Source organism: Mercenaria mercenaria, chromosome 3, assembly GCF_021730395.1.
Source record: "Mercenaria mercenaria strain notata chromosome 3, MADL_Memer_1, whole genome shotgun sequence".
Lineage (NCBI taxonomy): Eukaryota > Metazoa > Mollusca > Bivalvia > Venerida > Veneridae > Mercenaria > Mercenaria mercenaria.
The window spans coordinates 12,659,206-12,731,294 of record NC_069363.1 but is presented as its reverse complement, the minus strand read 5'-3'; the positions used below and the strand labels follow the sequence as shown (position 1 = coordinate 12,731,294).

The window sequence follows — 72,089 nt, the reverse complement described above, 5'->3', positions numbered from 1 at the left end:
GACTTTAAATATTTTTTTAATCTCATTTTTAAAAGTTTAAAATAAATTCTGCATTTGTTTTTGAATGAGAAAGGTTCCCCTTCCCAAATATTGCTTTTTTATATTTGAGACCCATAAAATTTATGTTCTTTTTTTTCACCCCCTATTCGAAAAAAAAAGATTGGTGGATCCCATCTAATGCAGGGAGTTAAACCCTTTACCCGACTGTTTAAAGAAAAATTTATGTTTTTTTAAAAAGTTTTTTTTCTTTCTATTTAATGTTTCATTTGGGCCTCCCATTAATTAATGAGACTTTGCTCCAGAGTTACTAATGCACCCCAAACTTCTGTTTTCCCCATTCTAATTGTACAAAAGGTTTTTGGGGGGTTTCCTGCTAGCGCTATAAAATAAAGTTTATAAATTTTATTTTTCCCCCATCGATTCTTTTTTGAAAAGGAAAAATTTTTAGTTTTAAAAGGGCCCAAAAATTTTTTCCCTTTTTGGGCCCCAATTTCACTCATACATTCTCTCATAAAATGTCCTAATTTCCCCAATTCCCGCAATCCCAAAATTTTTTTTCCCCAAATTTTAATTTTTTTTGAAAAATTTTTTTTGGCTTAATTTCGCATTGTCTAGTTTGGTTTCTTTCTTAAAAATACTGCCCCCAATTTTTTCTGGGGCGTGTCCCACATTGCTTTGGGCATTTGCCTAGCCTTCGGCCCAAAATTGACAAAAAAATTTGTGGGGTGAAAGGGGATCTAAGTCTTTGTTTTTGACAAGTTTCTGAAAAAAAATTTTTCGGGGAAGTAATTTCCGAAACGTAAATTTAAAATGATCTTTTTAAATTTTTTTATTCTAGCTGACGGGAACTGGCCCGTAAATTTTTTCCGGGAATCACGCATAAATTTCATTTTCAGATAAATTTTTTGTTAATCCGTCAATAAATAAAAATAAATTAATTTTTTCTGAACAATTGCTAAAAAATTAAAAAGTAAGGTTTTTTAACCCTTTAAACTTTATTTTTTATAGGCATCTTTGCCAGAGTTAATAATCTTTTGCATACACAAATTTTAAAATTTTCCCCAAAATTTTTTTTTTTATACTTTGCAAAAGAATTTAAAACATGCTTGTTGGGGTCGTGTTCTCAGAAAAACTAGTAAAAAAAAAGGGGGTTTTTAAAAACAGCCCCCAAATACAATCTTGATTTTGTTAAAAAACCCAGGGATAAAATCGGGGCACGGCCCTGTTTTCAGGGCTGATTGCAAATTAATTTCTTTCTATCTTTATTTAAATCATTTAAAATAGAAAATTTTTTTTTTGATTTTTCCCGAAATTAAAATCTTTAATTTTCCCCTCAAATTTTGAAATCATATTTTTTAGCTCCCGGTTTTCCCATTGCGGTGGGGAAAAATTTTTTTAAAATTGGGAAAAGCCAAATCTTTAAATATTTGCTGAATAGAAGCGGTTTTCTGCCCCTTTTTTAAAAAAAATTATTTAAAAAAGCAAAAAAAAATTTGACAGTTTTTTAAAACCCTTTTTTCTCGGCGTGATCATTGTGGTTTTGGGTCCCTTAAACGTAGTGGGCCCCGACAACATTCCAAAGGTCCCTCTGGTCTTCGGGACCAGAAAACGCGCGGGTTGGGAAAAAGTTTGCGTGGCCATTTAAAACAACAAAAAAATAACCCTTTTTAAACCGTTTTATTTAGCCATAGCAAAAGTTCTTCAAAATTTAAAAATAACTTTTGCTGTATTATTAAGTAAAGGTGACCTTTTCAATTTTAAACATCTTAACCCCTCTTTCTTCTATCTCTAAATTTTACTCTCTCTTTTTGGGCCGTAGATAATTAAAATTTTTTGCATATATATTTAATTTAAACAGTTAGCCGCTATGTAAAATTACAAAATTTCGTCGTGCATTTTTCCTTTAAAATATCTAACTTTGATCCCCGGGAAAAAATGATATTTAAAAGACTAAGTTTACCTGTTTAAACCCCTTTGGGGTATATGTTTTGTGGGCAGGTTTGGCAAAATTTTGCTTTTCAATTTAGATCAAGATTTTAGTTTATCACTTTCTAGTAGCAATTAAAAAAATGATTTTTTTTTTGAATTTAAAATATTCCGAAACCCTTTTAAACCCGTTACATTACCCCTTGACCACCCTTTTTTTTTTTATGCCCACTTTGTAAAAAAAACCAAATAATGTGTTTTAGCTCACCCTTGGCGAAATTTAAAAACAATACAGTGAATTATTTCAACCCTTCTTTTTTTAAAATTTGAAACTGTAGGACAAATTTATAAATGTTTTGGGCAAAGTGAAAACCTTTTTATTTTGCCCCAAAAAGTTTAATTTTTTGAATTTTAATGTAACAAGAAAGTTTATGTAATTTAAAAAATAAATTTTTGTTTCAGTTTTTCTCATTTTATTTTAGTGAGCAACCTTTGTGTACTTAATATTACAGCTGAAACAGTATTCATTTCATTTACCAAAACCTTGTACTTTTTTGCAGGTAAATTTTATAATACCCCACCCACTTTTTTCTAATTTCAAAGTATGCGTCCCCTTAAATGGTGTTTAACTGGTGGTTTGGCGATAACCTTTGGTTATCTTATTCAAATTAATAAGATTGTAAAATTAATATTGAACGGAAATCACCTGTTTTTACCATTAATAGTCGGCGGTCACCTTCAAGTAATACAAGGTGTCTTCTTTTTTCTTTTTTTATAAGATATTTCTGATTTGAAGGAAAAAATATGATATATCGGTGAGTGTGATATACAATGTACGTAAACACGCAAGCTTTTAAGAAGGTTTCGTCATGGACACTATTCATGGTGACGTATTCCACTTACGTTAAACAATAGTATAATAGTAATTAAGGCTAATTGCAGTACGTTACAACCGAGATAGTTAACAAGTTTACTGAATGTCCTAACTTTTATGACTACCAGGATATGACGAGTAAACAACATGAATAATGCTAGTTTCGGAAAATTTTAATAAAACTGTGTTCACACAGGCTAAAAAGAGGGTTAGTGAGTGCACTCTATAAATAACGTATTTAGGATGATGTCCGTCTGTTTAATTATCATTCATTCTATAATTAGTCCTATTTTCATTTTATAGTATTATTATCATCATTACTTAAATTTTATATCATCATCATTATTATTATTATTGTTATTATTATCGTATCATCATCATCATTAATTATATTTTTATTGCATTTTATAAAAATGTCATACTTATAATAATTCTCATAATTATCGTAATTTTTTTTTATCTTATCATTATTATTTTCAAGAGTTCCTAGACCATTAAACCCAACAGAATCACCATCATCATAATGACCGTCCTCAACATCGTCATCAACATAGTACCACCGCTATCATCAACATCACCATCTTTAGTAGAAATGCCTATAAGGAACATTTCTCACACACAAGAGATCTATGTTTGAACGTTCGTCACAGGATCATGCCGAAACTATGACATGTGAACTGTTATTTCGAAGCCGTAAAAAAAACGAATCTATAGAACTGCTGAAACAAGAGGGCCATGAAGAAAAATGTGGTGAAATTAATTCAAAATAGTGTGAGTCTTTTACAAAAAGAATATTTTTAATATTCTAAATAAATACGGGCAAGTAATGTGTATGTGTGTCAGGGAGGTGGAGGTGAGGTAAGACATAGGGGGAATTTGATATGACAATATCAAACGAATAGTCGAGCGCGCTGTCAACAGACAGCTCTTGTTTCCTGTCCGGTCCATAACTCTCCAATCCATGAAGGGATTTTAATATTACTTGGCACAAATGTACCTCATAATAAGACAATGTGTCATGCACAACTTTCAGAACCCTAGCCCAAAGATCAAAGTCACACTTAGCAGTCAAATGTTAAAATAGCATGAACAGGGTCTGTTTCGTGTCTGGTCAATAACTCCGACATTCATTAAGGAATTTTAATATCACTTGGCAGAAGTGTTCTCCATGATAAGACGACGTGTCATACGCAAATTCTGGACACCTGTCTCAAAGGTCAAAGTCACAATTTGGGGTCAAACGTCAACAGAGTTTTTTTTCCTGTCCGGTCAATAACCCTGCCATCCATGAAGGGATTTTAATATTACTTGGCACAAATGTTTCCCATGATGAAACAATGTATAATGCACAAGATCCAGTCGAGGTCACAATTTGAGGTCAAAAGTCAATAAGTTTTTTTTTCTAGTCCGATCCAGAACTCATCCGTCAAGGGATTACAATATTACTTGGCATAAATGTTTCTCATGATGAGGTGATGTGTCATGTACAACGCCCAGAACCCTAGCTTAAAGGTCAAGGTCACACTGAGATCAAAGGCCAGTATGATGTTTTTCCTGTCTGTTCTGTAACTTTGTCATGCAAAACAGGATTTAAATATCAGTTGGCACAAATATTCCCCTGGATGAGACAACATGTCTTGCGCAAAACCCAGGCCCAAGGTCTAATGTCAAGCTCACACTTAGAGACCAAAGGTCAGGTACAAGAATGACTTTGTCTGGAGCATTTCTTCTTCATGCATGGAGGGATTTTGATGTAACTTGGCACAAATGTTCACCAACATAAGACGGATTGTCATGCGCAAGAACCAGATCCCTAGGTCTTAGGTCAATGTCATATATAGAGGTCAAACTCAAGAATGACTTTGTCCATAGCATTTCTTCTTTATGCTTGGAGGGATTTTGATGTAACTTGGACCAAATGATCACCACCGTGAGGCACCCTTCTTTTTAGAATTACGTCCCTTTGTTTTTACTATGAATAGATTATATTGTAACTTTTTATTACTGACCGTAGAGAAAAATCAAGACCACTTTTCTATGGTACAACATGCATGTTACATCCTAATTTTAGGTTGATTTTGACCTCTACCTGGTTAAGAGTTTCTTACATAATATAGCTTATTTTTCTAATATTATTTTTTAGGAATAATTTCCCTTTGTTGTTACTATAAATAACTTATATGATAACTTTATTTATAATCGGCCATACAAATTCAGTATGAAAACAACTGTGGGTATTATATATGCACATTTTAATTCAAATGTGTTGTTATAACATATTGTATATATAGTACAATACTGTTTATACACCATTGACAGATATCAGTTCATTATGTTATACTGCAGTAGAGAAAACTAGGTGCCTTCCAGCAGGGGACTTTGTATTGCATGGTAGTACTTCATTCACTTGTTAATCATAGCATAATATTGCTTTTTAATAGTCAGTTCTTCAGATTTCTTTCTACATTAGTTTAGCATGACCAGTGCTATAAATCTGGCAGCCACCAAGTAAAGACGTACAGGTTGCAAAAGTAAATTGTTCAAGTACATGTTTCAGCAGCCAGCGTATTTCTGAGTACGTATACTTCAGTTATGCCCGATTTAGTGAACATTTTGAAAATGATATATATACATTTTGAAAATTGAAATTCTATTTGTATTTGATCTATTTGTTAATAGTTTTAACCTGTTAATCACATGATATTTTCTCAGTCTAAGTGGATAGTATGTCAATATTCCAATATTTTATAACAAAAACTCTTTATAATCATTACACTGTAAGGTATGTGGTTATTTCAACCCAAAGAATAGACAAAAGTTGTACTGTGCTGAAGGTATTACATTTTTAGCTCGGTACCATAAACATGACAAAAATACAAATAATTTGTTATCTAACAGGCACTGTGGATTTCAAGATGGACGTGGACTTGGATGACATCGATACACTGCCATGCAGCTTTGTGAAAGTCCACCACTCTATGGATTCATGGAAGACTATGAGGAATATTTTTTACAGATCATGTCACAATATGGTCTCCAGATGCCAAAAACTCACATTGATTTTATAGAGTTATATGGCTTTCTGCATAAAAAGCTGAATTTGATTTGAATTTATTCTAGGCATCTGTATTTGTGAACATTTGATTTTGTTGTGAAGGATGTTAAAAAAGTTATAGATGTATATTCAGATTTTCATCATCATTCTTACTGTTCAAAAGAAAAGTAATATTTTAAGATTATTCACTATTACAATCAAAATCATGTGCTTGATGTACTATTTAAATCAAATAAATACTCAAACGTCTTTAAATAAAACATTTAAAATTGTCTTTTAGTAGTCCTAATTTGCAAGCATACAAGTCGTTTTTCTTGAAATACTTAATTATTTTCTCAATACATGTACTAAATAATGGGGGAACACTTTTCATTTCCCATCGATAATTGAAGAACCATTTGACCGAGAACCTTAAAACGTCTTAGGATGGCAGGCCTTTTGGTGTAGACAACCTCTATTGTGTCTGTGATCATTCTATCAAAAGTCGAAGGTAACAGGGGAGTCCTACCTTTCCAATCCATAACTTGAGAAACAAATTGACCAAAAATGTTGAAACTTCATCGGATGATTGCACATGGAGTGTAGATGGTCCCTACCAATATTGGGGTCACTGTTAAAGGCCAATGTCACAGGGGCCTGAACATGGAAAACCATGTCCAATCAATAACTTGAGAACCACTTGACCCATAATGCTGTAACTTGATAGGGTGATTGGACAAGCAGAATAAAAAAACCTCTATTGATTTTGATGTCACTCTATTAAGGCCAAGGTCACAGGGACCAGAACATGGAAATCAATTTCTGCTCAGTAACATGAGAACAATTTGACCTAGAACCTTCAAACGTCATAGGGTGATATGGCTCACAGAGTAGATGGCCCCTTTAATTATTGGGGTTACTAGATAACAGGTGCCACAACATGGAAAGCCATTTCTGAGCAATAACTTAAGAATCACTTGTTGAAATATCATAGGATGATTGGACATGTAGAGACGATGGCCCATATTTAGTTTGGTTTCACTTGATCAAAGATCAAGCTCACAGAAACAAGGACAAGGAAAGCGGTTTCTGATCAATATCTTGAGAACAATTTGATTCATAACCTTTTGTCGAGAGATGACTTGTAAGCTGGAAATAGGGAAGGGAATTGTTGGAAGGATGGTGGTGATAGATCCGTCCACTTAAAAATTGCATTCAAGTGAAAAAATATTTTTCTCATCTTAATCATATTTTTCCATAGTACTTGTTGGTTTGTTTGAGAAGTTAAGGGGCTCCTTTTCTACCAGAGGTTTTTGATATGCTCAAAGGAATGTAGTATTGTTACATGGTCAGTTCTCTCCTTGTATCTGTAAGCACTGTCTTTCAAGATTGAAAATTCCAATAGCCTTTTAGCTCACCTGAGCACGAAGTGCTCAAAGGTGAGCTTTTGTGATCGCCCTGTGTCCATCATAAACAATTTGACTGTTAACACTCTAGAGGTAACAGTTTTGGCGTAATCCTAATGAAACTTGGTCAGAATGTTATCCTCAATAAAATCTTGGACGAGTTCGATATTTGGTCACCTGTCAAAAAGTAGGTCACCAGGTCAAATCAAAGGAAAAGCTTGTTAACACTGTAGAGACCACATTTATGACTTTCTTCATGAAACTTGGTCAGAATGTTAATTTAGATGATCTCAACGCCCAATTTGAATCTGGATCATGTAGGATAAAAAACTAGGTCACCAGGTCAAATCAAAGGAAAAGATAGTTAACACTGTAGAGGCCACATTTATGACCATATCTTAATGAAACTTTATCAGAATGTTAATCTAAATGATCTATAGGTCAAGTTCAAATCTGGGTCATGTGGGGTCAAAAACAAGGTCACTAGGTTAAATGAAAGGAAAAGCTTGTTAACACTCTAGAGGGCATATTTATCTTCATGAAACTTAGTCAGAATGTTAATCTTGATGATCTTTAGGTCAAGTTCGAATCAGGGTCATGTGGGGTCAAAAACTAGGTTACCAGGGCACATCAAATGAAAAGCTAGTTAACTCTTTCGAGGCCACATTTATTACCATATCTTAATGAAACTTTCGTTCAGAATGTTCATCTTGATGATCTTTAGGTCAATAGGTCAGGTCAGCGATACAGGGCCTTCATGGCCCTCTTGTTTATCTTTCCCACTACCGCCATCAACAACTAAAAGAAAACATTCTTTTCGCCATGTCCCTTTGTTATTACTGTTTTCACATGACTAGAGAACCCTCTTCCTGGAAACTTCAAACTTCATAGATCGATTGGCCCTTTGGAGTAGATGACCCTCGAGTAAAAGATCTAGGTCTGAAACCTGAACAGTGAACATTGTTTCCACAAACTTGATGACTGGGCTTATGGAGTAGATTGGTGTCAGTAGGTCAAAAACATACCTGAATACTGAAAATGGATTTGGATTAACTTAGAACAATATGACCTACAACACTAAAACTTCACTAAATGATTGGGCTGATAGGCAGTAAATGATGAAGACAATTGTGGGAGACACATGTTTTTACAGGGCAAAATCAGATTGGCCATGAGATGAAAGCAATATTTCTCTACTCAAATGTAAGAGGAGGGGAAAGTAATAATGCTTTGCATACTGACTTTGCTAAAATACCTACTGAAAGTGAACATGGTTTGTTCAGATAGTTTCAAGTAATAGGAGTTGCTATATTCAAAACAAAGCTGCATGCAAATACATCTCTTTAATACATCGGTTTGAACTGCTTTAAGAACACAAGATAATGTGTTGAAAGCAAAATATAAAGTATCTCAGTTTGAATACTGTAACCCAATAAGTGTTCACAATCAATTAATTTTTGCTAATTTGCAGATGACCTTGAAGTGTAAATATAAATTTACGCAGACAAGCCCATAGGATTAGAAAAATATTTGATAGAAAAAAGACTAAGCTGGAGGTTGATGACAGAATATACATTTACAAACTGTACCGCACTTAGGAATATGAACGACTTGTGCCATAAATCATTGAAAATATTGAAAACTGAAAAAGTTGTCTTGTAGTAAATTCTTTGAAAAGAGTCAATGTTTTTTAAACAAAGGTATAAAAGGGACATTTTATGTTTGGAAGTATTCATGTTAATTTGATGTTCTTTTATCTATCATACAGTTTTGTATTTTTCCATAGAAGGACAAATAAACCTTTTAGAATAATTGACAGTTTTACCACAATTCTTACATTTTAGAAAGTGATGGAATACCTTATGGAAATACTGTATTGTAATTTGAAATAATTTTTGAAAAGAAATAGGCTATTGGCTGAAAAGTATTTTTCAGAGAATAGAAATAATAGGCAAGAAGTAATATAGATCTAATTAAATTTTGCAAATAAGTCCATCTTAGCAGGATGCGGAAAATTAGTACATCTGAACATTTACTGGGTTACAGTAAACCTAGTATTTTAGTCTTTTTTTAGTACATGTATAAACAGTAAAACTAAAACAGAAATTATAAGTTTGCTGACTGAATAGTTTTACAGTACAAAAGGCTAATGACATCCTTTTTTACGACATTTGAATAGAGGCACTATGCATCTAAAGCTGATATATCCATATGTAAGTGTACTTAAAAACTGACAACACAATATTTTGAATTCATACCTTTCATGAAACAACAAGAAATTTATGCTTTTTTGTGCTCAATGACCCTAGATGGCTCAAAGATGTTCATTAATCAAATTACAGTCTGTAAAGATTTTAATGAGGTGGTATAATAGATTCTTCAGTTCCAAAGAATGTAAAACGTACATGATACAGATCTATAAGAGTAAGGAATAAAGTGCATTTATTATATAGATTTATCCCAATGTGAAATAAACCAGAGATTTTACCAAAATCACTACTGTATGGTTATTGCCTGTTCTCTGTTCATTCAGGTTAGCGATACAGGACCATTATGGCCCAATATATTTTTATTATTAAGGATTATTTAAATAGTATATTGTAGTAAAGTACAGCAACAGCTCATGTTTGGTCATAGCAGACATTTTGTCTTTCGTTATCATCTGCAGTTTGGCATCAGCCAGTTCTTACTGTGAACAACCCTTGCATGGGTTGCAACTACTGCAGGGTACTGCAGGCTTGATTGTGATCATGTTTCCTTCACATAAAACATTTCATATTAATTTTGAAACAGTACACTGTTGTAAATGCACTTTGTTAATGCAAGATTTGGTCACCCATACAGTAGCAACTGGAGCACCACTTTATAATCAAGTTGAAACATAAGAAAAAATGCTAAAAAAAGGTAAATCATTTAATCATTCATTCAGAATTACTCCAGTCGGAACATAAAATACTTTAAGACATAAACTCTCAGAAAATTTTGTTTAGATTGACTAGTGAATACATAAGAGCCATGCCATGGCATGTGCTTTCAGACATATCCATGAGTTTCCCGAAGAAGCAGATCTGGGCCCACTCTGGTTGCAAAATCCTGAACATGTTTGAAGACACATTTTCTCATGGTGTGGCTTGTAATTACAATAATTGCTGAATAAAACAGTAGTAACAAATGAACTAATGAAAACAATGAGCAGTGACTGTCAAATGACTATAACAATTACAACCTGGTAGCCCAAAATGTGAAGCATTTTGTCATAAAAGAAATACTTGCTTGATACTTGCACTGATTCTGCAAGTGCCAAAACAATGAACAAACATTATCAACAATGAAATGGGATACTTGGAAAACATAATCTGCAAACAGTTAATACTTCTAACATTTCTGCCGAACACCATAACAAAAAAAAAAAAATCTGAAAAGTAGATCCCTCGGAAGCACCGAGAACAAAGCAAACAGTGAAAATTGCAGACTCGGTTTGATTGACTCTGTTCATGAGCAGTAATGGAAAATGCAACACTGCCCACGCCCAAACACAAATACAATATTTTCATTCCAAGGCCTTTCGACCATCTTAAAAGCTCTCTCTGAGCTTTGCACCGGTAAGCTTAAACAACAAACTGTAAACACTTTACTCTTCTCTGTATTAGCCATCATGCAAGGCCAAATCCTGGAGAGTTTGCAATATCAAAAATCATGTTTTGCTTGAAAGTTTTATAGTCATGTAGAACGGGAGTTTCAATGTTAGGGCACAAGTATTTGCCTTAGGGTACAGCTCCCCATGCAGGAAACAGATGGAAGGTAGAGAATCAAATCCAAGTGGAGGAATAGCATCGGTTCCTGTTGCAAATATAAGTATCTCTTCCAGTCTAATTTCTTCGCCAGTGTCTTCTCCCTCTACAATGTATGTAAATATACACTATACATGTATATGTAGAATAACATAATAAATATTATTAACTAGAATGTGTCTGAAGAACACAGGGTGAGCCCCCACTGGTACATTTGTCACAAATAAGAAGCAATATTTTCAAATGTTTGTAGTCTTAAGGGGGTATAGCCTCAACAAACGTTTTCTGGAAAGGATTCATTATTCTAGGCCATATACTTTTTGAACTATGAGCATCACAAACAAAAAAATCTACTACTTTTGGCTATTTCAAGGGTCATAACTCTGTAATAATCACTAAGATTCCCAAAAGAGTGCCAAGTGTGCAGGGACACATCATGATAAAGACTCGAGAAAGGTTTCATGAATTTACATTGAATACTTTTTGAGCTAGGCACATTATTAGGTGAAAATGTGCATTTTGACTATTTCAGGGGCCATAACTTTAAAAATATGGGGTGGAGTCAGTCAAAAAATAGGAGGTGCGCAAGTTTATAACATGATTAAGACTTTTACAAGTTTTCATCCATTTAATATATCATGTACTTTTTGAGCTAGGTGCGTCACAAGGTGAAAATGTGCATTTCTGACTATTTCAGGGGCAATAAGTCTGGAAATAGGGGGCAGAGGCAGTAAAGAAAAAGGAGGTGCACACGTCCATATCATGATCAGACTCATGCAAGGTTTAATGATTTTATATGAAATACTTTCTGAGTTATGCGCATCTCAAGGTGAAAACGTGCATCTTTTACTATTTCAGGGGCAATAACTCTTGAAATAGGGGGTGTACTCAGTTGAAAAATAGAAGGTTCACAAAGTCATATAATGATAAAGGTAGGCGTGTCGTAAGGTGAAAATGTGTATTTTTGACTATTTCAGGGGCTATTACTCTAAAAATAGGAAGCAGAGCCAGCTGAAAAATATTGGATGCTCAAGTACATATCATGGTTAAGACTCGTGCAAGGTTTCATGAATCTATATCAAATACTTTTTGAGCTAAGCATGTCACAAGGTGAAAATGTGCATTTTTGACTATTTCAGGGGCCATAACTTTGGAAATAGGGGGTGAAGCCAGACAAAAAATAGAAGGTATGCATGGTCATATCATGATAAAGACTCGTGCAAGGTTTCATAAACTTATATCAAATACTTTTTCAGCTAGACTCGTCGCGATTCTCGCGAACTTGGGATGGATGGACAGACGCATGGACATTCCTACGGATGAACCTTTTTTGGGTATTTCTTTTGTTAAAAGGTACCCAACAAGCAACAAAAAGTACCCAATAAACACTACGGAATAAATAGAATTTACCGTTACCTATTGTTTTCAGTACTCAACAAACTGTCATTCCAGGGCTGAACAGACAAGACCAAATCTATATGCCCCCACTACTCATGTGGGGGCACAACAAATATGTCAAACTATAGTAAGGTTCTTGTATATAAAAACTGTTGTTACAGTGGTTTGTGCTAAAGTACTTTCAAATATGACCACACATGTATATACATACATCAGTAACTATTTCTGCTATTACATGTATAATAGCACGGCTGCACATTAAACATGCATTTTCTTGTTTAAATATCTGCCCTCTTAGTTCATTACTAGTAATATGAAGAAAATGCATGTTAATTTCGTTTTTAAATAATAAACATTCCAGTTGCTATAGCAATAAAATAGGTACAACCTAGTCCTGCACTACAGGTTTATAATGGAACTTCATAAGTACATGGAGAACCATGAGGAGATAATGTAAGTTTTGATCAAGTAAAAAATGGTTGCTGTGGAAATCTGTATAATTTGAGCTCTTCTCTCCCGTATGGAGTAAAACAGTAAACCTAGCAGGTTCGTGACACTACATACATTTTCAAGAGCATGAAATTAAAAATTTACCACTCAATATTTTTTACCCCTCTGAAACCAGTACTGGTAAAAACTAGATAGATAGATTTATTTCAACATAAAATGTACAATTTACATGGCGACTTATAATTAAAACATACAATCAAACAATAAACAAACATGTATGAATTAATATAGCCATGTCAATCAACATTATATGTTAAGGATAACACAAAAAAGAGTTAAAATAAACTCTTATTTCCATTGTGGTCCTTAAGATATAGTATTGTATGACATAGGAAGAATAATTTATCACAGTAAAAAAATAATCACAGCAAATGCCCGAAGATAAGTTTGTATAAAAATCCTATGCTTAAAAATGATTGACTAGTATAAAAAATGATTGACTAGTAAAAAAACACAATGCAAAAATCTATCTATAATGCAATCTAACTAAAAGTCATATTAAGCTTAAAAAATGTTCCTTAACCTTACGTTTAAATGAATATATTTTGTGGCAGACTGTTCCATAAACAACAACCATTATAAGCAAATGTTTTTTTCCCAAAACCTTTGACCACTGGGAGAGCATATCTCTTACTATCTGACATTGAAAAACCTGTACCATCAAGGGAGGCATTTGCCTTTGCTCTGAACCTTGTGGGATAATCATGAACAGTATTGATAGGGGTAAAGTGTTCACTTAAATATGAAGGAGCAAAATTTAGAATTTTATAAACTTGACAGAGAGTTATTTGATTAACTCTACTTGAAACTGGTAACCAGTTAAGACGTGAAAAATGCTCAATTCCAATGTGTGACATGGGATTTAAATTCAACACAAAACGTATAAGTTTATTTTGTGTGACCTGTAACTTGTGTTTTAATTCCTGTGTTAAACTATTAAACCAAGTAGAAGAGGCATAGTCGAAATGACATTGTACAAGTGATGTAACTAAGAGCTTTTTTGTGTGCAAAGTGAGGAATTCACTTTTACGGTAGAGGAATTTTAACCGAGCATTGGATTTCTTAATAACAGACCTAGCCATTGACTCAAATGACAGACTTTGATCAATGGTTGCACCAAGATATTTAACTGAAGATTTGGATTCAATAGTTTGACCATTGCAATTTATATCAAGATTACCATGTTTTTTTAACCTTTGCACTGACCCAAATAAAATAGATTCTGTCTTACCAAGGTAAAGATATAGTTTATTACATACAAGCCATTGACTGACAATATTCAGATCCTGACCTAAGAGATTTTCAATATCACACTTGTTTTTGGCAGACACAAGAATTGCTGAGTCATCAGCATAGAGAAGCAGCTTGTTTTTTACAACAGCTGACATGTCATTCACATAAATAAGAAAAAGCAGAGGACCTAATATAGATCCCTGGGGCACACCACATGTTATATTGGCAGAAGAAGACAAAGTACATGATATTTCAACCAATTGGCGTCTATCAGACAAAAACGAAAAAACCATCTGATAGAGGACTCTGTGAGACCCAATGCTCTTAGTTTCATTAAAAGAATTGAGTGGTTGACGGTATCAAACGCCTTTTGTAGATCTAAAAGAACCATACCCACAAGATGACCTTTATCCATCTGAAAACGAATATAATCTGTGAGGTGAATAAGGCATGTATCAGTTGAAAACCCATGTCTGAACCCTGACTGATATTCATACAAAAGAATATTTTGAACAAGGTACTGTTCTAACTGATCACAAATGACTCGCTCAAAGATCTTAGATACAATACTAAGGATAGAAACTGGACGATAATTCCCAACATCCGTCTGATCATTCTTTTTGTACAAAGGCACTACACGAGCAGACTTAAGTTCATCAGGGACAGTACCTTGTATAATTGACAAGTTTATAACATGTGAAAGTGGACCAGCAATAATAGAGGCCGAGTCTTTAACAAAACGTGAGGGAATCCCGTCTAAACCTGTCGCCTTATTTGGACAAAGATTGTTTAGGTATTTCAAAACCTTATTTTCAGAAACAATTGAAAATGAAAAACTATCAGGCTTTACACCTTTAGAAGAATAAAAATTAAAAACAAAATTCATACCAAAATTATTAACACAGTTTGGTAATTTGCTCACAAGTTTATCTGCAACAGAGGTGTAAAATGAGTTAAATTTTTCTGCCACCTTAAGTTTATCAAAACAAATGTTACCATCAATGGTCAGACCAATATTACTTGAGCACTGATTATTCTTACTTGGTAAACCTAGATCTTTTAGGCTTTTCCATAAAGACTTAGAGTCATTTTTATTGTTTTCAAGAGAAGATTTAAAGAAGTTCTTTTTTGCATTCATAATAACAGTATTAGCCTTGTTTCTCGAGGACTTGAAGAAATTAAAGTTTTCTTCAGATTTGACATTTTTAAATTTAAAAAAGCCTTATCCCTAGCCTTAATACATTCTAGAACTTCAGAGTCAACCCATTCTTCAGTTCTTTGTTTTATGCGAACAGATTTTAGAGGAGCAATGGTATCTAAAGTAGAGACAAAAATTGATTTAAAATTATTCCAAGCACTGTTTACATTATCACAGTATAAAACTGATGACCAGTCTGAACCCAAAAGAGACTGTTGAAAACTTTATTTATTATAATGCTTTAGAGAGCGAACGGTAGCAGCATTATGTTTTCCAATAAATTCACGTGAAACTTTCCTGGTACAAAATGTCATCATATGGTCACTAACACAACAGTCAATTACACCACTCTGTAAAATATTTTTAGGATCTGATACCAAGACCAAATCTATAGTTGTAGAAGATGAAAGTGAAATTCTTGTAAAATTATTGATTATTTGTTTAAGACTAAACATATCACACAAAGATTTCAAACTCCTGACTAGTGGACACTTGTTTTTAGCTGACACGTCTGTATTAAAATCCCCTAAAATGACTGTTTCTGATTTAATCAGAGATGCACTGGATAAAAATACTGATTCTAAAATCTCATAAAAGTTAGACTGCTTCGGAGGTCTGTATAAAACACCACATAAAATCGGTTTCGTTTTTGGAAGTAAAATATCAATAAAAGTTCCTTCAAGCTCCTGATGATTCAAATCGTCTCTGTTGTTGAAAGCAATGTCTTTACGAATAAAAATACAAACTCCTCCACCGTGTCGATTTCGATCTTTACGTTGGATGACATAACCATTAATGGCAACTTCCGAGTCGAAGACTGATTGATCTAGCCAAGTTTCCGTGAGCAACAGACATGTCGCATTGGTATTTCGTGCAATAATGCGGACTTCATCAATTTTTGGCAGCAGGCTGCGAACATTTAGGTGGACGAAATGAAGACCTCTTTTTTTGAAATTACTGTAATTTACTGGACCTGGGCATGGATGAATGTCACCACATAATAACAAACACACTCTGAGCCACTTGGATCTATGGACACTAATATCAAGTTCAAGATGTTGTAAATTACGTCTGGACTTCTTTTCGGCTAACTTGTATGATGTTACAAAATGTTCATAAAAAGAAAGTTCACCAAATGTAATGTTATCAAACAGGAAACTGTTTATATGAACGCTGGAAAAAATCTGTCCGAAATGTTGATTGTCCGAAACGTTATGATGTTCAAAACAGTGAAAATTATTATTGGACTTCTCGCCGACAATGTAGTGTGAAGTGACAATACCTTCATAAAAACAGAGTTCTCCAATTACAATGAAGTCAAACAGTAATCTTATCCGCTGGAAAAGTTTGTCCGAACTTTTGATTGTCCGAATACGTGTACTGTTTATGATGATCAACATTTAAATGTGTGCATAAACGTCAAATCAAAGGTAAAATCGTCAATAAAATCCTTGAAATGTCCATTTTCAGTGTACGATGATTGAAAGCTTGTAACTGGTTGCTGAATTGACGAAAAAATGAAAAGTTCAGGTTTGTTTACATTTCAAAACTTCCTAGGTCACACACCACTATATGACTAGAGCTATGATATGACTATGAACTAGAGCTGTCAACGAGGGAGATAAACAACCTTGACCTACAAGCATAAGTCATGTATGTGCATTATCAACATATTGCCCTATATACACATACCAAGTTTAACGAACCTAGCTTGAGTGAGTGAGTTTGGTTTTACGGTGAATCGACACAAAATGGTCACACTGAACATTTTGCCTATTTGCAGGATAAAGATTTGCAGGGTGACAGACAGATGGCATTCCTATAGTCCCCTGAAGTGTTCCACCGATAGGGACTAAAATGTGGTCTTCAGAGTGAAAAATTGGTTTTTCAATTGTCTGATATAGTGACCTAGCTTTAACCCCCCCCCCCCCCCCCCCCCCACATATGACCCAGTTTGAAAGTTGCCAAGTGGTCAGGCAGACGAGCACTTTGACAAAGTTTCATAAGTATCCAGATGTATACAACGTTCAGAAGGCAGAAAACGGGTTTTCTGTGATTTAACTCCATGACCCCAATTTTGGCCCCAGGTAACCCAGATTTTATAACCTTCCATGGTATTGTTGAGGGGATCGATCATTCTATATTTCTTTAAGATTTGATTATAAATGTGGCCTCCAAAGTGAAAAGTAGTTCTTTCTTTTATGTGAACTAGTGACCTAGCTTTTGACTCCACATGACCCAGTTTCATGGACCTATTGTTCATACAGATGATCAATTTGACCAAATTTCATAAGCATCTATATGTCCAGAATGTTCACAAGGCCAAAAAACAGGGATTTTCTGTAATATGACCCCATGACTCCCAATTCTGACCACAACTGACCTTGCTCTTCTACTCCATTATATTGCTGAGATGAACAATTATAGAAAAAAAAATTTAGATTGGATAGAAAATGTGGTCTCCAGTTAAAAATAGATTTTTCTATTATTTGACCTAGTGCCCAAGTTTTTTTATCCCACATGACCCAGTTCCAGCCTCGGCCAAAAGTTTATGCAACTGATCCTTCTGACAAAGTTTCATTATGATCCAGTGAAATACGTGGCCTCTAGGTCTAGGACATAGGGATGGAAATAATGTATGGGACATGTGTGATTCCAATATAGCACCCTTCACATTGTGAAGCAGGACATAATGAATTCATTAAAGTGTAAATCTTTACAGTATGCTCACTTCACGGCTTGTCTTGATGAGAATAGGTATAAGAGTCAGGTATATTTTTTCTGCAACAATTAATTTTAGCAGGTCATTTTCCAATGTAAAAAGCTCATTACCTTCAAGATCAAAAAGGAAAAAATCACACCAAAAGTTTATGACCTTTTCTTCATCCCGACAACTGTTGCTTCCTTCTGTGGACTTTTTAATGTCATAAAATAAAGCATTAATCCCTTCAGCTGTGACTTTCATTCCTTGATACACAAACAGTTCTCTCATTTGTTCTAGGTACTTCTGCATTGCATTCAAAAGTCCAAGGGTTTCAAGTCCCTGTGAAAACATATACATACAAAAAAAAGTGTCAGTAGATCGGGGTTGTTTCTTTTTCTATTTTTCTTGTCTACTGTACTGAAACCTACAAACACATTTTATATTATCAGCTCAGATCTGTAATACTTAGATCCCTTTTGGCAAAAGTAATATGAATAAAAAACATCTTGCTGGTGATGCAGATGCAGTCATTATTTCCCTTGTAAGCTCTGAATGAAAAAAATACATCATGGCCATATCATCCATTCCTTCAACATCAAGATTTTTCAAACATCCAAAACAAATTTTCAGCGCTTTAATAAAACAGTAAGCTGGGTAATCTGAATAAAAAATTATTCTTAGGCCTTTCTGTTACAATCCCTGGTTTTCAGGTTATAATTAGCAAGAGCTCATAGAACATAAAATGCACCCCTTGATGCATTCAATAACTGCACAAGGAACAGAAGTTAGTTGGTCACTGTGGACTGGACACATGACATACAAATCATTATGGGTCATATACCAGTCAAAAGTGACCTCTGTATCGAATGTGATCATCTTAGACCAAACATTCTCTAGTTATTTTGGCAAAATAAGTTTTACTGTTCTTGGTTAATGTGACCTTGACCTTTGATCTATAGATCTCAAAATCAATAGGGGTCATTTGCTGATTATGATCAACCTCCCTTTAATGTTTCCTGGTCATAGGCCTAAACATTCTCAAGAAATAGTCCTTAAATGTTTCAACTGTTCCAGGTCGGTGACCTTGACCTTAACTTTCTGACCTCAAAATCAAAAGGAGTCACCTGTTGGTCATGAACAACCTTCTTATCACTTTCGTGATCCTAGGCCCAAGAGTTATCATTCGGAAATCGTTAAACTGTTCTGGGTCACTGTGACCTTAACCTTTGAACTACTGACCTCAAAATCAATAAGGGTCATATGCTGGTCATTACCAACCTCCCTATCAACCTTCAAGATCCTAGCTTTTTTGAGTTATCATCTGGAAATCGATTGGTCAGCCCGAACGAGATCTACGATATAATACATCCCGCCTTTTTCGAAGAGAGGCATAATAAGAATAGACAGAACAGCTTTCTGCATTCTGCGCAGTCTCTTGAATCTTGAATAGCATGTGGCTAAAAAGCCTGATCTGAGAAATTGCGTTTGTAGGTCACTTGGGCCAATGTTATCAAGTTATTCAGCTCCAAAAGCTGAGTCGGGAATGACATATGGGGAATTGGTGTTTCCTTTTTTTTACTGCATCACTAAGTCTTGCTGTTTTGGGATTCATCTAATGGCAAATAAATAAAAAAAGAATTAGAATTCTGTGCAGCCCTGTGTGTTTCCAGAGATTTAGATCCATCTCTGGCATATCACAAGACTTGACTAAAAGAATTTTAATGTATGGAATCTACGTAATTCCAGGTTCCAGCAGGAAGGTAGTTTTGATTCCATGCTTTTCCTTGTAAAGCTTGAGATTAGCTGAAACCATCTTCCTGCTAAGATGGTTGTACATTATTTGGATGTATACTTCAGCATTAACATTGGTTAACAGATCAAATGGTCTTAACTTGCCCAGGAAAAAAAGCGTCAAATGACTAATTACATATTACTAAAACACTGATGAAAGTGGTAAAAACACCAAGTAATCAAAATGCTGTAGCAATTTCTGCTGTCAGACATTTTATATTTAGACTTATGAGACTTGTGAGATAAAAATACATTTATAAATAAAATAGGCAATCTCAATAAAACTTCTTTAAGGCATATTTGCCCTGCTTGAGTTGCTCTTGCACTGCCAACACTGTTTATAGCAGCTGTAATACTGCATTGCACTGATTAATATTGACTTACTGGTTCACAGCATGAGTATTTCTCTCCAATACAATAAGCTTGGTCAAGTCTTTGACAAGGCTTTCTTTTTCTTCTAATGAACGTATAGGTCGCATGCAACCAGCAAGGGTAATTATTGTTGATACTTCTAACATCTTGCTCTGCAACTTAGCTAAATTATCTGCATCAGCTATCTGAAAGAAGTTGTATCAATATAAATACCATGTTAATATTTCATCAATACACTGATAATAAACTAGGTTGTCACCTTGAAAAGAAATTTGTTTGCCAGCATACAAATAAGTCAAACTTGGTTGGTGACATTTACTGGTGCAAAGTTTTCTCCAATGCATATCAAGACTATCAGCCAACCAAAACTCTAGGTTCAAAGCTGCTATTTGTACTGGTAAAATACATGAAAATCAGACATCCAAAATACAATGTACCGCCAACTGAGATGTCTGACATGCTGACGGTGCAAAAATAATGAACAGTAAACCAACAGACTTCAGTAGTTTGTAATCACTGTCTTATCCTATCCACATAACAAGAGGGTCAAGATGGCCCTAGGTCGCTCACCTGAGAAAAACACCATAACGGTGTAAATATGTTTGACCTAGTGATTTCGTGGAAACCAATATTCTGGCCAATTTTCATTAGGATTGGACCAAAAAATGTGGTCTCAACTATTTTCTTTGATATGACTTAGTGACCTAGTTTTTGTCCCAAGATGACCCATACTCAAACTTGACCTAGATTTCATCACGGCAATCATTCTGACCATAATTCATGAAGATCAATTGAAAAATAGATTTCAACTAGTGGCCAAGATTTTACCAAGGTAAACATTCTGACAAAATTAAATGATGATCAATTGAAAAATATAGCCTTTATGGCATACAAATGGTTTTTCTTTCATTTGACCTAGTGACCTAGTTTTTGACCCCAGATGACCCATTTTTAAATTTGGCCTAAATTTTATCAAGGTAATCATTCTGACCAAAATTTATGAAGATCAAAGGAAAAATACAGCCTCTATCTCATACACAAGGTTTTTCTTTGATTTGACCTAGTGACCTAGTTTTTGACCCCAGATAACCCATTTTCGAACTTGGCCTAGATTTCATCAAGGTTGTCATTCTGACCAAATTTCATGAAGATCAGCTGAAAAATACTGCCTCTAAATCATGCACAATCTATGTACATGAAGAAAACATGGGCATCTCTTAATAGTGAAGTTTTCTATGAAAATTTGCTAAATTCCAACTAGTGGTTGCTGAGAAATACTCAAGACAAGAATTATACTTTAGTATACTAATGCTGGATAACCAAAGAGCAAATCATCAGACCAGGACACGAAGATAATATGCCCTTGTACTCTTCATAGTGAAGTTTTGCTAAATTTCAACAAGTGGTTGCTGAGAAATACTCCTGGAAAGAAATGTGGGATTGACAAATAGATGAAGCAGTGACTTTATTCTTCGCATTCAGGGAGCATAATATAAATGATGTGTAGGAAATTTCACGGAAGTCTCTTTAAAATTTTATACCATATTTCCTCCACTGGGCCAAAGGGCTCATAATTCTGCAATAGCTCAGGCAATGTTCACGAAATTTATGACAACACATCTTTGCTGTATGTAGAAAATATCATTAATATCCCCTTAAAACTGCGTAAGTAATTTGCTCCATATCTTCTTTGCCCAATGCATATAACTCGAGATCTGCAATGCCCTGGCAGATGTTCATGAAAGTATTTCACTCCACAAACGTTTTGATTAAGGGCTTATAACTCTGCAATGCCAGATCTAGAAAAATGCTACGAAATACATTACTGATTGCAACAGACAACACTGAGTGACAGAGCAGGGCTTCACACAATTCCAACTCCCTGTTATTTTCTGGGTACATTTGTAACACTACCAAAAATAATCATGCCCGCTATGTCTAGTTGCTCCAGAAAACACACAGACCATTGCCATGCATTCCTGTTAACTTCAAAACAACTTGCCGCATTCAAAACAAATTTTAAATGCTTCTTAGAGAATGCAGGATAGGTACAGATAACATCTCCACCACCCCCTGGAAAAAAATCCTGGTCACAGCTCCAAGCTTTTCTGTTGATTATATGCCCCCTCATGCTCCTGCCCAGCATCCTCTACTTTTCTCAGTGCTTGACTATGAATAAGAGCTTTGCCAGTAAAACCTGTATCAAAATTTAACCAAAACATTCTAAGTTAATAGGGGACTGTCAAAATTCAATTCAGAGTAATAGGCATTGTTTCTCCTTTGATGGCAAATTATTACCGGTATTTTAAGTTTCAAGTCAAAAGCTTTAAAAGTAATAGAGATTTTTGACCTTATCAAAAACTTTAACCAAAAAAAGTCTAAGTTAAAAAGGAGGATAAGTCTGTCAAAATTCAAATCTTAGTCATTGGGATTGTTTCTGCTGGTGTAGACTTTGAAAGTGAATAACTATCTTATTAAAGTTTCAAGTCAAAAGCTTTAATAGTAACTGTAGGGAAAATATGATCGCAAATTCTACAAATCATAAATAACACTGTGTATGCCGTAATTGGAAACTTTTATCAACTTCTTGTTTTTCTTGGGACTGATGAATTAAAATAATATTATACTCAATGTTTAATAAGTATAACATGGGATAGAATACCAGACAGAAATTGTTGTTAAATTTATTATTCAATATGTCTCAAACACAAGTGAGAGCTAATTAGCAAATAAAACATTGACCAAAAAAATGTAATAACAGCAACTTTTGACAACTAATCATAACATTTACCAGCAACAGACTTATACATTGGTGATGCAGTACTTAATAGTACATGTACATTGATTACTTGACCTCTAGACTATGAGTTAATGTCAGATTACCAGAACCCTAGCCACTTCCTTAACAGGGAGGGGGTGGGTATTTTGAGGTAACCGTTTGTGTAAGGGAACGGCCAGGGTGGGGGAGAGGTAGAATGTCTACAGCAGAGGGGGTAATATTCTTTTAAAACTGCTTTCACCAGGGGTTGAAGGTGGGTATTTTCTTCAACAGCCCAAATAATCCCGAAACCTGGTAGCCGTTGTGTGCGCGTGGTTCCGAAAGGATTTTAGAAGCATGCTAAAGTCAATGGTGTAAATTGTTTGAGTTCGTCGCTTTTATCAAATATTTCACTGATCTATTTAAATACATCATACCATATTTGCTATGAAATTAGGCACAAGTTCGCCAAGCCCCAACTCTTCTAAAATTCCCTCTATGATTTAAAAATGGAGTTTGAAAATTCAAGGGGCGCAATCTCGTATTACTTTCTAATTCTTTTAAACCCCGTTTTACTTCCGGGTGAATCACGCTGTGTAGTCGCATTTTCATAAAAAGTCGCGGGTAAGAAATATGCGGCTTTTGTAAATAAGCCGCGACTTTTTATAAGAGACGTTTCCCGGCATAAAAAGTCGCAGCTTACATGTTTAAACTCGACTTTTTATAAGGTACGCATCAAAACAAAATATCCCGGATTAAAATGGCCGCAATCGGCTACCTAAAATAAGAATATGTTTGCGTGGCTTATTCTACTATGTAGACAGAAAATGTCGCGGTTTCGTCCGTAATTCGCGACTTTTTACGACAGAAGTGTGACAGAAAAACTCGAGAGTTTCTCTTGGCCGCGATATTTTATACAATTTCGACATAAAATCTCGCGGATTTGAAAGTTGCCCGCGACATTTTATAAACTGACGGTAAAATTTCTCGCGGCTTTAAAATGGACGCTACCGGCCACCATAATTTAGCGAGCTTAATGTGATTGTACATGCAATTAAGAATCTAAGATCATCTTGCTGATCATCTCTGCGAACTTTAAAAATACATACTTCATGGAGGTGATGAGTGACTAAATTCTGTTTATTGGAAGGACTCAAGTTGTAGGTTTTAGTACTATAAATTTCCTTATGTAAAACGTAAGTCTTTCTTATTTTAATCGAACATACTGCATCATTGAACAAATATTTGCTCACTTAAATTCGTTATTCGGTCATTTTCGTACTTTCCTGGATATTTTTTTTTTTATTTTAAGCATAATAAATTCCATCTTCTATGTCATAAAAGGGTTTTATCTGCTAGAATGAATAGAATGAACATTACCTTCAGTAAATATATAGTTTTCAAGGACGTTGTCACCTGTAATTATTCAGCAGTCATAACTTTTCTGCCTTATTTTCTCTTTAGCCGCCATATTAATGATGTCATAATTTTTTCTAGTCGCATGTCCGGAAAGAGATACATGGGAAATAACAATAACTTACTTCAATCTACAATGTGGCATAGGTCTCTACATTTTTTAATATTTTTCTTACGGCGGTCCATATCCTCACAAATCGCCATGTGCTATAATAATTTAGTAACTCATGTTATTGTAATAATTTGGTAACATATTATTTTCACGGACATTACATGATGCAGTAGCATGTACATTGTAACTGTCCTAGAAAATGTGCTTTCAAACAAAGGTAATGAATCCTGCATAGAATAACACAGTTATGACGCTAGTTGTAAAATTTTATTTTAAAACAAAAACTCATATTTGTGTAACATAGATTCTTGTAGCGTAAATTACAGCAGTTACATAGTGATGTAAAACTATTGTCACATAGTTTTAAAAATCTTGAATTACCACATATCAAAGATTAGCAATTATACCAAGCCAAAACTAACCTTTTGCTTATTCAAGATGCATTGTTCGAAAAATAATGGAAAAAAAAATGGTGGCCATTTTGAAATAAAAGATGGCTGAAATGACCTATAGTGTTGATGAAAAAAAATGACATTGTATCTGAGCTTATACGAATCATTAAAACAAGAGCTTTGTGCGCATATATGCATTTAAACCCTTCTTCTCCAACATTTAGAAGGTATTTAAAGTAAACAATGGCGGCCATTTTGTTTTTCAAGATGGCCGCCATAAAAGTGACAGTCAAATTCTAATATTTACAATATTATAACAATGGTAGAATGAAAAGGATGTCAAGCACTATCTGTGCTTATGTATAACGTTATCAATATATCAAATATTCGAATTATTCTGACATTAGCTGATTGCTTAATAGTGTAAGGCATGATACGGGCGATGCATCGTCATTACTAAGTACCGGTTGTCTCTGGTGATGGTCGTTTATGTTTACCGACCTTGGCAATGTGTGGTAAACAACAGAGCTACCTCTTTCAGAGGTATACGGTAAATAGCTCTGTCGCAACTTCCAAGCTAGTACATGTCATGATAAAAGAACATTAGCAAAGGTGAGTGTCATCATATGTTGTTGTTGTTGTGTTTTTTTTTTTGTTGTTTTTTTTACAAACATTGTATTGAATATCAAACATCGGAGAATGGTAAGCGATGTTGATGTGCTTTAACTTTACAGAGAACTTAAATTTCGCTAATTCATTCTCGATTTGTGGTCGTGGCGATGTTTACCAGCAAGCTGAATTTGGCCGTTTTGTCATGAAAGCACTTTCTTTCATTGTCTCATGTTTGCTTTATAACTGAAATCAAGAAGCAAACCAATAAGGCATGAGATAGCTGTAAGGTATACAATGTTCTTGGAAATAAAATTTTGTTCGAAAATGGTTGGCGAGTACAAATATTCACTTTTTATTGTGCGGGACAGCTCTGTCGAGATAGTCGTGTCGCTTAGGAAATAGCTCTGTGTTATATTAACAGTTTTGAACAATTATCACGTTTTTATATTTATACAACATCTGTATAATACATTTTTCTTTAAATTCTCTTGTTTTGGATTTTGTGCCGTTTAACCAGTACTGCTGGATTCAGCACCAGTACAACCTTGTTCTCCGCAAGTAATTGTCAGTCTCTCCATATGAATCATTGTGTCGTTGATATCAAAAACAGAAGTTTTAACATTTAATTTAAAGATTCGCAATGAATGACAACTCTTGCCTTAGGCCAGTACTTTTAAGCAGAGATATCTATTGTATGTGTTGGTTTAGGTTGGCGTGCCCCTTATAAACAGGGGCCCTCACCGCTGTATTCATGAATCTTGCAACATCAAGTCGTAATAATGAAATGAATAAACTAGCACGAAGAAAAGTGCTTTTCAAAATATTCCAAATTAAAATGTAAACACAAAGTCACCGTATCCGAATGTTCAAAAGAAGTAAGGATAATTATATTCAGTTGAGCACAACCACACTAATGCATCCAGCACTACCACAATTATAATTTTATAATACAAAATTCATCCAGAACTAACAGTTCTATTAAATCTGTATTCACTATATAATTCAAGAATTTTAAAGCTGCGTTTAAGTTTTAAAAGGTCACGGTAGCACTGTTGAAATAAAACTGTATGTCCTTTTACTGAAAGAATAAACCTTAATATATCTTAAGGTGACTGTGTTGTTTTAAGGTAGCAGTTTACAGACAGCGATCTGCATATATTTTAAGGTGTTGATATTAATATTTAAGATAGCAGCCCAAAGGTAGCGAGTTTTACATATTTTAAGGTATTAATTTACTAGTATTAGAAAACGAAAATAAAGTAAAATAAGATGGCATCATCCTTAGCCAGTACTACAGACACTATCAATTTCTTGTGAAAATGTACTGGTGCCATAACATGTTTTACCCAGCTAAAAAACTCGGCACTCTAATGTCACATATTCAAAACCCAATCAGCACACCAGACACCACTTACTAAGGAGAAGACACAAACAAAGGATAATGAAATATTTTATTAAAAGATTTCTATATTGTTTAGTTGCTTTTTAGACTGTGCTATTCTTTAATATTAGTTTCCAATTGTATGGGTAATAACAGTTGAAATGGCTATCTATATTTTTAGTATATCTTATATATATCTTGAAAATAAAACAAGGTGAGTTGGTCTATAAAAATTAGTTTCCTTTAGTGTAGACCGTGCTATTCTTGAATCTCAGTTTCCAATTGTAAGGGTAATAACAGTTGAAATTACTATCTATACTTTTTAGTTTTCCTTTAAAATAAAACGGGGAGAGTGTCGGTCTATACAATTTAGTTTCCATAAGTGTAGACTGTGCTATTCGTTTAGTCTTTTAGTTTCCAGTTGTATGGGTAATAACAGTAGAAATTGCTATCTATATTTTTTAACAGGAGAGATTGTTGTTGATCAATTCATGCCCGCTTTTCATTTTCAAGGAGCTATTAAATGAGCTACCAGTTGCTCTTTTTCAGGTGTAAGGTTATCTAATACTACCTTACATAAATATTTTAGCCTTGTGTTCAGACACTATGAAAACTTAAATACCAGTCTGCTGTATTAGAATACATATCCAAGAAACGAATGTAAACATGTAACATGTTGATTATTTTTGATTTTCACAATATTTACATAAACATTTCATCCCAGTCCTGATTAAATAGCTTATAAATGAACAGTTTCCAATGGCATTTTTACTTCCATTTCTAAAATGTATCCTTTCTTGGCGGATTATATCCGGACATGACTACACTACGGCGCAGTGTTCACAGAGGCAGCATGTACATTTCACAGTCTAAATGGATATTTCTAAAGAAAATTAAAGAAAATAGCAATGAAATCAGTTTACGTCCCTAGTAATTTCACAATTGAGTGGAAAATGAAAGACACAATATCATGCATTTTTACACAAGAACATTTAGGATTTATTCGTATGTGTTTGATAAATGTGCTTCATACGATTTTGTCAGCTTACTATTGTAAAAATCTTTTAAAAAGCAGATAATAAACTGAAATACCTGAAAGAATTTTATAGTGCAGATAATACAGTTTTGCTTGTATCAAAATGTCACAATAGAAGCATAAACATAACAGATAGGATTAGTAAAGGTGCAATTATATTGATCTCTATATGGTGTATAAGGTCAAACTACAATTAATAGTATTCCCTATATATTATATATAAAACTGACATTTTTAAAGAGCTACCAAACATAGCTAAACCCATTTCAGAGAACAAATTCTTACGTAATTTTAAAGAGTTGTGATAAAACTGATATAAAATGAAAAGAAAAGTAGGGGTCATTTATCGTCCAAGAGAAATTTCTCTTGTCATATTTACTTACTGTAAAACCACATCGAAGCCACACTGCTGTGACCTGGAAGTACCACTCATATTAAAACTGAGTTTCACTTTACCAAATACAACCACCTCTCCCATTTTTCTACCAAAATGTCAAAAATACATCCACAATGAAATTTAAACAGAAAACAGCTTTAATTTAGATATCTGTGACCATGCCAAGTAAAAACTTAGTGTTCAAAAACCCATCCATCATTATGCGACTAGACCAGATAGCTGAGTACGCTGGTTCCTATACTAAAATTAGGCCTATAATGAATAGAAGGTATAATTATAGCATATCCGACGCATGCGCAAAATTACTCGAAGACAGGTCAATTGCTTGGGCGTTAAATAAACTTTGCCGAACAATAAACTGCTTTCACAAGTAAGATATTTACAATTTTATTGATTTGGTTTCGTTTCCTTTCGTACTTTTTAATTAAGATTAAAGTTAATATATGTCTTTTGAATAAAACCATTTATGCTCACTGCTTTAACAGCTTTAAAATATCTTTTAATTGTTGTATGTTTTCAATATTGTGTTAAAATAGATCTTAAGTCATAAGATTATTATTCAGAGTACACTGCGTAACCTTGTTTTGGTTTGTATACCAATTATAATAATTTTGTATTGTTAAATATAAAATGCTTGAAACAAATAGTCCGTTTTTAAAGATAGTTCCTACTGTTTTATTGTGGTAAAATACTATTTAAGGAGGATCGATACTTTATTCGTCAAATATGGCATTCCTTCCGATTTTAATGAAACTTGGTCCAGTTATAGCGCTATGGTTCCTATTTGTTTTTCCGTCGTCTTAGAAACAGTACGTAAGCAGTCATGACAAGAACTTCACAACTTAGGGCGCCAAAATGCCCAAAAATCGCCGTTATGAGTCTTCTAAAATGTCTAATTACGATTTAAAATTAGCGAAACTTCACAATTTGAAACTTTAATTAATTTATATAAGGATCAGTATGTTTATCAAGTGATCAATTTGCAAAGAAAATGTCAAATAAAAAAGTGAACTTAACTTTTTCACAATATTGTGTTCGAGACAAACTGTCCTTCCGAATGTTTACGTAGAACGCAACATTATTGACGTAAGAGGCCATGTACGTAAAGGTCACATGCAATTTGATATCTGTACACGTGTTTGTTCTTCGTTCTACGAGAAGACATAATAAGGGTAAATTTATTGTAAACTTTGATAGCGAATCATGCTCATACGTACAACTTGTTGATAAGTGTTACAGTTTCTGGGATTAAAGTGAAATGGTTGAGTAGTCTAATGGGCTCATTTGGACCACGACGCACCCGGTGACCCCTTCTATATTATATGTAAAGCCGCCATATTGGATAATCCGCAAATGAGTGAATTTTCAGAATCGATCATCTGTAAATCTATCCATTATTTTACATAACTTGGATTCCCAGTTTATAACCGTGTAAACGTTTTTAATGTTCAAATCAAAACTCATTTTTTTTCTTACTATTATAATCTATAACACGCAATTTCACTTTATACGGCATATAAGCTTTTACTGTTATTTTTTTAAACCTATAACTTTAAGTTAATAATAGTAACACATATTGGACTTTCCGTAGTTAAAATATAGTAACAGTCCACGGTTCATAACTCATCATATCGGTAACAAACGTTTGTACGCATTCGCCAATTTGATTTATACATAATAAACTCTTGATAAAGTGTAAATAAAAGAGATTTGACAAATTAAACTTTCTTTAACATAACTATGAGATCCCATTTTAACAAGATATATGTTGAATTTGGCATTTACCTATTTCTAAATTTGTGTATTTGTCATTTATTTATTTGACACAATTACAAAGTAAATTCAATCAAGTTGAAGCGGAAAACAGCATATGTAGGTAACCAATCAAGAAATGTTTTGATTAAGATTAACCAGTCAAATCTTGTTTTAATAAAGACATATGATACTTTTTACGTATAAATGGTATGTCATATTTCAAAGAGACGGTGAAGAGAAAGGTTCAGATAAACCGCAGGGACATAAAGGTAAAATATTACACTGATAATAATCTTTTTTTTTTTTCATATAAATATCTTTATGGTTAAACATTCTTTATGATCGAGCCAGGTTTAATGTTTTGCTACAGGTAATTGACCTTATTCACTCAGCAATACGATAAACTAAATAGGCGGGTAGTTTGTAGGATATTTTGTAAACGGGGTTAAGAGGTTTGAAAGTGTTATTCTATCTTTCATATTTGTCCTTTCATGGTTTAAACATCAAAATAAAACAAAAAAAACAAACAAACACAACAAGATTGGATGTAGTTTATGTAAATTTATTTACATGATATTTACAAGACATACAATACAATACACAAGTTACACAAACGAGCTTCTGTTTAGAAATAAAAATATGTATATATGTAAAGATCACTGCAGGTCATTAGCTTTCACCCAGCTATTGAGCTTCTTCGGATAATATTTCCATTGTACAAAATATTGCTTATTTTGTCCTTTTCCTCTTGTCTTTATAATTCTATTAATTTTAAAGCTGTGATCTGGATCGTAGTTCACTTTCTGCATTTCACTCTCATAAAATGTTCCTTTAATTTCTTCATCTTGCAAATCATTCAGCCTGTATACAGGCAAAGTTCCTCTGTGATAACGTTTTGACACTCGGAACACTTCTCCACTGTACGTTTGATCATACGCACGAGTAAACGCATTTCTCAAATATGTAATCCTTACATAGTCACCAATTTTAAATTTGGACGGTTTTAGTTTTGCGCTGATTTTGCCTTTCCTCGGATTTTGTGCAAAATATGCGGCTTATCTCACTTCTTCCTGGTTAGCGTTTTTTACACTGGTCGGTGTTGTTCCAATTGTTTGATTTTAGGCTTAATACTGCACGTTCACTCGTGCTCGCCTTTGTCTCATTCTGTGTTGGCGAGTAATAAGACATTATATTTTTTCATCAGATCTTGTACTGATTTGGCTATGAACTCCTGACCTGAAATTGTACAATTGATAATTGTAGTCATGTCTTGAGAAAAGATGTATGCATTTGAAAAAAAATCCAGGCTGATTTTACTTCTGATTGTAAATAATGTATTTATGTAAAGAAATTTTATAATATGTTCAAGACATATACCTTTGTCAGTTATCATTATTTTCGGCTTAAGGCCTGAATTTGTATAGATGTCTTTAAATGCCTCTGTCACATCATTTCCAGTTTTCTGTTTAAGAGGTTTTAGCCAAACGTACTTGCTGAATGTATCGATAACTAACAGTATGTATTTGTATCCTTTGTTCCATTTTTCAAACTTGACCATATCGATTAAGTCTGCCATCCAAAGGTCGTCTTTTCCGCTACTGACCACATGATTTCTTTGAAACCGTCTTCTCACAGGTTTATGCAGACTGTATGCTTCTTGATTGTGTAGAAATTTCCGGATTCTGTGCATCCCAATGAAATATTTGACTTCCTCTTTTACGGCTTTGTACAACTTTTGTAGTCCGCTGAAACTCGCTGGATGCGGATCAAAATAAATCCTTTTTAAATAGTTTTCCCATTGAGCCATATCTGCACTCTCCAAAATCCACAACGTAAATGAAATAATTGTTTATACATTAAGTATTTTATTCAGTATCAGACTCGTCCTCCTTGCTGTCTTCATCGATTTCCTCGTCCGACAATTCTGTCTCAAACAGTTCCTTAAATTCAGGCTTGTACTTTCGCAGTACACGCTTAATTGCCGATTGAGTGCTTACATTCTTCTGTGTCAATGAATGTATATCTTGTAAAATCTTTTGATGCAGTGTACTGTTTTGAAGTGGCAGAATATACGAATCCAACAAATAGTCGTATTTTGTGAAGAATGTGCGCTCGTTATACGGCTGAATACGATCTTCAGTCATTTCCTGTGCAGACTCCTCGTCTTCTCCGTCCTGTATAAACTGATTATACAATTTGTCGTATTTACCGTCGTTAAAGTTTATAGCTTTTTTCCAGAGGGATAGATAAGCCTGATTTTTTTCAACGTTATCTTCCATTTTGCCATCACTGCTGTATTCTATTTTTCTTTTCTTTGGTTGCGTAGTGTCGTTATTTTCTGCACACCACCCTCGTTGTACATGGCTCTGTACATCGTGCTAAGAGTCGAACAAAAGTCCACAATAGTCGCAAGCATTTGTATTTTCAGCCATAATTTCACAATTATATCCTGCGATGTCCACAGTTTGACTTCCGACTGACAAATGATTTAAATCTGACTGCTGCTCGCCATTTATACAATTTCGATCTGATTCTGTCATTTGATTGGTCAGTTCTGTAATGCTTTCGTTGTTCTTAGATTTTCTGTCTATATTGTTGCTTTCTCAAACTTCTTTAAAAAGTATTCACTTTTACCAGGGTACATCTGTCTCGCTAATGTGATCATAGATTGTTTGTCCACCGGGTTATTGAACATTACCAGGTAATGACAATTTCTTCTCTTTGTCGGATCCTTACTAGCGTATAGGTTTTGATTGATGGAAATCACCGACAAAGATCTATGATGAGATCCTTCTGTGAACAAATCCGTGATTCTTCTGTCCTTTCCAGCCTCTGACATCATATCGTCTAGAATTAGCAAGTTATTAAACTTTGTGTCAAAATATTCGTCCTCGTCTATGTCCGATGGAATGCCTTGGTAGAATTCCACATGGGGGTAAACTGTGCTTTGTGGTTGCCATCTCTTGTAAAGCCAAACTATTCTCTGTACACTAGGCTTAACTCTTTAGGTACGATTTTGGAGCAGTTCTTTTATAAATGTTGTTTTCCCACATGCTGAAAAGGAGTAAGTTTCAGCATTATAAATGTTCGAGTAAACCGACTGGTATTACAAAAAAAAATATATGAAAAAAGGAAACATAGTTAGGTTATATTCTCACTGGTAATCTTTCTAGGATCGTAAATAAATGTTTATAAAAGTCAACAAACACTGAAAACAAAATATATACCTGTGGGACCAGAAATGATCATGGTAAAAGGATGCTGGAGAATAGTTGGATCAATTTCCCGTGACGCTCCCTGTGGAGCTCCTCGTGGTGCTCCCTGAGGCGCTCCCTGAGGCGCTGCTTCCGGAGCTCCCTACGGCTCTCACTGAGGCACTCCTTACGGAGCTCCCTGAGGCGCTTCTTGTGGAGCTCCCGGCGCTCTTTGCGGAGCTCCCTTTGGCACTCCCTGTGGCGCTCCAAAATGCGCTCCTGATTCCAATTCAGGCATATGAGTTGAATTTCCAAAGCGTTCGTCTTCTTTTAGATGTTTGTTTCTTTTATGCCGCACCATGTTGTATCTACTACAAAACGTTTCACCACACTCCAGACAGTTAATTCTATCCATCTTTACACTGCGACGTCTGTTATGAAAAAAACAATAGAGAGTTTGAGATTTCAAACTTCGCCTTCCCCTTCAACGTCTCTCATATACATTTTGGGTAAAACGTCACCGATATGCGTGTATTTTATTTATATCAAACGTTGCTACTAACGTTTTCCATGTAATATCACGTAAGCCTAAGACTTCTCTTTATTACTATGCGAAATAAAAAGCTTAGTTTTAGGATTTCTGCTCATTAAGTTATTTGATTATCCATATATATAATTAGACTAAATTTGATGCGAAACACTATCAATAGGTATAAGAATAACGAAGTTTTGTATAGCTAATGATTTTAACTAAATACATTGAATTGAACCTGGAAGTTTGAAGTTATCAACTGAGTTTGAGAAACTTTGAGATTTTGTTCAAACTTTAACTTCTACGGCATGTTTGTGTCTCCAGGCGGTATCGATTTTACCAGATGGGCCTTTTTGTCGTATAAAGTAAAGTTTTGAACGTCCGAAGATGTGATATCACGAAAGTCGAAACTTCATTCTTTTTACATCTACTCTGTCCACATACTCGGCATCAAAGACTGAAATCTGGATGGAGGCACATGGCATGACAGTCATTTTACTTGAAAAATAAATAATTACGCGCGATTATCATTTGGTGGAACATTTTATTTTCACATCCAAATAAAATCAATCTTTTGCTGTCGGACACTTAATACGACAATTGCGTTTTAATTATAAACATAAAATGGTACTAGGAAGACGGAAAATTCTTCTGAAGTATCAGACAATTTCAGATCTATGATATCATAATGAGAGACGCTTCCTGTCAGCCGTATGGGATAACTCCATTCTTTAAATGCACTTAACCAGAGCCCGGCAGAGGGACATTGTGGGTTAATTCCCCCTTTGATTCTTACATTTTACAAAGAAAGTCGGTCTTGAAAAGCGGTGTGACCCTACCCTACCCCTACCCCTCTTCCCAACCCCCACCCCCACCCCCCTGAAATGGGTGACCCCCTCTTTAATGTTGGTATCCCTCTAACCAAAATTTCTGGATCCGCAGATGCTTTACTTATAAAATAGTATATTAAAATCATATTGTGCTGTCTGAGAGTTTGGCATTATACAGAGTCATACAAAGTGTCATTATCACGTTGATATGATCATTATAGGTTATAAACTTTGTATGTGGAAATATGCACGAGTTCTGCAGCGGTAATTTTGCGCGACATTAGGAGCGCAATATTGTCCACGGAAGAACGAGTGCACATATCCACATACAAAGTTGATAACCTTTTTATTACATATCCACTATCAAATGATTAATTTATTTCTAAATTATCGTTCTGTCACGAAAGACAGGAAAAAATACGGAAAAAAATTCTCCGAAAACGCAATAAACAAATCAAATTGATGCGCATTAATATTTTCCGCGAAAATGACGTCAACTTCTTGTAGCAACGTGCGCGTGTACGCCATGGACGTCACGCGATTCTTTCCATTACAACGTAAAGAAAACATTCCACGTCCTATATAAGTCCAACTCATGACATAATTATAACTTTCATTTCATTTCAGTCTGATAAATTACTACGTGCCAGTATCTAATAGGTCAGATTAATCAAAGTGTAAAAGTAAACAAAATTTGCATAAATTACAAATTAAACAAACACACAATAGCAACAAATATCCAAAGAAACGAGATCCGCAATGGACGGGTCGTCAGGGGAGGTAACTAGAGTAACGGATTGGGACTAGTCCGATATGAAAGCGTTCAACGTCATGATATGAAAAAAATATTGCACGATCGCGGTCCATTGAAACCCATTGGAAAATAATTTTAGGTATGTAATAATCATTTTTATTTCCTCTCATGTATGATTTACAATCGTGCATTATATACTGACTATAATGACATAATTTTATATAAAACCTAAATATTTGGAGCTCAGCTGCAAGACTAACGAGTTTTTACATTGTTCACATTGTTTTATCGTTTTATTTCCTTTTTTTTTATTTTTTTTTTTTTTTTTTTTTTTTTTTTTTGGTAGTCGCTCTAATATCCATGTTGTGATTATATTAATTGAAATGCTTTTTTATTTAATTTTAATTTTTTAATTTTAAAACCTCTTGTAAAATTCCTGCCCTTTCGGACAACTGGTATCAAAATGCACGAAAAAAACGATCATAATTACGGATAAATTGAATAGGCGGATTAAAAGAAGTAAGGTTCATTCAAATGTTTGAAATCTCAAGGAATTTTAATCGAGCTTCAACTTCATACGTTAACTTCGCAAGTGACGTTGAAGGGGAAGGCGAAGGTTGAAATCTCAAACTCTCTAATAATGCAACTCTACCAACTTATATATGCATTTTCGATAGGAAATTAAAACAGCCAATCAGATCGCTTTATAAGTTCAAGAAACCCTATAAAACGTAATATTAAAGCTGAGTCTTCATTTTCACTACAGATTTCACAAAGTACACAGACATGGCCTATCAGTGTGAAACGTGTGGAACTAAATTTCAGAAGCTAAGTCAGCTCTTACATCATCGGCGAACAGAAAATCTTTGGCAGAAGTATACCTGTCCCAGCTGTAAAAAAGTGTTTACTAGAAAAGACAACTTGGAGCGTCACCTGAAAAAGCATTACGATGAAAACAACCATCACTGCCCAGATTGCCTATGTGTATTTACCAGAAGGGAAGCACTTGATGAGCATTTTCATCAACACTATACTCAGTCAGGTGGTGCGGCATCAAAACGCACTTTAGAAGACAATGAAAGGGAAGGCGTTCCTGCCAAAAGAGCAAAACTAACTGCAAAAGATAATTTAGATCTATTCTACGATATAAAGAAAATAACAGAGAAAAGGATAGAAAAGTTCAAATCGACTGCAACATATTATAAAATTTCATTCCATGATTTGGAAGTATCAGGACTTCAAAACATTCTTCAGTCACTGAAGATAATGTTTCAGTCCATTCTTGACAATGTGATGCGGGATATATCTTCAACAGATTTAGTTAAAGTGTCACTGGGTAATGTGGAACTGGATTTCCCTATTGTATTGACATTTATGAAGCGATCCCAATTAACTGTGGAGCGTCTGTTGTCGGAAATTGAACGTGTGTTACAGTCGTATGAAGAATTTGTCCTTGACGATACACTGTGCAGATGCCAGTAGGAAGTGGTCATAAACGACAGCCTTTCGTCAATTTAGACAAAATGCTTCAGGACAAGAAATGCATCATACAGATTCAGAACAAAGATAAGTTGTGTTATGCTCGGGCATTGATAACAGCAATTGCACAAAAAGAAAAACATCCGCATTGGAATAATATACGACAAGGCCGTGACATATAGTACCAGCTTGCTGTTGATTTACATCAAAAGGCAAATATTCCATTGCAATCATGTGGAATGGAAGAAGTTAAAAAATTTCAGAATGTCCTACCAAAGTATCAGATCATTGTGTTATCAAAGGAACATTTCAACAGTATCATCTATGAGGGTCCAGAAGGAAGAATTCCAGTTTATTTATATCTTCATGGCGGACATTTTGATGTTATAACAAAAATAACTGCATTCCTGAACAGGAGTTATTTTTGCCAATTGTGTAAAAAGGGGTACAATACGAAAGAAACACACAGATGTAATAATCCTTGTCCTTACTGTCATCATATACACGAAGACGACTCTGAGGATTGGATATTCTGCAGTGACTGCCATAGATCGTTCAAAAATCGAATATGTTTCCAGTGGCACTTACACAACACAGACAATGGAAAATCCGACTGTGGATTGTACTTTAAATGCATTAAGTGTGATCCGGCAGTCAATACTAGATTACACAAGAAAGAACACATCTGTGTAGAGAAGTATTGTAAAACGTGCAAGGACTTCTTTGAAGAGGACCACTGCTGTTACATGACATCTGTAGACCCAGACGAGAAACTCACAGATAGTCAAGATGAAACAAAATACATCTTTTTCGATTCTGAGTGTACACAAGATGATCAGATGCAATGTGAACGCGGATATATGCCTGGGGTAAACAAAAGATGTGTGAATTGCAGCAAGGCTTGTTGTGGTTCATTTGAACATTGACCCAACTTATGCATCGCTCATAAAGTGAGTGACATGTGTATAGAGGGCACTATTTCTTCTACATCTCATTGTAGCCAATGTGGTCAAAAGAACGCATTTTTAAAGGCTCCTCTGCCGCTTCTCTTTTTTGCCAGTGGTTATTTTCTGAAGAAAATGCTGGGAGTACCGTCATATGTCACAATTATAAAGGGTATGACTCATCCGATTCTGAGCTACCTTCATGATAACGCTGTACTCCCAGAAGTCATAACAACGGGTTCTAAATACATGTCTATTTATGTTCCAGTGTGCAACGTAAGATTCATTGATTCATTAAATTTTATTCCTATGTCACTGGCGGACATGCCTAAAACTTTTGGAGAGACTGAAATAGCTAAAGGATATTTTCCACATTTATAGAATAGAAGGGAAAACCAGTTCTCAGTTCTCCAGTGCCTGCCTGAATTAAAATACTATAACCCCAGCAGCATGAAACCTCAAGTAAGACAGCAGTTTTGGCGTGGTATTCCGAGCACAAAAATGAATCTTTTGATTTTCAAGAACAACTGATCAGTTACTGTAGAAGCGACATCCTTCGACGATGTTGTCTGAAGTTCAGATCATTGTTTATGGGGTTAACGTCCAAAGAGGGAAGAATTGGCATTGATCCGTTTCAAAGTTGTATTACAATAGCATCCGCGTGCAATTTAGTTTTTAGAACCCTATTTTTACAACCTGAAGACATTGCAATTATTCCTCCCCATGGTTACAGGCCCGAGGCTAAGCAGTCCATAATGGCTTATCAATGGTTATCGTATTTGGCACATGAAAAAAACATCAATATCCAACACGGTAGAAATCTGGGTGAGAAACAAATTGGTCCATACAAAGTTGTCGGTTATTATGAAACAAAAATGGGCGAAAAGGTTGTTCTAGAAATGCATGGCGATTTTTGGCACGGATGTCCCAAATGTTTCTCGAAGTCCACAGTTAATCCTGTCAGTGAAAAGACCATGGGCGAACTATATTCAGAAACCATGGAAAAGCAAAAATATCTTGAAGAACAAGGCTTCACATATGTTTCCAAATGGGAATGAGAATTTAGAAAAGATATCGTGAAAAATGCTAGCCTTAGAAATTATATTGAAAACCTAGAGTTCACTACCCCTCTAGAACCAAGAAATGCCTTTTATGGCGGTAGGACTGAAAGTTTCAAACTTTACGAAGAAGCTTCAAATACGAAGCAAATCAAATACTATGACGTCACATCACTATATCCTTTTATTAACAAGACTGGAAAAATTCCAATTGGTCCCCCTCAAATAGTTACTGATGACTTTAAACCGTTAGACCAGTACGAAGGGTTAATAAAATGTAAGATTGTGGCACTAAGAGGGCTCTATATACCAGTCTTACCTGTCAAATTTAATGGAAAGCTGCTGTTCAGTTTATGTCGTACTTGTGCTGACAACTATCAGCAATCAGTTTGCGATCACTCTGATGCAGAACGTGCATATATAGGTACATGGGTTACTGATGAGGTAAAGATGGCTATAGCTCAAGGGTATAAACTAGAAAAAATATACGATGTTTGGCATTTTGATACGGTTTCTCAGTATAACGCTGCCACAAAATCTGGAGGAATATTCACTGATTACGTCAATACATTTCTAAAGATAAAACAGGAGGCAAGTGGTTGGCCTGACTGGTGTAAAACTGAGCAACAAAAGAGATTGTATATCAGGCAATACTATGATAAGGAAGGCATATCATTAGAATACGAAAACAATAAAAAGAACCCGGGCTTGCGTTCAATTGCCAAACTGATGTTAAATTCTTTTTGGGGCAAATTTGGACAAAGGTCAAATCTCACTCAAACAACCTATATTTCTGATCCCTGTGACTTTTTTGAAATGATGACAAATGATCAACAAGTGGTCAAAAATGTTAGGTTTGTTAACGAAGGATATGTCCAGTTAGATTGGATATATAATGAGGATTTCATTGAAACATCCTCTCGAACGAATGTTATCATAGCCGCATATACTACAGCCCAGGCCAGACTCAAATTACACAGTTTTTTACAGACACTTATCAATCGTGCTCTATATTGCGACACAGATTCTATCATATTTACAAGCAGTCCGGGAGAATGGGAACCCTCACTTGGGGATTATCTTGGAGATTTAACAGATGAAAATCTTGGGAATAGTATTACCAAGTTTGTCACTGGTGGACCTAAAAATTACGCATACACTTGAATCTCCTGACAAAAGCGGCAACTCCTCTATATGCAAAGTACGTGGAATAACACTGAATTACAAAAATAAACTTGCCATAAATTTTGATACCATCCAGAAAATGGCCACTGGCAAAACAAATACAAAAGTGATAAAGGTTGTTGATGAAAACAGAATTGGTCGAAATAAAGAAGTAGGCCATATTATCACAAAAACTGAATGCAAAGACTACAAAATTGTGTTTGATAAGCGAGTTCTTAAATGCAATTATGATACCCATCCTTATGGCATGTAATTGAATTTGAATGTAAGTCACTTGCATTTTGTACATGTACATACTAAATCATACTGATTAAAATATCACTACGTTTATGTTGTATACAAATAAAGTATATATGTATATAGTATGCTTGTCTTTGTTCTTTTTTTTCTACTGCATTGTGCAACCTGTACTTCATGAAACATTAAACCAAAATAATTATTAAACCTCATAAATCTAACCTTGTACTATACATTGACCTTCCTGTATTTACATTCTCGTTCATTAGCCCGTACATTACACTATAAGTACCGCACAGTATTATGGCGTTTTTATTTTTAGCAACATCATGAACATGTTTATAAACAATCAGTCCTTAGCAATCTCTTTTAAAAGAAAAGATATTGAAATTAAGATCAATAGTTGGCTTGATATCGCAGTAGGTTGAGTGGATACACAGGTAATCATTTTGTAGTTATATTTTGATGGTTCGAACCTTGCATCCGTCATTTTTTATATTTTGTATTTAATTTATATACTTTGTGTAAGTTTGTTTTTCTCTGATTTCCAATTTTTTCACGAACGCCTCAAAACATTAGATCATATTCAAGAAATCTTTTTTAAACATGATTACGGATTCATTTGCGGATTATCCAATATGGCGGCTTTACATATAATATAGAAGGGGTCACCGGGGGCGTTGTGGTCCAAATGAGCCCTTTAGACTACTTGGTTGTTTGCCGCATCCACCCGACTCACAAGAATTGTGCCTGTCAAAAAAAAATTACCCAAAATGTACGAACATTTTTTTATTTCTGTTTATTAAATATTCTTTTCTTTTGTCACGTATCTTCTCGTTGAAGTTGCAGTCTGGATCATGCTTTAAATTTCATTGGGAGCGTCGTTGATCGCCGAAAGAATTATGTCAAGTGCAATGACGAGAATGGAATCGTGCCACCGATTATTTACTGTACCTCATACTTGAGATGTCGATGAAATCCGTTGAGACCGATTTGATTGTTCCATTTTCTCGCCGTGTATTCAACTGGCACGTGAAGTTTATAATGCAAGTTTATGACTTGAACTCATGAATATTCCGTACGTTTCCGTAATTAATTTTCGGTGTCCGAACCTAAATAACGATAATCATTAAAAAAACAATAATATACATTTATTGGTTAACCCTTTAATAGCTTATTATAGAGATTAACAAGTTGATATTTGATTTTCTCTGGAATGGTAAACGAGAAAAAATAAAAAGAACTACACTGATTGGAAAGAAACTTAACGGGGGAATTGAAATGATTGATATTGAGTCTTACATTAGCGCAATTAAAATTAAATGGATAAACTCCCTTCTAGATGAAAAACAAGCTAATTGGAAAATATTACCAAACTATTTCTTATCAAAGTTCGGATATAATTTTCTCGTATTCTTTATGAATATTGATAGTCCAAAAAGTATTAATACAGCAACTCTACCAAAGTTCTATCAAAACCTTCTAGACATCTGGATTAATTTGAAAAACAAAGAACGGTATCATTGTAATACCTGTTACGATATTAGAAAGGAAATACTGTGGGGTAATAGATTTATTAAACATAATAAAAATGCTTAATATTTCCAACATGGATTAGATAAAAATTAATTTTTGTTAATGATATTATCAATGATAATGGCGAAATAGAGGCTAATTTTATAAGACAGAAATTATTAAATAAAAATAATTGGATTGCAGAATTTAACACATTGGTAAACGCTATTCCAAAAAAGTGGAAAAGAAGTTTACGGTCTGAAGTTTCGTGTTCAACACACGTAAAACTGAGCTGAAAATTAAAATTGGAAATGACGATCTTAAGAGTAGTGACAACAAAACAATATATAACCATCTAGTTTCCAAACGATGTACAAAGCCATATATACATGATTATTGGAAACAACATCTTGAATACGATATCCAATGGAACACCTTCTATGAATTCATACACTCTTTACAAGATAATAGAATAAAAGAATTCAAGTATAAATTAATAAATAGAATATTTCCATGCAATGAAACACGATACAGGTGCAAAATGTTAAACTCACCTAACTGTTTAGTTTGTAACCAAGTGGAAACTTATGAACATGTTTTTGTAGAATGTCCGAGAATAGATAACATATGGGCGGATGTCTATAATGTACTTAAATCTTGCGGCATATGCAATAATATACGACATTTAAAAACTATTGTTATAGGCTATAAGATTTCAGATCCGACCTATTATTATATTAATACTATATTGTCTCTTGTCGGATTCTGCATTTATAAAGCTTATTTCCTTAACAACTGTCGAGAACTTAACTATGATATTGTTAATCTGTTTAAATCTGAATACAGAATTTATGTTTAAATATCTTACCAACAGGATAGTAAACAATCTTTTCACACTTAAATTTCATGAATATGCAGAATCATGATATAATAACAGAGAATGAACTACATATTTATTTATTTGTGCCATTTTACTTGTGTATACACTTGTTTTTGTACAATGATTGATTAAATAAAATAAAATTATAAAAAAAAAAATAAATAAATAAAACATTTATAGATAAAACAGTACAACTCAACATTGTTTCACAAAAAAAGTATCCAGAATAAATTGTGGGTGAGAAAATTATTAAATGGGGATAAAAGAAAATGAAATCATTCAAGTTTCTTATCTTCTCAAAATCATGTATTGTTTGAACGTTGATGAAAATAAATGTAGTAAAATGAAAAAAAAATAAAAAAAAAACAACAAAAAAACAAATGTTTATTGATGAATTTATCAAAGACGTAGAATCAAGTGGACTTGGATACTGTACGTATAACTACAACATGAGCCTCCAAACTGTTGCAGACGACATGATTCTTGTGTAATTATCAAAAAAAAAAGGTTTAGACAAAATGATGGAAATGTGTTATAATTACTCGTGTAAATGGAGGCTGGTAAATGATAGAAGAGGCGTGCACTAAGCTCCGTGGAACTCTCCAAGTTCACTGAATCCAATTTCTACAAGAACTATATACTCGTCAGTAGTGTTACTTAAAGCTTTGCATGGCTGTGAATTGTGGTCCATCATAACCCAATGCGATATTTCAAAATTTGCAATTTCTCATCGGTTTTGCATCAAACTCGCACAAGAACTTAGTGTAAGCACAAGTACAGATTTTTCGCTGTATGCAATAAATGAAGATAGTATTGAAGGGATAATTGATGCACGCAAATTACAATTGTATGGCCAGTTGTGTAGACTACCTAATAAATCTTTAGCTTAAAAAGTGTTCATAAACAGGCTAGTTAGATATATAAGTGAATATTCACACAGTGACAGCATGAAGGATTTATTGCTGATATTCATCAAATATTGCAAAAGTATGGTTTATTGTATGTACTTGAAAGTTATAAACTCTCTGGCTTATTCCCTGCAAAAGTTCCGTGGAAGAAAATAGTGTACCAGAATGTCACTCTTGTGAACCATGTACAAAGACTATCTCGCATCAGCACAGTCAGTGAAATTCCAGTAACCACCAACCTGTTGACTACAAACAGCCCGTGTATTCTCTGGTCGGTGTGCAGAAAAAGGCAAGAGTTAATGCCCTTATGTAAAATTGCTGTGCTAATTTTAGGTTATATTGTCTCAAGGTGTTTTCCAACACGATTTGTACAAGCAATTATTGTTGGCTTGGTTTGTAGATAACTGCAGCATTAAAACTTAATGATTTGCAAATTTCAAGGTGCTGGAAGTACTTCGTAAAATGATTACGGAGTAGTTATGTTTCAAAAATTTGTGATGAGCCGGCATGTTTTGAGTGTGGGGTGGGGCACAGGGTTTCCATGCGGACAGTTTTTGTTACGGCATATCATGACTGATATCAAGAGAAACCAGTGCTCTTATCTGTACTGTTGGCAATATTCAATTTTGTCAAGTTTTATATCTAAATGTTGGGTTTAAAATATTGTCCAACTTAGATTACATTTTAAAAAAAAATTTTTTAAAGAATTTAATTGTAGTCAAAACGGATACAGTTTCTTTTTTATTGGTACAGTTTTGGTAGTTTAAGTGCTATCATTGTACTAGTTACCTTTCGTTTTAGCCTAGCCTAGCCTATCCTATCCTATCCTATCCTATCCTATCCATCCATCCACCCATCCATCCATCTATCTGTCTATCTATCTATCTATCTACGTCGTCCTGTGTACATGTGATCTATAGATCAATAAATCACGAGGATTCTGTACAATTGTGTTACTACATTGTATTTGTACGACCAAAGAAAGATTCGACTTGTTTTAGGGAAAAGTGATTTTCATACAGAGAATTCGTTCTCAATTCAAGCATGGTTTCGTTTCTGCTTAGTTTTAAGTTAGCTGCAATGTATCCTACATTTCTTTCTCCGGTCCAGTTTTGGTGCGAATTATATGAAGTTATTGTCCGAAAATGTCTATATAAAATTGTTACCGAGTGGCACGCTGGCGTAGTGATAAGCTCTTCAGCTTTTACGCACGTTACTCTTAGTTCGAATTCAGTTCAGATTATCCTTTTCAATTCAATGTAATGTAATTGTATCCATATTACCTGTATTTTTTGTGTGCATTGTCCGTTTAATGAACAAAACACTTGTCCGACTCTTGTCGACATTTCGTAGAACGGTTTTGCGGAACTATTACATATGTGTATGAAGAAGAATGTTGAATAGTAGAGTAGTTTTTCATAAAAATGATCGAAAATCATGATAACTTCTGTTAAGTTCACATATGAAATACAAAACGATATGCTTACACAGAGGATTCGGTCCTACAACATCGAGATGGATCTGCACATCCGATATTATGTTATTAACCCTTACCCTGCTAAATTTCTATAACGAACTTATCCATCTTTCAATTTGGACAGTACCATTAATTGTCAAAAGGGGTGCTTCCCAAAAAAAGATACTGGCTGAGTGGCGAACAGTGTAGACAATGATACAGCCTGCACGGATTGGTCTGCACTTGTCGCAAAGGCAGAATCACTGGCGGCCAGCAAGCTATTTAAGGGTTAACTAATAAATGTAGTTTATTGTTTTTTTAATGATTATCGTTATTTAGGTTCGGACACCGAAAATTAATTACGGAAACGTACGGAATATTCATGAGTTCAAGTCATAAACTTGCATTATAAACTTCACGTGCCAGTTGAATACACGGCGAGAAAATGGAACAATCAAATCGGTCTCCGTGGATTTCATCGACATCTCAAGTATGAGGTACAGTAAATAATCGGTGGCACGATTCCATTCTCGTCATTGCACTTGACATAATTCTTTCGGCGATCAACGACGCTCTCAATGAAATTTAAAGCATGCTCCAGACTGCAACTTCAACGAGAAGATACGTGACAAAAAAAAAGAATATTTAATAAACAGAAATAAAAAAGTGTTCGTACATTTTGGGTCATTTTTTTTTTTTGACAGGCACAATTCTTGTGAGTCGGGTGGATGCGGCAAACAACCAAGTAGTCTAAAGGGCTCATTTGGCAATCGTGCCACCGATTATTTACTGTACCTCATACTTGAGATGTCGATGAAATCTGGTGACCCCTTCTATATTATATGGACTATTCAATCGGTTGCAATTAAACCGTGAGCGGTAAGGCGGAACATGAATAGATAAATAACTGGTGAAAAAAAGTCAACAAACCTCGTAATTTTGATGTTACTATATTTTCATTTTGTTTTACACTTAGAATTCTTTTTTTATGATTGCTGTTAATTTGTCTTTTACTTCTTTGAGCTGATTTGTTATATTTCTATATAGCCACGCACTTACTTTCCGATTTAATTACCTGTTATTTTATTACACGCGTCTTTATCAAATACCAAGGTATCGAGAGATCAAACAAAAAATGATAAAATACCTATTGAAGTAAGGTCAACAAACATTATATTTTTCTTTCATTCTACATTTAAATTAAACAAAAAAAAATACTGTTTTCATATTATAGTCAATTTTATTTATTTTCTTGAGACATAGCAAGAAATTACCTCCTCCGCATTCGATAATAGTAATCGCTAGATAAAACAAAGTCATGTTTACAGTTTAATTGTCTTTTTCTTTTTCATCCACCTTAATAACGTTTTCGTATAATGAATATTCTGGGCTGATTTTTTTAACCTTAACTTTCTGCCAAACGCTCGACCCTCTGCACCGGCTCCTCGGTGTCTATCTGTAGCACTTTTTCAGCTCCATCCTGTCGATCTGGTGCTGTATCCATTATTTCTGGGGGTTCATATGTTTTTAGAAATTTTCAAACAGGTACTTCCTTTTGCTAGTCGCGTACTTCCACGCATCCTCAATAGGTTACCCATCCATCAACTCCAGATCTGATGCCGTTTCCTTAATGGCTCTATAAATAGGATCTTCTTTAAGAGCACTGTACAAACGCAAAGCGTTAGCAAAGGCTTTTGCTATCGTTTTCCTATATTTGTCTCTCCATTCGCGAAAAACGCGATTCCAAGCTGTATCTATCGTGAGACTTTCCTCCTCCATATAGCTTTGAACTCTTTCAATGTATTCCGGTTGCCACTTTTCAAACGTTAGGTCTATAATGATACTCCACGGATGCTCTGTTTCGTCGGAGGAGGTATTATCATCATCCTCTCTATAGTCATTTGTGATTGAGAATTCATTATCGCTCTCATCATCCGAGACGACTATTTCCTCTGTATTGACCGATTCACCGTTTTCATCGTCGTGCATCGTCTTCTTATGACGTAACTTGTTATCTCGTCTGCTAAAAATCTTGCTACAAACGTCACATGTGCACATCTCCGCGGCCGGCTAAATTATTCCGTCCTCCAATCACTTTGAGACAAATATCGCACTTAAACAGCGCACTCGGCGTCCAAATTACGAATGAGGAGGAGTCATATGTGTACTCATTTTAATACTGAAAGATTGTGCTTTTATACACATTTTAGCATACACGTGTATTGTTGTGAGGGAAGTCTGTATTGCTGTGAGGGAAGTCTAAATTGTTGTGAGGGAGGTCTGTATAGTTGTGAGGGAAGCCTACATTAATGTGAGTGTAGTCTGTATTGTTGTGAAGGAAGTTTGCATTGTTGCGAGGAAGTCTGTTTGTGAGTAAGGTGAGACGGAGGACTGTATAGATGTGAGGGAAGTCTGTATAGTTGAGTTAGCCGTGAGGGAGGTCTGCATAGTTGTGAGGGAAGTCTGTATTGTTATGAGATCGGCGTGACGGATGACTGTATAGATGTGAGGGAAGTCTGTGTAGTTGAGAGGTAGGCGTGTGGAAGGTCTGCATAATTTGAGGGAAGTCTGTATATATGTGAGTGAGGCCTTTATAGTTGTGAGGGAAGTCTGCATCATTGTAAGGGAGGCATATATATATATATATAATTAATTCATGAAAAAGACCACGATACGGGTGGAAATATTAAAAAAAGGGTTTTAAGGAAATAGCCAAATCCTTTTGAGCTTGTATATTTGATTTATTCCTCAACCGGTTTCAAAAATTATCATCAGGAGGGTTAAAAACAATGTGGCGTCCTTTGATGTCGTCAATAGAAACAAGGGACGGCACTGTTAAATGAATGACGTCTAATTAACTAACGAATAAAAATGACGTGACGTCGTTGTAAAACATATATGTCAGGTATGATTTTATGTGTCTCTATTTAGTGAAGGTTTAAACTGTCTTATAAACGTTATTTCTCGTTGTTTTCTACTGACTATACTGTCTGTGAACATTTTGAAAATGGAAATATTTTATATTTCGGGAACTTAGCTCCCGCTCAAACGTCAATATGTTCGCTTACGTAAAGTACCCTTTTGGTGGCGTCTCGGATGTGTTGGTTGTGTAAGGTCACTCTGTTTCGAAGATTTGAAGTTTCACCGATGTATTCTTGTTAACCTCCCTACGTTTTTCACATCGCAGGATATTGATTGGTTCACCTCATCTAAATGTGTATGAGTCTCCTTCTATAATATGCTTGCACAGAACACATTTTGAGTTGTTGCATTTACTTACTACTGGTTTTCTGATGTTTTTGGTAAATTTTGCTTTTTTTAATATCTTTTTAAGATTTGGCGGTTGTCTTTTACTTTTAATAATTTTGAAGTTTGAGAGAACTTTGTTCATCCTTGGGTCTCAATGTAGAATACTAAATCATGTCTGATTTGTCCAAATATTTCAGGATTGAGTGGGTTAAAGGTGCTGACGTACGGTATGGTATCTATAGCTAGCAGTGGTGATTTGTTAGTTGTGTCTCCCACCACCCCCCCCCCCCCACCCCCCTCTGGGGGAGACATATTGTTTTTGCCCTGTCCGTCCGTCCGTCCTTCCGTCCGTCCGTACGTCACACTTCATTTCCGAGCAATAACTGGAGACCATTTGACCTAGAACATTCAAACTTCATAGGGTTGTAGGGCTGCTGGAATAGACGATCCCAAGTGTTTTTGGGGTCACTCCGTTAAAGGTCAATGTCACAGGGGCCTGAACATTGAAAACCATTTCCGATCAATAACTAGAGAACCACTTGACCCAGAATGTTGAAACTTCATAGGATGATTGGTCATGAAGAGTAGATGACTCCTATTGATACTGGGGTCACTCCGTCAAAGGTCAAGGTCACAGGGGCCCTGAACATTGAAAACAATTTCCGATCAATAACTAGAGAACCACTTGACCCAGAATGTTGAAACTTCATAGAATGATTGGATATGAAGAGTAGACGACCACTATTGCTTTTGGGGTCACTCCGACAAAGGTCAAGGTCACAGGGGCCGGAACATTGAAAATAATTTCCGATCAATAACTAGAGAACCACTTGACCCAGAATGTTGAAACTTCATAGGATGATTGGTCATGAAAAGTAAATGACCCCTATTCTTTTTGGGGTCACTCCGTCAAAGGTTAATGTCACAGGGGCCTGAATATTGAAAACCATTTCCGATCAATAACTAGAGAACCACTTGACCCAGAATGTTGAAACTTCATGTGATGATTGGTCATGTAGAGTAAATGACTCTTATTGTTTTAGGGGTCACTCCGTCAAAGGTCAAGGTCACAGGGGCCTGAACATTGAAAACCATGTCCGATCAATAACTTGAGTACCACTTGACCCAGAATGTTGAAACTTCATAGGATGATTGTACATCAAAGTAGATGACCCCTATTGATTTTGGAGTCACTCCATTAAAGGTCAAGGTCACAGGGGCCTGAACATTGAAAACCATTTCCGGTCAGTAACTTAAGAACCACTCGACCCAGAATGTTGAAACTTCATAGGATGATTGTTCATGCAGAATAAATGACCCCTATTGTTTTTGGGGTCACTCCGTTAAGGTCAAGGTCACAGGGGCCTGAACATTGATAACCATTTCTGATCAATAACTTCAGAACCTCTTGATCCAGAATGATGAAACTTCATAGGATGATTGAACATGCAAAGTAGATGACCCCTATCGATTTTGGGGTCACTCTGTTAAAGGTCAAGGTCACAGGAGCCTGAACATGGAAAACAATTTCCGATAAATAACTTGAGAACCACTTGACCCAGAATGTTGAAACTTCATAGGATGATTGAACATGCAGAGTAGATGATCTTTATTGATTTTGGGGTCAGTCTATTAAAGGTCAAGGTCACAGGGGCCTGGTCATGAAAAATCATTTCTGGAGAAAAACTTGAGAACCACTTGACCTAGAATGTTGAAACTTAATAGGATGATTGGACATGCAGAGTAGGTGACCCTGTTTATTTTGAGATCACTTGATCAAAGGTCAAGGTCACAGGAGCCTGAACATGGAAAACAATTTCCGATAAATAACTTGAGAACCACTTGACCCAGAATGTTGAAACTTCATAGGATGATTGAACATGCAGAGTAGATGATCTTTATTGATTTTGGGGTCAGTCTATTAAAGGTCAAGGTCACAGGGGCCTGGTCATGAAAAATCATTTCTGGAGAAAAACTTGAGAACCACTTGACCTAGAATGTTGAAACTTAATAGGATGATTGGACATGCAGAGTAGGTGACCCTGTTTATTTTGAGATCACTTGATCAAAGGTCAAGGTCACAGGAGCCTGAACATGGAAAACAATTTCCAATCAGTAACTTGAGAACCATTTGACCCAGAATGTTGAAACTTCATAGCATGATTGAACATGCAGAGTAGATGATCTCTATTGATTTTAGGGTCAGTCTATTGAAGGTCAAGGTCACAGGGGCCTGGTCATGTAAAATCATTTCTGGAGAATACCTTGAGAACCACCTGATCTAGAATGTTGAAACTTAATAGGATGATTGGACATGCAGAGTAGATGACCCCTATTTATTTTGAGGTCACTTGATCAAAGGTCAAGGTCACAGGAGCCTGAACAGTGACTTGAGAACCACTAGGCCAATAGTGTTGAAATTTAGCGGGATGATTGGACATGCCAAGTAGATGATCCCTATTGCAGCCAACCATTAGTGTCTCTTGGACTTTCGCTCCTGACCCCTATTGACTTCTTGCCTATAGGACTTTGGTCACTTTGCATTGGGGGAGACATGTACTTTTTTACAAAAGCAATTTCTAGTTTCTGATAATATTTCTTCACGATTTAGTTCTTTTGCTTTTTGAATTCCTGCTGTAATTAAAATGTCTGGATATTTCTGGATCTTTAGGTATTTTTTTAGTTCCTCTAATCTTTTCATAAGTGTTGCTTCATCGGATACTATGAGATTTAGACGTCTAGCAAGTGAGAATGGTATACTGACTTTGGTGTGATTCGGATGGCATGACTGGAACAGTAGGTACGTTTTGCTGTCGGTAGGTTTGTAAGAGATGTCAGTTTCTATATGTTTGCCATGTTTAATAACCATGCAATCCAAAAATGGCAGACGTTCATTATTGTACTCTATTGAAATTTTTATATGCTCATTCAGGCTGTTTAATATTTGGAGAAGGTGGTCTAGTTCTAATTTAGATTTATTCCAAAGGATGAAACAGTCATCTAAAAATATTTTCCACTTTTGTATGAACAAATCCATATATTCTGTTTCCGAAAGTTTGTTCAATCTTTCAAAATGTTCACGGACAGTATAGTCAGTAGAAAACAACGAGAAATAACGTTTATAAGGCAGCTTAAACCTTCACTAAATAGAGACACATAAAATCATACCTGACATCGACGTCACGTCATTTTTATTCGTTAGTTAATTAGACGTCATTTATTTAACAGTGACGCCCTTTGTTTCTATTGGCGACGTCAAAGGACGCCATATTATTTGTAACCTTCCCTCCTGATGATAATTTTTGAAACCGGCTGAGGAATAAATCAAATATACAAGCTCAAAAGGATTTGGCTATCTACTTAAAACCCTTTTTTAATATATATATATCCCAAATGTATTGTAATTCAACAGTACGGATATAAATACAGGGAAAAAGAAGAAAGTGAAGGAGATCCACTAATATTACATATGCGGTTTATTTAGATTCTGTCCAATAATATATATATATATATATATATATATATATATATATATATATATATATATATATATATATATATATATATATATATATATATATATATAGTGGTAGCATCATCAGCAGCCATCGAATTTATTCGCAAGTTACTCTATACATTTTGGATATCCAGTCTAATGTTTTCATATCCGTGTCCCTCTGATACTACTGCTGCTGATGAAGCTACGAATGCTGCGGCTGCTGATGATGTGGTTATTGCTCCTGATACTACTTCTGCTGCAGCTGATGCTACCCCTACTGTTTCCTTGAGTAAATGAGTACAATGAGGAGGGAAAATGCGTAATTATGAGGTAAAATGAGTAAATGAGAAGGTAACATAAGTAATGAGGAAGTAAAATGAATTTGAATACCTTGCAAGGATATATCTGCTACAAAACTCGTAGAAATGAGTCGATTTATTTAACAGTTTGACATTCCGTCACAATTATATATATGCCTCCCTTACAATGATGCAGACCTCCCTCACAACTATTAAGGCCTCACTCACATTGAACAGAATTCCCTCGCAATTATGTAGACCTCCCTCACGCTTACCTCACAATTATACAGACTTCCCTCACATCTATACAGTCCTCCCTCACGCCGATCTCATAACTATACAGACTTCCTTCACAACTATGCAGACCTCCCTCACGGCCAACTCACAACTATAAAGACTTCCCTCACATCTATACAGTCCTCCCTCACGCTTTACTCACAAACAGACTTCCCTCACAACAATGCAAACCTCACTCACAACAATACAAACTTCCCTCACAACAATGCAAACCTCCCTCACAACAATGCAGACTTCCCTCACAACAATAGAGATCTCCCTCATAATTATTTAGAACTCACTCACAACTATTCAGAACTACCTCGCAACTATTCAGAACTTCCTCACAACAATGCAGACTTCCCTCACAACAATACAGACTTTGCTCACAAAAATAAAGACTTCCCTCACAACAATACATACTCCCTCATAATTATTCAGACTTCCGTCACAACAATACAGATTTCTCTCACAACAACGTGTATGCAAAAATGTGTATAACAACACAATCTGTCAGTATTAAAATGAATGCACATATGACTCCTCCTCATTCGTAATTTGGATGCCGAGTGCGCTGTTTAAGTCCAATATTTGTCTCAAAGTGATTGGAGAACGGAATAATTTAACCGGCCCGAAGATGAGCACATGCGACGTTTGTGGCAAGATTTTCAGCAGATAGAATAACAAGTTACGTCATAAGAAGACGATGCACGGCGATGAAAACGGTGAATCGGTCAATACAGAGGAAATGGATACCTAGGATGATGAGAGCGATAATGAATTCTCAAACACAAATGACTATAGAGAGGATGATGCTAATACCTCTTCCGACGAAACAGAGCACCCGTGGAGTACCATTATAAACCTAACGTTTGAAACGTGGCAACCGGAATACATTGAAAGAGTTCAAAGCTATATGGAGGAGAAGTCTCACGATAAATACCGCTTGGAATCGTGTTTTTCGCGAATGGAGAGACAAATATAGGAAAACGATAGCGAAAGCCTTTGCTAACGCTATGCTATGGTACCGTGCTCTTAAAGAAGATCCTATTTATGGAGCCATTAAGGAAACGGCATCAGATCTGGAGTTGATGGATTGGTACCCTATTGAGGATGCATGGAAGTACGCGATTAGCAAAAGGAAGTACCTGTTTGAAAATGTTCTAAAAACATATGAACCCCCAGAAATAATGGAAACAGCACCAGATCGGCAGGATGGAGCTGGAGTTCGAGCTGGAAAAGTGCTACAGATAGGCACCGAGGAGCCGATACAGAGGGTCGAGCGTTTGGCAGAAAGCGAACTGTTAAGGTTAAAAAATCAGCCCGAATATGCATTATTGGAAAACGTTATTAAAACAAAGTGGTTGAAAAAGAAAAAGACAATTAAACTGTAAACATGACTTTGTTTTATCTAGCGATTACTATTATCGAATGAGTAGGAGGTGATTTCTTGCTATGTCTCAAGAAAATAGATAAAATTGACTATAATATGAAAACAGTATTTTTTTCTTTAATTTTAATGTAGAATAAAAGAAAAAATACAAAGTTTGTTGACCTTACTTCAATAGGTATTTTATCATATTTTTGATCTCTTGATACCGTGGTATTTGATAAAGACGAGTGTCATAAAATAACAGGTAATTAAACCGGATAGTAGGTGCGTGGCTATATTGAAATATAGCGAATCAGCTCAAAGAAGTAAAAGACAAATTAACAGCAATCAAAAAAATGAATTTTAAGTGTAAAACTAAATACAAATAAAGTAACATCAAAATTGCGAGGTTTGTTGACTTTTTTCACCAGTTATTTAGGAAGAAGTCATGTTCCGCCTTATCGCACACAATGTAATTGAAACCGATTGAATAGCCAATTGTGAAAGGGTTTAAATATTACAACCGTTAAGATACCACTTGTTATTTGATCCGCTAGTATTATGATGTTGATGATTTGTTAATTGAATAAATTTCTTCACGTTTAATATAGTTTTAATATAAAGTGGAACTGGGAGTGGTCTACAGTTATTCAGATAAGAAATCTTTTATGTTAGAACAATAGAATATTAAATTGATTATGAATGATAAAACTATAGTGAAACTACCGTTTTAAAAGGTCCTCTATTGTCTACTGCTAAAAATAGAGAAGCAAGGTGGTAACGGTACGTTAAGGGAGCGCCAGGTGACTTAATGGGAATTTCCGATTGACGCACCTACTCTCTTTCGTTATTTGGAATGTTGGGTGCGGCCATGACGTCATGGGAATTTCCGATTAACGCACCTACTCTCTTTTGTTTTTTCGAATGTTGGGTGCGGCTCCCCTATTGTTCTAGGGCATTGACCTGTCCGCCATCTTGTTATCCGATTGTAACGTCATGGGTTTTTCCGATTGACTCACCTACCTGTCATTGTTCTAGGGCATTGACCGGGTGACCCGATGACTCATCGGAAGGAGCGGTTTGCCCTATTGTCCTATATTAGGGTTGGGCTATGACGTCACTGGTTTTTCCCGCATTGGCCCCGCCCCCACGCAATGATGTCACCGGGCCACCGTGCCACCAAAATTCCGAAACGCCTCGCACTATAATACTTAGATCTTCTATATATTTTTGTACACTGACCGGCAGATTTTCCAAATATTTGGTTGAACTTGGGCGTTAGATTTAAAGAGCCAGCCTTAACGAATGGGAACACGACATAAATATGCGTAAGTGTCGGACCATCTACGGGAAGCAGACATTTCTTCAATTATTTTGGTGGCGAAACTGCGCGTGCCTTCCATTATTTGATATTGACCGCGTCTTTACAGAACATTTAGTATTTGCGTTATATTTTCGTTTTAAATATCGGGCCGTCTTATACGCTATAATGGATTTCCAAATTTTTCTTCAATTATTTTGACGGGAAAACTGCACGTGCCTTCTATGATAGTCATTTGGTATTGTCCGCGTGTTTACAGATTGTTTAGTATTTGCGTTATATTTTCGTGTCGGCAACTATGTTTTCATGTAATTGTAAATAAAATGTTCTACAACCAAATGAAAACGCATGTTTAAGAGCTTGACTTATTTCGTTTCTGTAGGCTAGTACGTCTCTGAAATGGTTGTTTATAATATTTTTCATTCGAGTTCTTAATGTTTCATTGATGCTTTCAGCTTCCAAAAAGAAAGGATATTAATGCGTAAACAGCAACAGGCTGAGGATATTAGTTAGACTGCTTGTTGGTGACAGGATGCTCTCGCCTGATATGGATTTCCTCGACAGCGTATATCCCGTACCCTGTCAACATCTAGCTGTGTAACGATTTTATCTTGCCGACCACCCTTTATTTACATGCTACAATCAAGTATTTTGTAAATTAACAAAGCTACTTGCAGTGCAGACTGGAATCCTGCAATTATCTGTTTGGTGATCATCTTTTGTTTATAGTTGATTTACACCAGCCATAAAATGCACAATGATCTGTATTTTGATTAAATCATAAAACATAAAAGCTCATTTACACAGGTTATGAACTGGTTTAGATCAGAAAAGCTTCTTATTCTATCATTTTTTCACGATGTCACAAATGTCTTGAAACTTCCTGTTGAATTATTTAATCTTTCATGTAGATCAAATGATCCTACAACAAACTGCTGAATAACAAATATGTCAATTCACTTACCCAACGACGATAACTTAAAACAAGATTCCAACGTCCGTGTCTCCCATATTATTTTACGCTTTTACGGCTAATAAACTTCTTTCAAACTTCACAAGCCTAAACTAAGTAGAACGAAAATGGCAAGAAAACACTAAATTAACTCTCGGAAACGATGTCATCGCTTGAGCTAATTGATAATCTGACTCGATTCAATATACGCCAGTGATGCGGAAGCCATTTTGTTATAATCAAAATTCATATATGAAATGTACTAGCAGGATATGGAATATATCCTATCCCCACGTGACGTCTATTGACCAATAGAAATGCAAGAAACTTGTAGGAGGCAAGATAATGACGATTCTTTCATTCATTTTGAAAAAAAATATACCGCCCTACCGCTTTAGTCCTTGAAGTATTAGGTCGGAAACTGCAAACGAACATACCTTAAGGTATTTCTGCAAGTTTGGATCGATTTTTTTTCTGCAATGTAAAACTCCAGTTTTTCAAAACGTTTGAATATATTTATATTTTTGCTATAAAATATTTTTTTTTTACTGATTTGAAAATGTTGGACCTCGCGCAGTTTTTCATAATGGAAGTATAGGCCTATGGGAAATTCTCAACTTTCATAACATTTTCACGAATAGAAATGTTTCTATATTGAAGATTTTAATGAAATTTCTCACAGTTGTAAATAAACACATGGCCTATAATGTGGTGAAATAAAATGTATAGGTCCATGTGCTTATTTTGAGATATTTGACCATGATTAAAGTGCACCGAATATTCCACACTAATTTTGATACATTATTTTGAATTATTTTACGTGTCATATGTTTTAATATCATGTTTCAACTTTAGAAATACAGCAAAAGCGTCATTTTAATAAATACTCACATGTTGTCATTAATTCATAAAATGATTTTCATTTCCGTACGCCGTATCCAGGTTTTATTCTACGTTTTCTTGATAAATGACGTTACGCCATCACTTCCGGTTTTTCAAACGTGTGAACAACCTTAAGGGTGGCCGAGTATATGACTTATTATATTAGTCAAAACTTGTCTATAATGAAAACGTTCTTTATATTATCCACCTATTACTTACGTGATACCCCGATATCATATCCTGGTAGTGTGTCAATATCAGAAAGACTGATGCATAATAATTTCACAAAGTTGTTGGTTCATAAATACTGGATATAATGCAAAAGTTAAAAGCGTAACGATGCAAACCGTGAACCGCGTCGATAAAACGTTGCGTTTTACGTAAAAAGATGGAAGGACTGTTTGTATTTAACACAGTATTGTAATAAACTGAAAAAGTTACGTTCCCTTTTTTATTTGACATTTCCTTTGCAATTTGATCACTTGTGCTGAAAATCAGGCTTTTAATGGACCTGTTGCTTTTGAAAGATGTCATTTTTGCCAATATTTGCCGATGATTTTTGTCAAAATCTTGTATCAGAAGGAATACGGTAGATCAATGAAATAATAAATGTCCGTTGTAATGTAATGCGCTACCACTTATAAACAAGCTAGTCCTTATATAAATTAAATAAAGTTTCAAATTGTGAAGTTTCGCTGATTTCAAATCGTAATAAGACATTTTAGAAGACTCATAACGGCGGATATTTGGAATTTTGGCGCCCTAAATTGCGATGTTTGTGACGTCATCACTGATAATGTACTGTTGACAAAACGATAGAAAAATTAAAAGGAACCAGTCATATAATTGGACCAAATTTCATCAAAATCGAATAAGGTACCGACCCTCCTGGAATAGCCTTGCTCAAAACGAACACTTTTTGTGGTACATCATATCATAGATATAAAATATCGTCTTAGTCATGTCTCAATATATTTCACAACATTCCCTGCGAATATCGGTAAAAAGTGTTTGAACAATATAGAAAGATAAATCATGCCACCTTCATACACGCTAACAATCTTTATTTGAATTTTTTCAAGATGTGGCCGAGAAGATTTATGAAATGTGGATTGTCCTTACATAGCTAAAAAGAGAAACATATTATTTTAAAGGAACTCAGTATAGTTTAGGAATGGGGTTGTCTAGCAGCAAACAGAAATGGTCTTATAAGATCAGCTATTACCCGGAGGTCGGCCAAAATCTACAGGGCCATATTCTTGACAGTCGCACTATTCTTAACGCAAATGAACTGATGGAACCCTCGAGGGAGAGCATATTATGTGTTTATTCCTACACAGTTCCGTTGAACAATATCCCAGGTGCAAGTTGGTGGTTCTATCACAGGTTTGTCGTATTTAAAACAAATAGTTGGTGGTGGTCAATAGAGAAGAATGATGCAGAAATAATAATACAAAGGGGCGAGAGAGAAGAAGATGTAAAAGACAGAATAGAGCGCCAACCAAGAAAAGGAGGGGCAAGAATAATACTTGAAAAGAAGAATTCGTCAAATATAAAGATTAAAGGCCTTCTAGAGGCGATTGATGTAAAAAATGAGTCGCATGAAAAGTACCATATCCTTCAAAGCAATTGTCAAGATTTTGGAGAGCGAATGTACGACATTCTCCGAGGCACAATATAGAGAATAGAACACCTCATACAAATAAAACATTAACATAAACAATACATAACGCTTTCACAAAAAAGGCACTATGCAAATTACTTATGCTTAATAACAGCACTTCTTTATGGTGAAAATGTATCTACATACAGCGGATTTAAGAATGTTATTTAAACTCCTCAGATAGTTTTAACTGTTAAATATGATGTAAGATTTTCATTCTTTCTACAGACGAGGACTAATGCGCATCCTTTGAAACACAAAGATGATAACAAAACATCGCCTGAAAAATGCAAATAAATTATATTTAACATTTTAAGTATCAAGGAAAAGAAGAGGAATATACTTATCAACTGTACTTTCTTGTTTCAACATTTTTGTGGATGTATCATTTTGGAGAATATGGTATCTACCTTATGCTAAACTTTTGCTGTTTCCAAAACGCATGGTCCCTCTGAGAATGTTTTATTTCAACAGTAATAGTGTGCCGAAACATTCAAGCTGTTCCATAGCACAAACACAGCTCAGTTTGCAGGACCTCAACAAAAACTAGTTGTATAAGAATTAAAATTGAAATTCGAAAATGAACAAAGAAGATATTTTACCAGTAATTTTCCGACTTTTTGGTAACATTTATAAGTCCTTTTCAATTACTAAATAATTCATTAATGGCAATAGTTTCAATTTATGAGCAGGTGATTTACCTTACTGAATAGAATTAAACATTTCTCAAACTCTGTTTTCAAGTCTGCCCATTTCATTTATTGACACGAGAATACATGTTGTCATTTTCAGCATAATAACAAAACAACCGTAAGTTAAATAAAGGTATAATTCATTATACTCAAAAAACAAAAGTTTGTTGACTAAAGTGTAAACTGGCACTACATTGTAATAAAAGCTTAAACTCAGAAATGATACTTTGAATACGTTAGAACGCCAGCGCGCGTGTGTATGCGTGCGTGCGTGATAATACTGCTATAAATAAATTGTTTGTTTGATTTAGATTTAGCGCAAAAGTATGTAATAGCATGCATTATAATCTTACCTAACCAGTGTACCTCGATTTTGTACATGTACTAACCTGTTTCCACTAGCAGCTGTCAACTTCTCCACATGCATCAGAAGTGGAGAACGAAATGACTAAAGACACAATGTCTTTAATTTAACGTACGCTTCGCTCGGTGGTCAAATTCACGACCTCCTGATTTATACGTCTGAGCTCTCGATATTGAGCTAAATGAGCAGGAGTAGCATAATGATAGGCAGGTTTTGATTAACGTTATCTTTAATTAGTTGACTTAATTTGTTTATCAGAGTCAAGTATACTTAAACTCCTTCCAAGACAAATGTTAACTAAATAGTATGCTATGGAGAGAATTATTTGAAAATCTACTTTAAATCATTATTCTACTTATACAAGAACATTTAAAGTTTACGAAAATTAGTGACTTTTCTAGTCCGATCAATTCGTAACAGAAAATGCCAAAATACTTCAGAAAATGGGAAAAGCACCAAACTTGGCACAGCTTTTTATTAAATCATAAAAAAAAAACATGTTTTCATGGGACCCATTTGATATCTGTCAAGATGGCCAATACGGCGGCCATTTTCCAAAATGGCCGCCACAACTCCATATTTACCTTACAAGATTCTAATGAAAGGTCATTATATTTACATTCATCCCTAAATTCACTAAATATTAATGTATATGATAAATTTAATCCTAAATTCAAATGCAAAAATAACAATTCAAATAATGTTAATTTCTTTCTGTTTCCATGGTAACGTCTAAAATCTAGCCTTTAAAACTCAGTTTAATATTATCATTGTATTTTGTCATATTTTAACGGATGTTTTGTTTTACTATATGTAATTTACATGATTTTATATGCATTTCCTCAGCAGCAGGATACTGAAACATTGTTGTTATTCCCCCACCATTGTTAAGCCAGAGGGGGCTTATAGGTTGCCCCCATATGCCTGTCAATACGTCAGCCATGCAAAGTAGGATACTGCAATAACTTTAAAGCTACAGCAGGTATTTTCAAGATACGTGGTATATGGATAGATGGCATTGTTGCCAATGTCATTTAAATTTGTTCCTATGGCAACAAATGTTGTTGCTATGGCAACAAATAGTGCACGGATATGACAAAAAGTGTCATCCTGCATTTCTTCAAAACTAGGAGAGATTGTTCCTTGAGAATTGTTCATAGATAGGAGGAAAATTGAAAACATGCTTATTTTCCCCTCTTGTACATCATTTTGTCCGTCTGTATGTCCGTCCATCATTTGCAAATGGCGGATTCTTCAATAACTTCAAAAGTGCAAATTCTAAAGACTCCTTTATGAAAACTTGTTTATAGATGGTAGGTAATATAGAGAATGTGAAGGTCAATTAACTTAGTTTCTATATAAAATTGTAGTTCCTATGACGTACACTAAGTACGACAACTATCCCTTTCGGTTTGGGACTTCGAAATGCAAGAATAGATTATAGCGATGGGCTAGTAGGATCAAATGAAACAACATGCCTTATTATGCACCCGCAGCCACAATGTCTGCATAATAAGTTAATCACATAATCATTGATTATGTAATGCTAACTGTGTAACAAAGAAGAGTAAGGCTGAAAATATTAAAGTTGCTTTCACGGACAACATTACGTATAACGATAACTATTCTGCTAAATATATTACTCTGCACAGTGAGCTGAAATCTGAAATAAGGTACATGTCAGATACTCGTGTCAGTACACACAAGCACGAGATTGTCGACAACTTAAGTTAACTTGCATAAGGCAGTGCAGAGCATTTCAGCACTTTTGACAAATTACATCTTCCTCGACAGCCTTTATCTAGGTTGCAAATGCACTTGAGGAGCTATTGGTATGAGCCTCAGGTACTTGAGGCAAAAACTACCAGAAAGGTTCCAATTTATCAAAGATACCTCTGGTCAGCCTTATTTATCTGGACTTGGAATTTTAGGAAAGTGATTGATCGCAAACGACAAGAAGAAGAAGAAGAAGGAAAGTGATAGAACATCTGACCCCCATATGTGCCCGACCTAATGGGCAACCTTTTTTAGTATGTTCAAGAGGTGTAGCAGACGATGCAGGAATGCACAATATAGCACTAATCTTTGTGTGAACAGATGGTTGATTAGCTACTTGACATGTTTTGTTGTAAAGAAGAGTATCGAAAGCCTCCATCTATACCACAGAAATATTATATGAACAGTTTGTTTGTAGGAAGGTGTAGAAAATGCATTTTAAAGCTTGATTCACCGGTAAGCGCGAGCTGTACTTGTTAGTTTTGTTTGACAAGACAGTGTTATTCTTACATTGGACTGCTCAACTGGTAGTGGCATAGCCTTGCAAATGGCAAATAGATAATATTTGTTGTCTTTAAACTAGTAAACTGGTGTTAAAATTGTTTTTCGGATACACGTGCTCATTAGATAAATCCTCAAGTACTCGCATTTAATATGTCCTTATCTAATATATTTTAATTTCAGTAAAATGTCCAGAAATAGATATTAGAGCACAATTTTTGTAGAAATGATAGATTCTGCTCCTAATTTATACCCCCATCACACTCAGCCACGTTTCCACTACGTCCTAAAAACTGGCAGGATGCAGTAAGAACTTGTACAATGCAGAAGGAATAGAGAAGACACAGAAGAACATGATAATTATAGTCTCCACGAGAGATGTTCAACACAAACTTACTGCAAACCTTTTGTATGTAAATTTTAACCCTCTAAAGAAGTACATTTTATCTGATGTCTAACCATATGTTCGGAGCCAGGGGCAATAAAAATGTCAATGTAGACACAACCGGCTGGAGTAACTCCCCTCTTAATGAAGAACACATATATACCTCTTTCATTTGTAAATCAGAACAAACACACGGACAGAAGCCGTGCTTCTAGAAAACCAGATGCGCTTGAAACGATCTTTTTCATCATTATAACACACGGTACATATTGTATGCAGCAACCTTTGATATCTCTCTTTTTTCAAATAGTTTGGGTGGATGAAACATAAAGTAAAACTCATGGAATCATTTATATTCTTAATATTTACTTATAAATGAATTTACTTTCTAGAAAGAAACATAAGACAAAAATGTGGAGATTGAAAGAATTAACACAAAAAAATCAACTCTGAAAATACCAAAAGGATCATTTCGCAACAGGTTTTACTGTATTTTTTCTGGCTATTCTAGCTATTCTGGCTAGCCATGGTAGCTAGAACCAATGGGCATCTCGGAAATTCTGGCTGTACTGCACTTCTCCTCGTTGCTATCTACTTATATGCTGTAATGGGCTGACGAACATATTCGATTACTGACCCGGTTTAACCAGATTTAGCTATTTAAATAAGAAAAATAATCTTTAAAGTTTGGATGTCTCGAAACCCATATGCTTGAATGTTGTCAATTTACGTCATGGCATAGTAAATCTGCACATCAATCACACGTGTAATTAATTATCTTGATGTAGCTAATTATCTTGATTAACAAATCAAAACACGCACTTCTTGCAAGATGTATAATTTCAATTATCGTACAATACAGCTGAATTCAACAATTTCAACTTGGATTGTTCTACAATGTTAAAACACTGTTACACATTGCACAAAGATACGTTGTACAAAATTAAAACATTGCTATACATTATCCACAGATATGTTGTACAAAGTTAAAACATTGCTACACATTACCCAAAGTTAAGTTGTACAAAGTTAAAACATTGCTATACATTATCCACAGATACGATGTACAAAGTTAAAACATTGCTACACATTACCTATAGATACGTTGTACAAAGTTGAAACATTGCTATACATTATCCATAGATTCGTTGTACGTAGTTAAAACATTGCTATACATTTTCAACAGATAAATTGTACATAGTTAATTGCTAAAAAATATATACAGATATGCTGTTCAAGTTCCGCGACAGCATGCAAAAACCAGAGTTCTTGGACGATTGTAGATATTGTACAATATCAACAATCAACGGTTGAAATCGACACACTGGATTGTTATTTGCAACACATTGTTGGCGTAAGGTAACTGATGTATTTTCATTAATTTTCATTAAATAATCTGAACTTGTACGAATGATGAATCTGTTAAATTAACAACGTTTGTTATACTTAAATATAAACGCATTTTTGCGGCTTTCCTTTACTTATGGAATATTTAATATAGTCCTTAAAGAATACTTTTACAGAACTTTATTGAGCATAGACAAAATTTGTATTTAAGTAAATTGAATGTAGAGTCTCTTTCATTAATATACTCTTTGTTGTAGGTATTTATGGAGGAACAGTCCTTGTGCTTTGAAGAAGTGTGCTTTATATGATAGCGATACTCAGTTGCCGGTTCCACCTTTCAAAAAGATTTTTGGACCATCAGAAGAATCTGTGATTTGATAATTGAGCTTTAATTTAGTTTTATGTTATTTTTTATATAATAAATATTAATATGAAGTTTTTTTCATTATATCTTTGGACAGGCTTGTATGCAATCTCTTACATGACAACACAGTAGTCTCCCTTAGCTGTTACATATTTGCTGCTCTTGTATTAGATCGCAATGTGCTTTCTAGCTTTGGATTAGATGTCGCAATTATTGCATTCAAAGACCACAAAAGTATACATTTTATACCCCACAAACGAAGTATATAGAAGTGAGCTTGTCGGTAGGTTGGTCTGTCTGTCGGTCCGTTAGTTTTCATGGTTTCCGGACAATAACTCATGAAAGGCTTGACAGATTGAAATAAATTTTAGTACATAGGTATAACATCATAAAGTACTAGTCAAGAAGTTCGACTTTGGCTACAAAGCACCACTTATGACGTAGTCATGGCCCCTTTCCAACTTAAGATTTGCCAAAGACTTGGTTTCCGGACAATAACTCATGAAAGGCTTGACAGACTTAAATAGTTTTTGGTACACAGTTGTAACACCATAAAATGCAGACAGATCAAGTTTGACTTTGTTTACAAATCACAGATGTTTTACGTAGTTATGGCAACTTACCAACCTAAAATTTGCCATACTTTGGTGACAAGGCCGTAATGTGGGGGTATTATTCGTCGCTCCTGTGACAACTCCAGATTCTACTTTTTAAGTGCCGTGTGGCGGCTCTACAATGTCTCCCCGTACTTGGATTCAGTGTTGTTATATTTTCTGGTTCTTTTGGATCACGGAGTTCATTCAACATATGTGTAATCGGGTTCAGCTCAAGCTGGTGCTAGGGGGCGTGAGAGGTGTTGCACATTACATTACCTCTCAGGACAGACTCGGTCAAATCGACTCTGCTATTATTCTTCTTTGTTGCATTCTTTGCTTCCAAAGGATCTTTTTACAGATTTTATTCTTAATGTTTTCATGCATTGGCAGTTAACGCAAATTTTCTATCTTTGTCTCATTTTTCTCTCTTTCTTGTTTGGTTTACTTACAGTTAAAAAAGTTTTCAAGAATGGGAATTAAAGAGGTAAATTAATAACGTATTTGCTGTATAATAATGACAAAAGGCAATGGAAATGGGCGAGAACATACTTTTTGAAAAAGAAGCTACCAGAGGTTGTAAGTAATGCTATGTAATGAGGGCATGGATATATTATGACTGCCAAATAATTCTACGCCCTTACTAAAACAACGAGGGTGTCCTTCATCTTAAACAATGTATGTAAGACGTTCCCTAACCATACCCTGCTTAATTTCTAAAACGGACTGGTTTGTCATTCAATTTGGACAGTACCATTTCTTATTCGAAGTGGTATTCAGTGGTAATTTACTGACTGAATAGTGAACAGAGCGACAATAACGAACGATAGGCCCTGGTACAACTCTGAAATTAGAAAAATCTCCCGACAGCGCGATAGAGCAAAACGTAAAGCAGTGAATACGGGAAACCTATCAGACTGGAACATTTACAAAAAGATAAGGAATAAAGTCAACAATATGAAAAAACATGCTAAGGAAATATTTTTTAACAACATTGAATTTACATTAAACGATCTAAGCTCATGTAATCAACGTCAATATTGAAAGATAATTAAATTATTAGTTAAAGAAAACTCATCAAGCTGCGGCAAGATTCCACCTTTTTCGAAAACACATGACATTTTTGCATTTTCCGATATAGACAAAGACAACACATTAAACGATTTTTTTGTTTCTATTTCAAACATTGATGACTCGCAAGCTAATTTACCTGAATTTAAACAAGAGGGCCATGATGGCCCTATATCGCTCACCTGTTATCATTGCACTTGAGGACAAGAAGGTCCTCAGAAAAAATATGTAAGTCCAAAGGACAGGAACAACAAAGGGAAAAAATTTAACCAAAAAGAAAAAACATGTTAAAAGGTACAGATATGTCAAAATACACCTAAAAATTGGATGTACCAACCATGTTGTACCACAGAAAAGTGGTCTCGCTTTTTCCCTATGGCCAATAATAAAAAGTTACTCAAATAAGCTATTTATAGTAACGTAAAAGGGAAGTAATTTAAAAGAAAATTATTGTGAGTAAACAAAAGAAGGATCTGCCAAATAAATCTGTTGATATAAATGAAATTTCAGATCAGTATCTTCATTAGTGACGGAGATATACCCATTTTAGTTTGAAATAAAGGGAGGTAATTTGACATAAAAAGTCCATAGTTATCTACCCTGACTGGCTCAGTTCAACTAATGACAATAATGAAATTTGAAATAAGTCCTATAAGTACTTACTGAAATAAATCCATTTTGATTACAATCAGGGGAGGTAATCAGATATAAAAATAACTCTGGAATCCAAGATTTATTGTTGTTGAAGATATTGTAGAAGTTTGTTTCAAATGAAACCATAAATGAAGTCTCTTTATGGCTGCAAAAGCCAAAATAGCCAATTTTGGACCTTTAGGGGGCCATAACTCTGGAACCCATGATGGAATCTGGCCAGTTCAAGAAAGAAACCAAGATCTTGTGGTAATACAAGTTGTGTGCAAATTTGGTAAAAATCAAATCATAAATGAAGCTGCTATTGTGCAGTCAATATCAAAATAGCTAAGTTTGGCCCTTTCAGGGGCCATAACTCTGAAACCCATTATCGGATCTGGCCAGTTCAACAAAGGAACTGAGATCTTATGGCGACACTAGTTTTGTGCAAGTTTGATTAAATTCAAATCATAAATGAAGCTCTGTAGTGCAGACAAGGTCAAAATAGCTAATTCTGGCCCTTTCAGGGACCATAACTCTCGAACCCATAATGGAATCTCGCCAGTTCAAGAAAGGAACCAAGATCCCATGAAAAATATGGCCTCTAGAGAGGTCACAAGGCTTTCTATTTTTTGACCTAACGACCTAGTTATTGATGGCACGTGACCCAGTTTCAAACTTGGCCTAGATATCATCAAGGTGAACATTCTGACCAATTTTCATGAAGATCCATTCGAAAGTATGGCCTCTAGAGAGGTCACAAGGTTTTTCTATTTTTAGACATACTGACCTAGTTTTTGACCACAGTTGACCCAGTTCAAACTTGACCTAGATATCACCAAGATGAACATTCAGACCAACTTTCATACAAATCCCATGAAAAATATGGCCTCTAGAGAGGTCACAAGGTTTTTTTTATTTTTTGACCTACTGACCTAGTTTTTGACGGAACGTGACCCACTTTTGAACTTGATCTAGATATCATCAAGATGAACATTCTGACCAATTTTCATGAAGATCTGTTCACAAGTATGGCCTCTAGAGAGGTCACAAGGTTTTTCTATTTTTATACCTACTGACCTAGTTTTTGACCGCACATGACCCAGTTTCAAACTTGACCTAGATATCATCAAGATTAACATTCAGACCAACTTTCATAGAGATCCCGTCAAAAATATGGCCTCTAGAGAGGTAACAAGGTTTTTGTATTATTTGACCTACTGACCTAGTTTTTGAAGGTACGAGACCCAGTTTCAAACTTGACCTAGATATTATCAAGGTGAACATTCTCACCAATTTTCATGAAGATCTTGTGAAAAATATGGCCTCTAGAGAGGTCACAAGGTTTTTCTATTTTTAGACCTACTGACCTAGTTTTTGACCGCACGTGACCCAGTTTCGAACTTGACCTAGATATCATCAAGATGAACATTCTGACCAATTTTTAATAAAGACCCCATGAAAAATGTGACCTCTAGAGTGGTCACAAGCAAAAGTTTACGGACGGACTAACGGATGCACGGACGACGGATGACGGACGCTGCGCGATCACAAAAGCTCACCTTAGGTGAGGTAAAAACACAGTACAAAGCTCAATACACATACTTCCAAAACATTAAGTCACAATAGGTGACTTGTCACAACAAGTAAGTCTTACTGATATCGTTTTAGCACCATTTTCAGGTGCAAAATTTACAACAAACAAGAGCTGTCTCCATAGGATGACACATGCCCCCGATGGCACTTTGAATGAATAGTTATGGCCGATGTTAGAGTTTAGGACCTTTGACCTACAGACCTGGGTCTTGCGCACGACAGGTCGTCTTACTGTGCCACATATTTATGCATAGTTACTTGAAAATCCATCCATGGATGACAAAGATATGGACTGGACACGCCCATCAATGCACTATCATGAAAAATGACCTTTAACGTCTAAGTGTGACCTTGACCTTTGAGCTACGGACCTGGGTCTTGCGCGCGACACGTCATCTTACTGTGGTACACATTCATGCCAAGTTATTTGAAAATTCATCCATGGATGACAAAGATATGGACCGGACACGAATGCACTATCATGAAAAATGACCTTTAACATCTAAGTGTGACCTTTGAGCTACGGACCTGGGTCTTGCACGCGACACGTCGTCTTACTGTGGTACAATGTACATTCATGCCAAGTTATTTGAAAATCCATCCATGGATGACAAAGATATGGACCGGACATGAATGCACTATCATGAAAAATGACCTTTAACATCTAAGTGTGACCTTGACCTTTGAGCTACGGACCTGGGTCTTGCACGCGACACGTCTTCCTTCTGTGGTACACATTCATGCCAAGTTATTTGAAAATCCATCCATCGATGACAAAGATATGGACCGGACACGAAAATTGTGGACAGACTGACAGACGGTTCAAAAACTATATGCCTCCCTTCGGGGGCATAAAAATTCTATTCAATAATATATAAGGATTATATTTGTAAACTTTCCCATAATTCTTGAGATTCTTACAAAAGCAATTATTTCGTATTTTCACTTATAGATTTTTTTCTTCATTTCTCCCATACTAAATGCAAAAATACTACACCACTGAACAAGATATACTAAGCAGTGTCACAAAAGGTAAGTGTGTTCCTTTTATCACATGCTTTTTTCAAATAAGCGGTTATATCGCAAAATTTTCTCTGATAAATTTACAATAAAATACTTATTTTTTGTGGTATATAACTGTAATTGCTAATTTAAAGAGAAATGCCCATTCTTCTTGAATATTTACAACAAACTGACAATTCCAGTGACACCATGCACAAAGGATTCTGGCCAAGGCATGTCATTTGCAAGCCTTGGTTATTGCGTGGAGCTCTTTGCATGACCAACAGTATAATTCCGATAACAAGAGCTGTCCGTAAGACAACCAGTGCTCAACTATTTGAATTGTTATTCCAGAAGCAGGAATATTACCCTAAATGTTAAAATATCTATAGAGTTTCATTCCAGTATCTGCATTAGTTTTGGAGATAGTAACTTGCATGCAAAACTTTAACCAGGATTTTCTAAGTCCAAAAGGGGGCATAATTTGGCCAAAATGCATGTCAGAGTTATGGGACTTGATGCTACACCTAGTTTTATAACCTAAAAGACAGATGTGAAGTTTCTATTCAATATCTGTATTAGTTTTGGAGATAGTAACTTGCACGCAAAACTTTAACCAGGATTTTCTATCTCCTAAAGGGGGCATAATTTGCCCAAAATACATGTCAGAGTTATGGGACTTGACCCAGTAAGAAAAGAAAAAATATGTTTCAAAGCTATATGCCTTAAAGAAATAGCTATATGTAGCTATATGTACTTGCATGCAAAATTTTAACCAGGATTTTCTAAGTCCAAAAGGGGGCATAATTTGGCCAAAATGCATGTCAGAGTTATGGGACTTGACCCAGTGAGGTTGTAACTGATCTAGAAAACTTGCATGCAAAACTTTAACCATGATTTTCTAAGTCCAAAAGGGGGCATAATTTGGCCAAAATGCATGTCACAGTTATGGGACTTGATGCTATTACCGAGTTTTATAACCCCGAAGACACAGTCATGTGAAGTTTCAATTCAATATCTGCATTAGTTTTGGAGATATAAGGGGCATAATTTGGCCAAAATACATGTCAGAGTTATGGGACCTGACCTAGTGAGGTTGGTAATTGACTTAGAAAAAGAAAAAATAAGTTTCAAAGATATATGCCTTTAAATGATAGCCATAATGTACTTGCATGCAAAACTTCAACCAAGGTGTGACGCTGACGCCGACGCCAGGGTGAGTAGAATAGCTAGACAATTATTATGTCATAGTGTCAGACATCATTGCGGCGTGCTGGAAAAAGAAAAGCTCACTAAACTGGCAAATATTTGGTGAATATCTTTAAAGATGTAGATTATAATACTTGATAACGTGTTAGAATCGAAATAATATATCTCAAACAGTGGTTTGCTCTTGAATAAAATAAATCTACTTTCACTTTCTAAAAAAAAGGAATCTGATCATATGATGTGCCCTCTGTCGAATGTTTCTTATATGCATATATCGCCTATATCATACTTTTTTCATGAGTGCTTTAACCTTTTCACATATATGGCAACAATGGGCCAGCAGCATTTGTGGTTAAGTGATGGGAGTGGGTGGGGGGATCGTCAATTCTGATGCTGACAAATTAGTTATGTATTCTATTTTGCATTTAGGAGTATTTTAAGTAGTTAGCAAACATGCAACTCATCGATTTATCACTCTTCTGTGCCTGTCTCCTTTAGCGCAAGATCATAGGACACTTTCTACCATCCCAGCAATGTCAATTTCTTTTCTGCAGGATCGGCAATACCCTTTCAGTTTTTCATCGCATTCCCTCACCCAGGTATAAGTTTTGGAACATTCCCCGATTGAAAACACTTTCCAATACTGATAAACATGAGAAAAACACAAATTTTCAGGAAAAAAAAAAAGAGCGCCGTTTTTTCATATCCGCAAAGGAGGTAACGCTTAACAAATAATTACAACTTTTGTACTCGGCGATTTTGTACCAGGAATAACTCGAAAGTCTCAAAAAATACTTAGTGCTCGCACCCTCTGCTTCTCTTCTGAGCGCTCTAAATTTTGATCAACCTAGGCAGGAACTAGAAGATGCTTTTGTAGAAAAGCGCATGTCTCCCCCAATGCAAAGTCATATAGGCAAGAAGTCAATAGGGGACAAGAGCGAAAGTCAAAGACACTGATGGTTGGCTGCAATAGGGATCATGTACTTGGCATGTCCAATCATCCCACTAAGTTTCAACATTCTGGGCCTAGTGATTCTCAAGTTATGAATTGGAAACGGTTTTCCATGTTCAAGCCCCTGTGACCTTGACCTTTTGACCGAGTGACCCCAAAATCAGTAGGGGTCATTAGGTTGTCTACTCTGCATGTCCAATCATCCTATTAAGTTTCAACATTCTGGGTCAAGTGGTTCTCAAGTTATTGATTGGAATGAGTTTTCTATGTTCAGCCCCTGTGACCTTGACCTTTGATGGAGTGACCCCATAAACAATAGGGGTCATCTACTTTGTAAGTCCTATCAGCCTATGAAGTTTGAAGGTTTTAGGTCAAATGGTTCTCAAGTTATTGACCGAAATTGAATTTCCATGTTCTGTCTGCTGTGACCTTGACCTTAAATAGAGTGATCACAAAATCAACAGGGGTCATCTACTCTGCATGTCCAATCATCCTATGAAGTTTCAACATTCTGGGTCAAGTGGTTCTCAAGTTAATGACCGAAAATGGTTTTCCATGTTCAGGCCCCTATGACTTTGACCTTTAACAGAGTGATCCCAAAATCAATAGGGGTCATCTACTCTGCATGTCCAATCATCCTATGAAGTTTCAACATTCTGGGTCAAGTGGTTCTCAAGCTATTGATCGTAAATGGTTTCCATATTCAGGCCCCTGTGACCTTGACCTTAAACAGAGTGATCCCAAAATCAATAGGGGTCATCTACTCTGCATGACCAATCATCCTATGAAGTTTCAACATTCTGAGTTAAGTGGTTCTCAAGTTATTGATGGGAAAGAGTTTCTATGTTCATCCCCCTGTGACCTTGACCTTTGATGGAGTGACCCCAAAAACGATAGGGGTCATCTACTATGTAAGTCCTATCACCCTATGAAGTTTGAAGGTTCTAGGTCAAATGGTTCTCAAGTTATTGACCGGAAATGGATTTCCATATTCTGTCTGCTGCGACCTTGACCTTAAATAGAGTG

At 35.3% G+C, this 72,089-nt stretch overlaps 1 protein-coding gene across 3 annotated transcripts; it reads left to right on the top strand.

Moving 5' to 3' along the window:
• Window positions 1-28,571: 28,571 nt before the first annotated feature.
• On the top strand, window positions 28,572-64,035 carry LOC128555496 (PR domain zinc finger protein 5-like). Of its 3 annotated transcripts, XR_008370111.1 has the most exons (3): window positions 28,572-28,711; window positions 58,001-63,658; window positions 63,904-64,035. XR_008370111.1 is itself a non-coding variant. In XM_053537887.1 (2 exons), the coding sequence occupies exon 2, from the start codon at window positions 36,193-36,195 to the stop codon at window positions 36,886-36,888; it is 696 nt and encodes a 231-aa protein (XP_053393862.1). In that variant the 5' UTR covers window positions 28,639-28,711; window positions 36,173-36,192; the 3' UTR covers window positions 36,889-40,448. The 3 variants fall into 3 exon arrangements, 2 of the variants coding, with proteins under 2 accessions (XP_053393862.1, XP_053393861.1); XM_053537887.1 differs by lacking the exons at window positions 58,001-63,658; window positions 63,904-64,035 and adding an exon at window positions 36,173-40,448 and having other exon boundaries at window positions 28,639-28,711; XM_053537886.1 differs by lacking the exons at window positions 58,001-63,658; window positions 63,904-64,035 and adding an exon at window positions 36,173-40,446 and having other exon boundaries at window positions 28,639-28,711.
• Window positions 64,036-72,089: the final 8,054 nt, after the last annotated feature.

What these genes read in the sequence shown, in the direction of transcription:
- LOC128555496 (XM_053537886.1), top strand. Translation starts at nt 39,338, where the DNA reads ATGGCTATAGCTCAAGGGTATAAACTAGAAAAAATATACGATGTTTGG.